The sequence below is a fragment of the Helianthus annuus genome, chromosome 15 (assembly GCF_002127325.2).
Source record: "Helianthus annuus cultivar XRQ/B chromosome 15, HanXRQr2.0-SUNRISE, whole genome shotgun sequence".
In the NCBI taxonomy this organism is placed as follows: Eukaryota; Viridiplantae; Streptophyta; class Magnoliopsida; order Asterales; family Asteraceae; genus Helianthus; species Helianthus annuus.
Genome location: NC_035447.2, coordinates 35,605,066 through 35,677,154, shown reverse-complemented (window position 1 = coordinate 35,677,154; position 72,089 = coordinate 35,605,066). Strand labels below are relative to the sequence as shown.

At 37.0% G+C, this 72,089-nt stretch overlaps 3 protein-coding genes and 1 long non-coding RNA gene across 5 annotated transcripts; 3 read left to right on the top strand and 1 right to left on the bottom strand.

Annotated features, from left to right (window-relative positions):
* Positions 1–13,996: 13,996 nt before the first annotated feature.
* On the bottom strand, positions 13,997–18,858 carry LOC110911686 (E3 ubiquitin-protein ligase At3g02290). 2 transcript variants are annotated; one of them, XM_022156315.2, is made up of 5 exons: positions 18,634–18,858; positions 17,512–17,689; positions 15,982–16,315; positions 14,967–15,076; positions 13,997–14,338 (listed from the first exon to the last, which is right to left on the bottom strand). In XM_022156315.2, the coding sequence occupies exons 2-5, from the start codon at positions 17,662–17,664 to the stop codon at positions 14,312–14,314; spliced, it is 624 nt and encodes a 207-aa protein (XP_022012007.1). In that variant the 5' UTR covers positions 17,665–17,689; positions 18,634–18,858; the 3' UTR covers positions 13,997–14,311. The 2 variants fall into 2 exon arrangements, with proteins under 2 accessions (XP_022012007.1, XP_022012008.1); XM_022156316.2 differs by lacking the exon at positions 18,634–18,858 and adding an exon at positions 18,120–18,322.
* Positions 18,859–23,586: 4,728 nt separating this feature from the next.
* LOC118487189 lies at positions 23,587–49,928 on the top strand. The gene is made up of 3 exons (XR_004880698.1): positions 23,587–24,210; positions 24,967–33,285; positions 49,874–49,928. It is a non-coding gene; the product is annotated as an uncharacterized LOC118487189 (long non-coding RNA).
* Positions 49,929–60,750: 10,822 nt separating this feature from the next.
* LOC110913739 lies at positions 60,751–61,326 on the top strand. The gene has a single exon (XM_022158562.1). The coding sequence runs from the start codon at positions 60,751–60,753 to the stop codon at positions 61,324–61,326; it is 576 nt and encodes a 191-aa protein (XP_022014254.1).
* A 483-nt stretch (positions 61,327–61,809) lies between these two features.
* LOC110913738 lies at positions 61,810–62,442 on the top strand. Its single transcript, XM_022158561.1, has one exon. The coding sequence runs from the start codon at positions 61,810–61,812 to the stop codon at positions 62,440–62,442; it is 633 nt and encodes a 210-aa protein (XP_022014253.1).
* Positions 62,443–72,089: the final 9,647 nt, after the last annotated feature.

Below are 72,089 nucleotides of genomic sequence, written 5' to 3'. Positions count from 1 at the left end.
ATAAAAAATCATTTTTGTAAAAAAAAAGCCTTTTTAACTGCTTTTTTTTATATTTTTAGTTTTTGGTTTTTTATTAAAAATGCTTCTACAAGTATTAATAAGGAAAATCACCGAAAAAAATTTTAAAAATTAATTTTTAACATGTTAAGATAAATCATTTCATTAGCTGAACGGTAAACACATATAATCTTTTCAAGCACAATATCATCATAAAAATAATATTTAGATTTGAAATATTCAGGGATTTCTGTAACATGAAAACAAGTTCCAATAATATTAAAAGAATTTACCTGCAGTTGCCCTTGTTTGAAATAAAAGAATTTACTACTTTTTTCTCCTCACTTGCTAACTTCCCTTTTGTATCTGTCATTCTTTTTTTGTAAGGAGATTTTAAAGCATAACTAATTTTGATGATTCTTTTCTCTTTATTGACAGGAATTTCAGATGTGGATTCCTGTATTAAAAGCACACAATAATATTAATTTAAATTAGACTAATACGCGAATTTAATAATAAAAGAAAAATAATTACCAGTTGAATGCTCTCTTTCTCAGTCAATTTTTCAACTTCTGTTTGTATTTCCTATTTTTTGGCATGAACATTGATATCAACTTCAGCTGCTACTGAATTGATCATATCATGAGAAACTAAACTTTGATCAACTTCTGGAATTTCATAGTTTGATTCTTGTATTAAAAGCAAACAGTAAAATAAAATTACTACCTTTAAATTGGACAAATAAGAAAATTTGAAAAAAAAAAATCAAAGTAAGAGTAAACTTCCGTTTTGCTCCCTGTGGTTTGGTCACTTTAATGATTTTGCCCCAAACCTTTAAAAATAGTCATTTTCCTCCAATAGTTTGCTATAGTTTTTACATTTTGCTCATTACGGGGAGCAAAATGGAAAAACAGACAATTTGGATGGAGTTAGAGGCAGGGAGCAAAATGGAAAAAGCATAGCAAACTATTGGAGGAAAATGACTATTTTTAAAGGTTTGGGTCAAAACCGTTAAAGTGACCAAACCATAGGTAGCAAAACGGAAGTTTACTCATAAAGTAATTATTACATGTTGAATTCACAATGTTCATTTTCTTCGGCATGCACGTTGATTTCATCTTCAACTGATATTGAATTTTTGACATCGGGACAAATTAAACTTTGAGCAACATCTTCAGAACACGAGTTAAGTATCACAGATGGCATTACAATCTTTAATGAATGTAACATTATGCTTTCTTCTTCATTTACCACAGGATCTTCAACACTCGTTTCTTGAGCATAATCTGTTTTAACTTTGGTTGTTGCATGGAGACTATCTTCTTTAACCTTTTTATCAACTTCATCTGTTATTAAAGTAACCATTGAACAAAGATTAGCTTTTAAAACTGATAACTCAGGAATTTTTCCATCAACTACCTCTTCAACAGATTGCAAATCGGTAAAAACGTTAGATTCTTCCAAACCAGTAATTTCTTGCTCTTTTACCACTTCAACTTTCTCACCAGAAACAATACAAACTTCACCCAAACCTTTAAGCTCTTCACAATCTTTATAATCTTTTCAAATTCTACATAAAAATTATAAACAAATATCTTATTTTAAAAATATAATTATAATATACAATAGTGTGGGGTTCATTGGGGAACACTAAAAAAGCAGGGAACCGGGGAACACTTTTAAATATCTAACTTAACATGTTAAACACGAATTTTTAGTGTTCCTTGGTTCCCCGCTTTTTTAGTGTTCCCCAATGAAACTTACACTATTGTATATTATAATTATATTTTTAAAATAAGATATTCGTTTATAATTTTTATGTAGAATTTGAAAAGATTAATAAAGATTGTGAAGAGCTCAAAGGTTTGGGTGAAGTTTGTATTGTTTCTGGTGAGAAAGTTGAAGTGGTAAAAGAGCAGAAATTACTGGTTTGGAAGAATCTAACGTTTTTACCGATTTGAAATCTGTTGAAGAGGTAGTTGATGGAAAAATTCCTGAGTTATCAGTTTTAAAAGCTAACCTTTGTTCAGTGGTTACTTTAATAACTGATGAAGTTGATAAAAAGGTTAAAGAAGATAGTCTCCATGCAACAACCGAAGTTAAAACAGATTATGCTCAAGAAACGAGTGTTGAAGATCCAGTGGTAAATGAAGAAGAAAGCAAAATGTTACATTCATTAAAGATTGTAATGCCATATGTGATACTTAACTCGGGTTCTGAAGATGTTGCTCAAAGTTTAATTTGTCCTGATGTCAAAAATTCAATAGCAGTTGAAGATGAAATCAACGTGCATGCCGAAGAAAATGAACATTTTGAAATTCAACATGTAGAAATTACTTTATTTTTTTGAAAAAAAAAATCTTATTTGTCCAATTTAAAGGTAGTAATTTGATTTTATTGTTTGCTTTTAATACAGGAATCAAACTATGAAATTCCAGAAGTTGATCAAAGTTTAGTTTCTCATGATATGATCAATTCAGTAGCAGCCGAAGTTGATATCAATATTCATGCCGAAAAACTTGAAATACAAACAGAAGTTAAAAAATTGACTAACAAAGAGAGCATTCAACTAGTAATGATTTTTCTTTTATTATTAAATTTGCGTATTAGTCTAATTTAAATTAATATTATTGTGTGCTTTTAATACAGGAATCCAAATCTGAAATTCCTGTCAATAAAGAGAAAAGAATCATCAAGATCAGTTATGCTTAAAATCTCCTTACAAAAAAAGAATGACAGATACAAAAGTGAGGTGAAAAAAGTAGTAAATTCTTTTATTTCAAACAACGGGCAACTGCAGGTAAATTCTTTTAATATTATTGGAACTTGTTTTCATGTTACAGAAATCCCTGAAATATTTCAAATCTAAATATTATTTTTATGATGATATTGTGCTTGAAAAGATTATATGTGTTTACCGTTCAGCTAATTGAATGATTTATCTTAACTTGTTAAAAATTAATTTTTTAAATTTTTTTCGGTGCTTTTCCTTATTAATACTTGTAGAAGCATTTTTAATAAAAAACCAAAAACTAAAAATATAAAAAAAAACAGTTAAAAAGGCTTTTTTTTTACAAAAATGATTTTTTTATTGGAATAGTTTCTACCCATTTTTATATGGAAATGCGCTAAAAGAAATTTGCAAAAAATATTTTTAACATGTTAAGTTAATTTTATAAGATATACTTTTAACAGTTTTTAAACATTTTTTTTATATTTTTTAGTTTTTGATATTTTTTATTAAAAATATTTCTATATGTATTTAAAAGAAAAAGCATCGAAAAAAATTTAGAAAAAATGATTTTTAACATGTTAAGTTGAATTTTTAAAAGTGTTCCCCGGTTCCCCACTTTTTTAGTGTTCCCGAATGAACCCTCCCCTTATTCTGAAATACTAAAAAAGTAGAGAGCATTTAACATGTTAACTAAATTTTCTTAAAAGTTCATATATCTTAAGATTTTTTTGATAATTAAAAGGAGTTAATTGCCTGGATAGTCCTTGGGGTTACATATTTTTTCACATTTAGTCGCAAACTTTTCAAAATAGGATGTATACTCCCTGTGGTTTAATCGTTTGTTAATCGGATTGTCCCTAGTGCAGATGGGGGTTAGTTTTTTCTCAGTTAAGTGGGTGTGAAATTACTTAATTACCCTTAATATAAAATATAATTATGGGACCCCCTTGTAATAAAACGAATAACAACCCAACCCCACCCCCCAACTTTCTATCATTCTCTCTTTTTTTTTTGTTTCTGCACCACCATAAACACACTCTATAAAAGATAAACCACCATCCGAACAACTTTGTACACCATCAACAACAAAGCATCACCGCATTAGTAATTTAAGGTGAATGCGACCGTAACACTGCTGGAAGTGGTAGCAGTGGTAGCTCCGGCAATTAACTATAATGAAAAACATTAAATTATTTTTTTAAAAAAAAAATCTTTTTTAAGTATGACAAGTTTAAATTTTAAATTCTTAAAAGTCCATATTACGCTATTCCTCGGTTTTAAACTTTTTTAGTGTTCACAAAACATCACACTAGGTAAATTACAATTCTAATATATTTTTTGTGTATATATTCCGAATATAACATCTTCTAATTTTTAGGGATTTGGTGTACCTGGATGGAAAAAATGATTTGTGGCGAATGTATGCTGTGACTTTGAAACCTCATTTATGGGTTTGTTCAAAAAGTTATTGATGTTTAGTCAAAGATATTAAACGAAGAAGAGGTTTTCAGATCAGGCACAAGTTATCGAAGATATTTCTTTGATACTCACTTTACAGTAAGTTTATAATTACTTTTTAATTTGGTAAAATAATTCATTTTAATATAATTAATATATTGACTTTTTTTACAGAACACCATTTTACAGAATTCTAAAGAAGACTTCAATGGAAAACTACGACTGTTAGCTAAACAAGTTAATGATTTGTTTAATGGTGATGATTCTTTAATGTCATTTGATTCAATTGATTTGGTAAGGAATAATATATATAATTTTTGTTGTGTAAAATAATAATATACTTATTTAAATAAAAATTGTTTTTTATTCTTATTTATGAAGTATCAGGTTTTTATTCCAGTTCACTCCTCTGGACATTTCTATGTAATTGTCATTAACCTCAAAGATCAGTTTTGTTGGATAATGAATAATTCAAAAAAAACGGAACCAAAGAGAAATACAAAGATTTGCCAGACTTAACTGTAAGTTATTTTTAATTTAGTACGTTTTTATCTTATTTTATATAATTTTGAATGATAAATAACTCTATGAAAAATATTTAACATGTTAAATAAATAACTACTTTTTTTATACAGGTCGATTTATTTCTTGAGCACATCAAAAGTTACAGGAGAAAAAGAAAGCTGCCGAAGAAAATTTTTTATCCAAAGCGTGCAGCATTTGAATGGAGAACCGAACAAAATATTGACGATTGTGGAGTTTTTGCTATGTGTCACATGGACACATACTTGGGAACAGATTTGAAGTCATATAACTACGGACTTGATAGAGAATCAAGTAATAAAAAAAAGCAAATCAAGTGGCTTCGAAAGAAGTACTTAACAAAGATTTTGCTTCATACTTCCAACAAGAACAGGAATGTAATCATTGAAGAGGCAATTCAGTTTGATAAGAAATCAGATGAAGATAAGAAAAAACTAAAAGATGCAGGTCTTGCTTTCTGGAATTGATGAGCTACTTTTGAATAGTTTTTGGTTATGAATCATTTGGGGATAAGAAGTGAATATAAACTATTTGGTGGTTGATTGTTGGGCATATTATATTTAAAATGTTTAAAACCTTTACATATTAGTATTTTAATGGTGTTTAACTAATTTCATTTGTAGCATTAGTCAATCTATAATGATTAGCTGGATGAGTTCCCAATGTCCGATCTATAATAATTTAACACTAAACATTTGTGTCTAAAGCAGATAAATATTTTAAGTTTTTATTAATCGCAAGGTACGTCTTGTGTCACCATGGTTTCTTAGATCCCGAGTGATCCGGGTGAGATCAGAGATACATCACCTCATATAAGGTTAGGAGCTCTCCCGACAATATACTATTCGAAACAATTTTAATTAATACGGAATATTTTCTTAACATGTTAAATAAATGTTTTTACTAACTGTATACATGTAATCTTATAATATAAATCACTTAAATTAAATGACAAAAAACTTATGCAATTTTTAATCTTTACATTTGATATCTTATATAAGCACAACAAGTTATATTAAAAAGCCGATAAATATTTTCTTAACATGTTAAATAAATGTTTTTACTAACTGCATACATCTAATCTTAGAATATAAATCACATAAATTAAATGACAAACAACCTATGCAAGTTTTAAAATTTACATTTGATATCTGATATGCACAACAAGTTATATTAAAAAGTTATATTCTTAAAATGCTAACTATAAGAAAAAGCAAATACATATTTTCTTAACATGTTAAATAAATGTTTTTATTAACTGCATACATGTAATCTTATAATATAAATCACATAATATAAATGACAAACAACATATGCAATTTTTAAACTTTACATTTGATATCTGATATAAGCACAACAAGTTATATTAAAAAGTTAGATTCTTAACATGTTAAATATATTTAAATGCAGATAAATATTTTCTTAACATGTTAAATAAATGTTTTTACTAACTCCATAGACGTAACCTTCTAATATAAATCAGTTAAATTAAATGACAAACAACCTATGAAAGTTTTAAACTTTACATTTAATATCTGATATAAGCACAACAAGTTATATTGATTAACTAATATTTTAGTTTTTATTAATCGCAAGGTACGTCTTGTGTCACTATGGTTTCCTAGATCACGAGTGATCCGGGTGAGATCAGAGATACATCACCTCATAGAAGGTTAGGAGGCTTCCCGACAATATACCATTGCAAACAATTTTAATTAATACGGAATATTTTCTTAACATGTTAAATAAATGCTTTTACTAACTGCATACATGTAATCTTATAATATAAATTACATAAAATAAATGACAAATAACATATGCAAATTTTAAACTTTACATTTGATATCTGATATAAGCACAACAAGTTATATTAAAAAGTTATATTCTTAACATGTTAAATATATTTAAATGCAGATAAATATTTTCTTAACATGTTAAATAAATGTTTTTACTAACTGCATACATGTAATCTTATAATATAAATCAGTAAAATTAAATGACAAAAAACCTATGAAAGTTTTAAACTTTAAATTTGATATCTGATATAAGCACAACAAGTTATATTGATTAACTAATATTTTTTGTTTTTATTAATCGCAAGGTACCTCTTGTGTCACCATGGTTTCCTAGATCACGAGTGATCCGGGTGAGATCAGAGATACATCACCTCGTAAAAGGTTAGGAGCTTTCCCAACAATATACCATTGCGAATAATTATAATTAATACAGAATATTTTGTTAACATGTTAAATAAATGTTTTTACTAACTGTATACATGTAACCTTATAAAATAAATCAGTTAAATTACATCACAAACAACCTATGCAAGTTTTAAACTTTACATTTGATATCTAATATAAGCACAACAAGTTATAACGATTAACTAATATTTTTAGTGTTTATTAATCGCAAGGTACGTCTTGTGTCACCATAGTTTCCTAGATCACGAGTGATCCGGGTGAGATCAGAGATACATCACCTCGTAGAAGGTTAGGAGCTTTCCCGACAATATACCATTGGAAACAATTTTAATTAATACGAAATATTTTCTTAACATGTTAAATAAATACTTTTACTAACTGCATACATGTAATCTTATAATATAAATCACTTAAATTAAATGACAAACAACTTATGCAATTTTTAATCTTTACATTTGATATCTTATATAATCACAACAAGGTATATTAAAAAGTTATATTCTTAACATGTTAACTATATTTAAAAGCAGATAAATATTTTCTTAACATGTTAAATAGATGTTTTTACTAACTGCAAACATGTAATCTTAGAATAGAAATCACTTAAATTAAATGACAAACAACCTATGCAAGTTTTAAAATTTGCATTTGATATCTGATATAAGCACAAGTTATATTAAAAAGTTATATTCTTAAAATGTTAACTATAAGAAAACACAGATAAATATTTTCTTAACATGTTAAATAAATGCTTTTACTAACAGCATACATGTAATCTTATAATATAAATCACATAAAATAAATGACAAACAACATATGCAATTTTTAAATTTTACATTTGATATCTGATATAAGCACAACAAGTTATATTCATAACATGTTTAATATATTTAAATGCAGATAAATATTTTCTTAGCATGTTAAATAAATTTGTTTACTAACTGCATACATGTACTCTTATAATATAAATCAGTTAAATTAAATGTCAAACAACCTATTAAAGTTTTAAACTTTACATTTGATATATCTGATATAAGCACAACAAGTTATATTGATTAACTAATATTTTAGTTTTTATTAATCGCAAGGTACGTCTTGTGTCACCATGGTTTCCTAGATCACGAGTGATCCGGGTGACATCAGAGATACATCACCTCGTAGAAGGTTCGGAGCTTTCCCGACAATATACCATTGCGAATAATTATAACTAATACCGAATATTTTGTTAACATGTTAAATAAATGTTTTTACTAACTGCATACATGTAACCTTATAAAATAAATCAGTTAAATTAAATCACAAACAACCTATGCAAGTTTTAAACTTTACATTTGATATTTGATATAAGCACAACAAGTTATATTGATTAACTAATATTTTTTGTTTTTATTAATCGCAATATACGTCTTGTGTCACCATGGTTTCCTTGATCACCAGTGATCCGGGTGAGATCAGAGATACATCACCTCGTAGAAGGTTAGGAGCTTTCCCGACAATATACCATTGCGAATAATTATAAATAATACATAATATTTTCTTAACATTTTAAATAAATGTTTCTACTAACTGCATACATGTAATCTTATAATATAAATCACTTGAATTAAATGACAAACAATCTATGCAAGTTTTAAACTTTACATTTGATATCTGATATAAGCACAACAAGTTATATTAATTAACTAATATTTTAAGATTTTATTAATCACAAGGTACGTTTTGTGTCACCATGGTTTCCTAGATCACCAGTGATCCGGGTGAGATCGGAGATACATCACCTCGTAGAAGGTTAGGAGCTTTCCTGATAATATACCATTGCGAATAATTATAATTAATACGGAATATTTTCTTAACATGTTAAATAAATGTTTTTACTAACTCCATACATGTAACCTTATAAAATAAAGCACTTAAATGAGATGACAAACAACCTATGCAAGTTTTAAACTTTACATTTGATATCTGATATAAGCATAATAAGTTATATTACAAAGTTATATTCTTAAAATGTTAACTATATGAAAAAGCAGATAAATATTTTCTTAACATGTTAAATAAATGTTTTTACTAACTGCATACATGTAATCTTATAATATAAATCACTTAAATTAAATGACATACAACCTATGCAAGTTTTAAACTTTACATTTGATATCTGATATAAGCACAATAAGTTATATTAAAAAGTTATATTCTTAAAATATTAACTATATTAAAAGGCAGATAAATATTTTCTTAACATGTTAAATAAATGTTTTTACTAACTGCATACATGTATCTTATAATATAAATCAATTAAATTAAATGACAAACAACCTATGCAATTTTTAAACTTTACATTTGATATCTTATATAAGCTGAACTAATTATATTGATTAACTAATATTTTACCACATGCCAAACAACCTATGCAACAAATATAGCATACAGACTCAATCAAACCACTAGTATAACTAACTCGGCAATAGAGTATACCTAGACACAACAATGCAATGTAATAAGAAAGTAAAATAAGAAAAGATCGAACTCACCCGGGGGTGCGTATAAATCCAAGTGGATCAGACTAGTACTCTTTAATTAGGGCTACAAGTTTCTGATCACAAAAATTAGCCACAAGATTTTGTTGTTTTGCCCTATGACCTTCTAAAGTTATAAAGAACATCAAGAATCAATTCAAACAGGTCTAAGAAAAATAAATAGTTAATTTAAACTAACAAATTTGGAAATTGTATTGGAGCAAAATTTAATTTAATTTACATACAGGCTATGCAGTTAATGTGGTAAAATATTGGATATCGGTTAAGGACTGATATTTGAAATATAGGTTATCTCGGTGAGATATCGGTGGGATTTCCGATTTCGGTATTTTTAATGTAATGCAGAATTTATATATATTGCAATTTAACACCAATAATTTAGTGATATATCAGTTATATCGGTCAAATATCGGTTATATCAGTCAAATATCAGTCAATATCGCCGATAATATCGGTACCGATATTTGACACCGATATTTTACTAAGGGACCAATATAACCGATATATCACCGATATTAACTGCATAGCATACAGGTATTAACGCGTGAACATATTTATCAAACAGTCATACTAGTCCAAAGTTAATAACCAAATGATAAATTATACCATTTAACGCCCTTGTTGTTGCGACAAATGTTAGCTTTTGATTTCTAGTCAAATGATAACTCAACTGAATGTATCAGGTCTAGGCTTCTAGCAGTCATGTGTATAGGTTGTCTTAGCAGCTTGGTTTTATTTGTCATGAAATATTATACATCATATTATATTTTAAACTTATAGGAAATCCAAGCAAAGTATTTAACTATGTAAAGTAAAGCTATAGAAAATGATGATGAAAAAAATACTCAAAAGAGCGAATCAGTTTTCAGAATGATAAGAAAATCTCAAGAGGAAGCAGCCCATAAATTAGATCTCAACAAGAGAGAGAAACTACATACACCAGTAACCATACCAGTACTAAAGGAAATTTTGGTTGAACCATTTCATCAAGCAGTTGGTATGCACATTCTAACTTATCAGTTTTGAACAACACAACATAATACACTACTCTATGTAGACTTTTTTTATATGATATTATAATATTAACCATACCAGTACTAAAGGAAATTTTGGTTGAAGCATTTCATCGAGCAGTTGGTGTGCACCATCTAACTTTTCAGTTTTGAGCAACATAACAGAATACACTCCTCTATGTGTTGTATCTAATATTAGCATTTGTAGATCAACAACAAATATGATAACATCTAACCTAGATAACATCTCTATATAAATGAAATTTAATTAAAAATTATTAACATGTTAAAACAATTGTTTTTTCTAAAAAAGCTAAAAAAACAGAAACATAAATATACATGTAATCATAATTTCCTAAAATCAGGTTAAATTAAATAAAACTTAATTGATAATCGCAAATAAATGATACCCTAACCTGAGATTTAAGATCTGAAACCCTAGAAACTGATACTGCATAGATCTCAGTCAAAATCGACAACATCTATAGTTTTGTAATAGTTTTCCTCAACCAGATCTGAAAAATATGTAGATTATTAGTGTAGATTCGAAAAATCTCAGCCGAAATCTGAAAAATTGAACAGATCTGAAAAATATGGTGCTAGACCTTCTATTAAATCGCAGTGGTTGTTGCTTGTGGTTTTTAATATTTGTGTTCGCGGATGCTGGTGGCGTATTGTAGTGGTGGTGGTGGTTTATGGTGGTGACGGTGGCGGCATATGATGGTGACTCAGAGAGAACCTAGGGTTTCAAAGTGAGTAAGGATTCTGTTTGAATGTGGTGGCATAGTAGATATTTTTTTTGGACAAAAAATGAGTTATTTGAGTGAGTGCATATTAGTTAGTTTTATTTGGAGTTACTATTATTTGACCTGACCTGAATCGAATAGCTGACCTAAACATACAACCCGAAATATCGCGATAGATTTTTTTTTTTTTTTTTTGTTCTTATCACTTTCCTCCCCGCAGAACTTTTGGTCAAGCTCCGTGACTAAGATAATAAAATTACGGTTCAAAACATAAGTTACGTTTGTTTTTACAAAACCTATTGTTACTCTCGGGAAAACCCGCAAAGTTACAGGCTTGTGAAACTTTGAACTGTAAATTTATGCTTTTGGACCGTAATTTACCGCTTTGCATTTAAGGTATGTTTTGTAAATTGGGATCTTTTTGACTTTTTGAATTTTGAGAGACTAAATCAAACATATAACATTAAAAATCACAATACTATCTAAAAATATAACATTATTACGTGCAAGTGATGATATAACATTATTAGTAACTAGAAAGTTTAAAAATCACAATACTATCTAAAAATATAACATTATTACGTGCAAGTGATCAACTAATATATATTTTTATTTATTTTCTTTCTATTAAATGATAGTTCAAAATTAAGTATATTTTATATCAATGAACATATACATGAAAACCATCTTTTATTAATATACATACCGATTATTATTTGGAAACTTTGTCGTTTTGGTTTGGCATTGATTTATATAAACGCACACGTCAGTTTCTTTGTCATGGCTATCATCATTTTGATGATAACATATATTGACAAAGAAACCGATCATGGATATGGTGAACCTTACTAAGTTAGGATGACAAAAGAACTTGAGCCCAACGGTAAAACCTCAAACCTAAAACGTTGAGACCGGTATCGTGTATCAAGTGAGTATTATAATTTTTTTGTGGATTTAGAATCACTTATGGTTGTAAACTGATTCGGTTTGGTCAACTTTAGTAATAACCAGTTTGGGTCTATACCAGTTATGGAGGAAAATATTCTAACCTTATACAAATTGACACAGATTCGTATACGAGTGGATGCTAGAAACCCTAGCGCGATAACCTACCGTCGGCCAACCGAACGACAAAGAACAAAATCAATGTTCGATAAGATTATTATTCTCAAAAACTTAACTATCCAACCTAAGATTACAATTGTTAAAATAGGAAAACTAAAAAGATAAACATGGAATGAAATCCCGACAACAGAGGAAAAGACAAATACTTCATTAAAGAGTTGGATGGGTGAAGATAAAACAAGCGGATCCTCCTAGCCACGGGTTGACGGGTCAGTTCCAAAACTAGTATTCCCGGGTGTTCTTCAAGCAGACCCGGATCCGTATCACAAATCGCTTTGGGTATGGTTGAAACTGGTTAAACTCGATTTTACAAATAGTTTCTTTTAATCGGTTCAGGTCCAAACCGGTTTTAGTAATGAACGTAAGAAACCAATATACAAATTGATGGTTTGGGTTAGGTTGGAGTCGGTTTGGGTCAAACCGGTTTCAAGTGTGGTATCTGGGTGGGTTATATTCAAACTGTTTATTTTTATGTATATTTCTAAATTCTAATGTTAGGTGATAGCATATCCGACCCATTGCATCCTAAAGGGAGCCTCTTGTCTTGTCTTTCAATTTTAACAAAGGAAAAATTATAAGTTTTGTCCTTTATCTTTATACAATTTTTCAGGCGGTGTCATTTTTAACGAATGTTGACAGGCGGTGTCCTTTACTAGGTATTTTGTTGTAAGTTTAGTCCTTTACACCCAACACAGTTAAAAAACCCTGTTAATTGTTGGGTGTAAAGGACTAAATTTGCAACAAAATACCTAGTAAAGGACATCGCTTGTCAACAATTAACAGGGTTTTTTAACTGGGTTGGGTGTAAAGGACTAAACTTGCAACAAAATACCTAGTAAAGGACACCACCTGTCAACATTCGTTAAAAAGGACACCGCCTAAAAAGTAGTATAAAGATAAAGAACAAATTACAAATTATTCTAAAAATTGGGCCTAATAACCCAGAAAGCACAGTTGGGCCAACAAATTACTTTGTGTGGTGTTGGTTTAGTATTTAGTAATGCTTTTTATTAATGCTATTGTGATTTTACCAATTAGGATTTTAACTTGAAAAGTTTTTGAGACCAACTAAGAACTTTAGATTAACATCTTCATCTATGCTTTAATTCATTTTTTAGGGTGTGACTAAAATAAAACAATATCTTGAAATAACCGGAGCATGACTGTCCAAATAGCTCGTAGCTTAAAGCTTGCTCGAAAGTGAAATGGTTTGTAAACGAGTCGTGCTTGGCCAAGGCTGCCTCGCTCATTGGCTCAATTGAAGTTGACCCAACTTTTAATATTTTTATAATTACATTCCATGTAAAGACTTTCAAATCTTTTCATCTTTTCAGCTCAATTATCCATTATCTAATCTACTTGAAAACCTTTTTTTTCTTTTAAATTCAAACAATGTAATCAAGCCAAACGGAACAATGACGAATACACCATTTTTTAACCAAGCTGAACTCGAGCTCAAATTTTCAGCTCGGTTTAAAATTTAGGCCAAGCTAGAGCTAGCCCGATTCATCTTGCCTTGTGAACAACCCGAGAGAGGGTCCAGTTCCTGGTTCAACCGGTCATTAAGTGTATCTTAATGGTGAACTTCACAAATTCTTTTCTAGATAAATATAAAGTAAGATAGCGGATTTTCACCAAACGGTAAAAAAAATAAGCGTTTTTAAGCAAATGACAAAAGCAGACATTTTATATACAACAAAAAAAAAAAAAAAAAAAAAACCATCCAAACATGCATTTATATACCAATCAGAAATTGACGAAAACAAAAACCATTTTTCACCATTTGAAGAAAACTGTTAAAAAGTATCAATCTTTTGGTCTTTTAACATTTTGCCCATGAGCTAGTTTATATGTGCAATGTATGTCTCCAAGATTACTTCTTTCCTTGATCATTGTTCAAGCCAATGGCTTTTTATATCTCAAACCATTTGTCGTGAACTCAAAAGGGGTATCGTGATCAATCCATCTCCTCGAAAACCATTAACTACCAAGGCAACATAAAAGTGATAAGAAAGTCAACAACTGTTATCTTTGACTTCTATGGTCAAACAAACAGACATTTAGAATAAGATTGTACGATATCAACTCGACAATAACAAGATTCTAAATTCTATAAGATTATAACAAAAAAAAAATATTTTCAAATTTGGACCTTAAACCTGACCATTTTAACTAAGAAAAATTACAAGTTTTGTCCTTTATCTTTATACCACTTTTCAGGCGGTGTCCTTTTTAATGAATGTTGACAGGCGGTGTCCTTTACTAGGTATTTTGTTGCAAGTTTAGTCCTTTACACCCAACCCAGTTAAAAAACCCTGTTAATTGTTGGGTGTAAAGGACTAAACTTGCAACAAAATACCTAGGTAAAAGACTAAACTTGCAACAAAATACCTAGTAAAGGACACCGCCTGTCAACAATTAACAGGGTTTTTTAACTGGGTTGGGTGTAAAGGACTAAACTTGCAACAAAATACCTAGTAAAGGACACCGCCTGTCAACATTCGTTAAAAAGGACACCGTCTGAAAAGTGGTATAAAGATAAAGGACAAAACTTGTAATTTTTCCTTTTAACTATTCAAAGTCTAAGGCAGGTAGAAGATGGAAAGTATTACCTTGGAACAAACTGGACAAGTTTCGCTTCTCTCGTTCCATTCATAAATACAACTTAGGTGATAATGATGCGAGCATTTGGTTATAATCCGGGGATTTTCAAAGGTGTATTCTGCAAAAAAAATAATAATAATAAATAAATAAAATTCAAACTAAAGGGTCAACTCATTAACTATTAATGAATCCATCTAATGGGTCAAACCAATAAATATAAGAGTAAATTGCCATTTTAGTCCCTGAGTTTTTGTCCAAATTGCCATTTTAGTCCAAATAGTTTTTTTTTCTCCTCTGGGTCCCTGACTTTTCCATTTTCTTGCCATTTTGATTACATTGCTTAACTTAGTCCAAAAACCAGGTTATAATCAGGGGTATTTTTGGCATTAAATTGTTATGAGGTTTATAAATTATGTTGTAAACTACCCCCGGTTATCACTACACAACAGTTATGCCAAAAATACCCCTGGTTATAACTAGATTTTTAGACTGAGTTAGGCAATGTGATCAAAATGGCAAGAAAATAGAAAAGTCAAGGACCCAAAGGAGAAAAAAAAAATTTGGACTAAAATGGCAATTTGGACCAAAACTCAGGTACTAAAATGGCAATTTACTCTAAATATAAAAGATTAGCTAAAAAGGAAACATGTCAAATGGGTCAAACTGACTGAAAACTCATACGGAGCGTACTTCTATTGCGTACGACTGTACGAGCTCCTAAATCATTTTATTCAAAATATATAGAATCACAAGTGTTTGAATTTAATTTTATGATTAACACACTTGGTATTTTAAGATGCAAGAAAATATGTAAAAAGTATTTCGGGTCAACCCAATTCAACATGTTTCAACCCGAATCAAAGAATACCCTTTTGACCTGCTACCTAACCCGCCCATTTTGCTGCATCTACTCACCGTGTATCGTTCAAACAAAAATACTGATGAAGATTTTTATATATTAACGACTATTTAATAAGTAATAGATTTGATCTCACGGTCAAAGTATGCGTATATGTTTGTTACCTTCAAGACATATTGGACAAACATCCTCATCATCAACCGAAAGAGTGTTGACATTACTTTTCACTTTGTCAAAGGCAACCATCGGAGGGATCTCAGAATGGAATTTCTTTGAGCCCTCTTCACTTGGTATCGACAGAAAATTGCTTTCGAAAACCGGTTCCGGTTCTACCCGAGAACGGTTTGACCCTTTATCATGCCTCAGCAACGATATACCACTACCGCTGCTACTAGATCCAGACGAACCAGTTTCCACTATATTAGGTTGTGAAGAGCTTTGACCTTGATAAAACCAAGATGACGTTTCTGTTCCTCTTCTTCCAAGGACCGCTTCACACTTTTGAAGAATACAATCAAGCGTTAGTTGTTAAAAGTTAAAACCACATGTTTCAAAGTGTTTCATACTTAAATATTTTACAGACTTCAAAACAAAATATATATTGTTCGATTAATATATATAAAAAAGCAAAAATAGGTATCAAAACAAAGTATATCTTTTATAGACCTATGAGAAAATATTAGATTAAATCTCAAATGTCTCGAATTGCAACCGTATAACATTATTAACAATTTCATGAAAGTACACATCTATATCTACACATATGCTGGGACACACAAAGCTAGAAAAAATACTTCAAAATGCTTACAGTAATTAAATTAACAAATTCTCATCAAAAGCACACACTCTAGTCAAAATGACGTTCCAAGTTCACGGAAGGAAACAGAGAAAATCCTCATGTTGAACAAGGCACACTCAAGGCGCAAAGGGTGAGCTTGTCGCCAAGGCGCAAGGCGTTTAAAAAGTGAGGGCCCATGATAAGCAAGGTATATACGTTTTCGACCCCCCGGTCGGAAATCTCAAGCTTCGCCACTGATCGGTGATATATTGGTTATCGGTCCCTATGTAAAATATTGGTGTCTAATATCGGTCAGAATACCTGTACCAATGTTATCGACGATATTGACCGATAAATCACCGATTTTCCGGATATCAGTACCATTCTTCTTAGTTCTACCATTCATCTTTCTTCTTATTGCTGCTATTAGTGTTTTAAGTCTTAATTGTTAGTGTTTTATGTCTTAATCAGTTCCTGCTTGTTACAATTGTTAGCGTTTTGCAAGTTGCAAACGGTTAATTTGTTAATGGTAGGAGAGTATACTAAATTGATAGTGTTAAATTGCTATATATATAAGTTTTGCATGATATTAAAATTACCGATATCCCACCGCGATAACCTATGTCTCAAATATCGGTCCTTGACCAATAACCGATTTTTTATCGCATTAACTGCATAGCTGGATAGCCACAAGGCGTTTTGGCTGCGCCTTTGACTACATAGCTAGAGCTATTAGAAAGAAAAGATTCTTAATCACTTATGACAATTAACTCAAGATTCTCCTCACAACGTTTTCGGACAAAACCGCGAGAACACCAAGAGTTATAAAAGGTAACATACAAAAACTAATAATTTCTTGTCAAATAACGTTAAAGAGTATATAACCTGCAAAAAAAAAAAAAAAAAAAAAACTAACCTTATTAGTCAAATTCTGTATGAACAAAGTGAAGTTATCCTGGGCATTCCTATTAACCACCGGACCCGAATCTTGAACTTGTTCATTATCATCCGAGTCCACACTTTCATCATCCGGCTCAGCCGAACGAAAACAAGAACACAAGGATCCCATTGCGCAATCTGATCAGCTTAGAGCTCTACAAAGAGTGATTCAAAATTTCAAATTCAACCAAAAACGTTAAAAACCATCACAAACTAACACTAAACACAGTAATTAACCAAGTAAACATAATAAACAAGCAATCATTAGTGTTTAACCACAATAACATCATCATGGTTTAGCAACGGACACCAACTTAATAATCAGACACAAATTAAAACAAGTGAACAATGTCTAATAATCATACAAAAAGTACACAAAAACAAGAACAATGTCTAATTCATGTGAACTGAAAGCTCAGGTAAAAAATTCACTAAACAACAACATAAATCCCCCCCCCCCCCCCCCCCCAAAAAAAAAAAAAAAAAAAAAAAACCTCAAATACAACAGTCAAGTAGTCAATGCCAATTCCCAGAACTGAGAACAAGATCCCACATAAAAATTCACAAAAAAACAACATTAACTACCGGATCCGAATCTTGAACTTGTTCATTATCAGTCTACAAAAACAAGAACACAAGGATCCCATAATGCAACTTGATCAGTTCACAGCTCACAACTCTACAAAGTGTGATCAAAATTGTACCCATCAGTCATAAAAAGTAAAAAAAAAATAATCACAAAACACCCCTAAACACAGTAATTAAGCAAGTAAGATAATAAACAAGCAATCATTAGTGCTCAATCACAATAACATCATTAGGGTTTAACAAAAAAAAAAAAAAAAAAAAAAAACCAAATTCAGCTGATCACACACAAATTAAACATGATCGATCACCCAAAAAGTTCACATAAACAAGGCCAATGGCCCCAATTCACGTGAACTCAAACCTCAAGTAAAAAACCCACAAAAAAACAACATAAATCATCAAATTCAACAGTCAACGTTAATACCCAGAAGCAAAAAACAAGATCCCAGATAAAAAGTTACAATCTTTAGCAGAAGTAATCTAACAAATTGCAGAATTAGTGAAGTTTTACCTAACGGAGTGATGGTAATTTAGTGATTTTGATTTGATGAACTAGAGAGAGAAAAGGGGGGCAGTGGTGTGAAGAAGAAAGTGATAAAAGTGGATTCTGGAATTGGCGTCAACGTTGGATTGAAAGCGACCTTGTTGGTGTTTTAAATTCTTCGATTGCTCCGATTGTGTCGTCGGACGTTAAGGATTGGGTTCATAAGTTAAAGATGATATGTTTTGGTTATTTTTGGATAATTATCATGTCACAATTGCTTGCTTATCAAGTTAATTGTTTAATATTTTGTTTTTGTCTTAACAAACCTTTTAATTTTTGTTTAGCTAATTAACCTCCTTTCTATAAAGAATTGTTTTGTAAACCGGATCGACATGAATTAAATCAGATGTCATGAGTGTCATCAGGTTGGCTACCGCTTAATGGGTCGAGAAAAAAAATATAAAAAATAACGAGTAGTTTCGAGCGTACTGATAGAACTACCGGAAACCACGAGTTGTTGACAGTCTTTTAGATCAAGTCGATTAGTTGAACCAAGGCCGGCCCGGAGGGGGTGTGGTGTGGGTAACGGCACAAGACCCAAACCTTTCGAGAGCCCAAATCTTTTTAATTTTGTATAGAATTTACGTTGTATAAGCTAAAATATATATGCACTAAATAGATAGATGACACAAACAAGCTCTTATTAGGGTGGTTACTGTCTTGCTTAAAAAACAAGATGTGGGTTCTAATCCCAGCGTCTCAACTTCTCTATTTTAGTCATTTTTGGTTTTTTTTTCGTTAGCTGCATATGACATTTAATGCCTAATTTTGTCAACTACATATTCCCCTTTAATTAATAACTTACTACCTAAACTTAGCTAAAAATAATTATTTAAATTACTTTTACATAAATTTTAGCGATTAAATAATTGATGAGTTTATAATATATGAAAATTTGCGAATAGGGTCTAAAAATTTTATATCACACATGACCAATTTTTTTTTATTTTTTTATTTTTAGAGACGGCCCTGAGTTGAACGATGAACAAATTAAGCTCCGGTTTCAAAGCATTGATACAAAAAACCTGACTAACTTGTTTAATTAAGCAATTGCTCACAATTGTTGGAAAATCTTAACGAATGTATAACCATAAACCGTTATTTGAGTTTCTATAAGGTGGTTTATACATTACTAAAAGGGGATCCAAGACGTTTATTATAGAACTTTGTCTGCTGTGCAGGTGACAGATTAGAAGAGACGATCCAACCATCAATCGAGGAAAGAAGGGATTAACCCTACATGACGAGACTCGACCAAGTATTAACCACTGTTTCTTCACCTGCAGATTTTGTTATATTGATGACTTTTTTTTACCTAATGATTTACTTTTTTATTTTATCATATTATATGGAGTGAGAATAAAAATCATAGAAAATCGATGACTTATGACTAATCAAACTATAGAGTTGCGCATAGTCTTTTTTGTAAAAATTAGAATATATTATAACTAGTTGGCAATTGTTATTATGGTACGTATTGTTTTTTAAGTCACTTAACAATAATTAATGTGCATCCCATTTAAAAAAAATGATGACATAGTTAAGATTCCAAAAAATAATAATAAACAATGGTATTAAAGCCGAAAGTTAAATACTTGTGACACAACCCCATGAACATGACAATATTACCATATTATCCTTCTTCCACTAACCCTCAACATGCCAAAACCTATTCTCACCCACTCCTTTCCCTTTCCCTTCCACTATCAATTTTGTTTTCGACTTTCACTTGCCATCAAATTTCTAATTTTTTGTTAGAGAAAAATGCCCGGATAGTCCCTGTGGTTTCGCATTTTTTCACCTATAGTCCCCAACTTTCTAAAATTACCTGAATAGTCCCTAACTTTTCATTTTTTGTTCCCGGATAGTCCCTGACGTGGATGGAGGTTAGTTTTTAATGTTAGATTGGTGTCAAATGACTAAAATATCCTTACTAATAAAAAATGGTATTAATTATATATATAATTAATTATATAATAATAAAAGAAATTGGGTCCCACCCCACCCCTCTCCCCCTTTTCTCTATCTCTCCTTTTTCTTTATCTCATCTTCTCTGTAACTCCCACCTCCACACCACCACCACCATCACCACCCTCACCCTCCATAGCTGCCACCACCTACGACTCTAAAACAACATAAAACATCTAAGTTTTTTTTTTCTTAGATTCGACAGTAGATGAACACCACTTCACGATTATACATAGGAAGCAAACCAAAAAAGTCAAACAACATCACCATGGCAGAAGTAAGAGAACACGTGACAAAATTCATGGCAACTAGATGGTTAAAAACTTTAAATCAAGCACAAAACATATGCAACAAACAAGAACAAACTTTAATCGATGGGTTTTATCTCCAAACCATCCAACACCGGGAGGGTGAGGCCATGGCCTCCGCCCTCTGGTAACGTTTACAGCTACGGTCGGATGTGACGCTTGATGGTGTGATAAGTCGGGTTCACAGAGACGGGGATGATTGATGGTTGTGAGGAGGCAGTTCCGGCGGTTTCAGAGGTGACGTTCCCATTTGAGACCAGAACAGAGGAGATTGTGTGTCAAGAATTGTACTTATCTGATTTTTTTTGGGGGTGTTAAGACTGTGGAGGTGAACATGCTGATGATGAGGGTGGGGATGGTGGTGGTGGTGGTGGCTTGGAGGTGGGAGTTTACAGAGAAGATGAGATAGAAAAGGGGAGATAGAGAAAAAGGGGAGAGGGGTGGGGTGGGGCCACTTTCTTTTATTATTATATAATTAATTAAATATGCAATTAATAACAATTTTTTTATTAGAAAGCGTATTTTAGTCATTTCCCACTTACTTAACAGAGAAAACAAACTGAAGTTAGACACAGGGACTATCCGGGAACAAAAAATGAAATGTTAGGGACTATTCAGGTAATTTTAGAAAGTTAGGGACTATAGGTGAAAAAATACGAAACCACAGGGACTATCCGGACATTTTTCTCTTTTTGTTATATATCATTTACGGGGTGTGAGTAAAAAAACATGAAATTGGGCTTTCATGTTAAAGCTCTTTATAACCAAAACATGAAATTGGGCTTTCATGAAATTGGGCGCCACCCAACCCAGCTGGCCACCTATAGCGCCCTACGGCGCCATCGTCCCACACCCCCGGCGCTATGCCGGGGCGCCATTGAATCATAGCCAGCATGGTAACGAGCTTCATTACGCTTGGACCGAGGAACATTAAAACTTTTGACCGTTGAAAACGGTCATATTTTAAAAAAAAATTACTTTTTATTTTATTTATAAATAAACACTATAAATACCCACTATTCTTTACCATTTTCACATCATTCCTCTCACTTTCTACCTCACTTTTTATACAAAGAGACATCGACTTTCTCGCAAGGGATGTGTCACATCTACTAGAGGAGGACTGAGTCATTTTGGAGGCTCGTAAGACATAAATTCGGGCCAAATATATGTAGTTTTTTTTAAGTATGTTGTCTTTTTTTTTTTCTAGTATGTTATGTTTTTTTTTATGACTTTGTAGTGTTTTTTTTAACGAAATTATGTTTTTATTTTTAATTTTGTAGTTATTAAAATTGCCATTTAATTTAAAAAAATAAATATTTAAATAAATAATTAGTTAATCATGACACGGGGCTCTATCCACACCCTCCAAATTAAAGGGGGGCATGATAAAGCCCCTATGCGGACATGGCGATGACGTGGATCCTAATTGGCATGATAAAGCCTAACGGGGCTCCATCCACACCTCATAACCTAACATATAGATGTGTTTGTTAGAAACTTGTGTACCGGAATGGATGCAAATACCCATTGGCCATAAAACTGAAACATACTAAAGGGTTTGTGGTGTAGCGGTATCAATAAATATAGCAAGAATGTTCTATATTCTAAGCGGTTGATTATTATATTAAGTTATACATGTCGGTTCAAACATGATGCATCCTTTATGTTACCAATCCGCAAATTTAATATAGTGAAAAATAGAGTAGATGAAATCTCAAAAGTTTTTAAATGATTCAACTTATGCAACAATAAATTACATTTTATCATTTAAATTAGAGCCACCAACAACCAAAAAAATAACTATTAAAAAAACAAAAAAATTAGAGCCACCAACAACCAACCAAAAGGGCTTTCAGCTTAATAGCCCTAAACTAAATCAAAATTAATGATTTTAAGAAACAAATTGAGTTTCTAAAAAAGCTATAAATTATTAAGACCACCTGTAGTGGTTGTAAATTTGGGCGTTTTTGGGGCTCAATCACACCCATATCGCCTTCATCCCCACTACGTATGGGCGTGTTTGGCAGATTTGTTGTTGATGCGTTTTTTAAATCACGCATAATGGGGGTTTTTGTTGTCCAATCACATTTCAGCTTCTATTATTTGGCCAATAAGATTTTTTGCATGTTTATATTTTATTTTTTTTTATTACAAACATAATGTCCCACAATCCTCACATCCACACTACACCCATTTTAGAAAACGTCCAATAATGTCCCATTGCTGACTGGACTAACACATGGCGCAAAACGCCTAAGGGTGAATATTGCCCACTACGCATGGTCTAAAAAAATTCGGGCCCCTGAAGAGAGTTGTTCTTGGGCGAACGCCTCTTTTTTCCCTCCCAATAGTTGATCACAATTTCATATTTATATTTGCTCAAATATGTAGCAAGCGTAATCCAAATTTAAGTTATTCATCTTTATTAATTTTTATTACGATCTTGCCTGATATTGTTTAATATCTGAAAAATTAAGAGTTTCTCCATCGTCGTGCTTATCCTGACAATTTCATGTTTATATATTTGCTCGACTATGTAACAAGTATAATCTAAACTTAATGTTATTCATCTTTATTAACTTTTATGATTGACGACGAGGATCCCCGCTTGGGCTCCTCGTCTGGGCTCATCACCCTAGATTGGTGGCTGGGCTCGAGCTCACTTGTGTCTTTCTCGGTATGTTTAGTTGGTTTGAGTGGGTCGTGTCCTGATAAGCCCACTCTTGGATCGGCCCATTAGGGCTATGGCCCAAATGTCTCACTATATGAAGAGGACTCCCTTCTCCAAGAAGAGGGAGAACATACTTCCCCACAAAAAGGTTACTCTTATCTCCTCTTCTCTCATATTACTCCTGCTCTCTCTCCCTAAACTACACCCTTACTTGCACTTATAACATCTTTATCACACAAGATACCGACTTGAGCATCGGAGTGCCCACGGGGTGAACCCCCTCGGGCCCTCTAACTAGATCTACCTGTGGCTGCAGTTCAAGACCCGACGTCCCGCAAGAGGAACCGTCACCATGACGACAAGATGACGAACCTGAACCGGAGCTCACCGAATCTAAGGTTAGTACCGCCAAGATCTCTGAACGACTTCAGGGATTTGGGGATTCGACATTGGCGCCATCCGTGGGACCAGGTGCAAGCATGCCTCGGTCCCTTCATACAAACGGCTGGATCTGCCCTCTTCGTGATGGTCAGATCTGCATCTCGACTCCGGTTACTAGGTTCTAATCCTCTTGCATACATACCTCATAATCCGGTAAAGTATATATATCGCTATATGTCTATACAGATCCTTTCATTTCTATATTTTTATGGATAAAGATTATGTATTTTCATGAGGAATGATCCTCTAGAAGTTTGTGCCAACCATGGCACATCTGTTTTCTCATAACAGAAAATCAACTAAAAGTAAGTAAAAGAAAAAAACCAAAAAGGTTGCTTAGATGGGACAAAGCTCTCGAAAACCATTTTTAACAAAAATGATGAATATGAAGCATTGCATGTTACTGTCACTTTTATGAACGAGGATGTAAACAAAAAACATATACATACTTTGTTGGTCACTCGAAACTGTAATATCCTCTTAGGGACAAAGTTACAACTGTTGGTACACATGATACAAATGTATGATGCACATCCCATCACACTGGGAACTAAAGAAAAATAATAATGGGGTACATGAACTAGTGCATAAGGTACAAACATGTGAGTACCCATAAAAAATAGTAGGTGTCTCGAAATAAGGTTAGAAATTTATTTGTGGAAGAAACTCCATGAATTTGCCTGCTAGAACCTTGCCTTTTTATGGATAAAAATTACGTACAAGTAAAAGTTTTGGTGATAAAAAATCAAAAATCATGTAGAAAATGAATTCTACCCGACTACCCTTGAGGTACTACCCCAAGGCTGGGGTATTTACTTTATCCTTTTACAATAATGTAGCTTAACTAATGTGTAATATTGTATTATACGGTGGCTATTTACTTACCAACTTAGTTAATTTCTTTGTCAGAAAGGAAGAAAAGAAAAACAATAAATAAATAAAATAAAGGTGTATCTTTTGGAAAAGAAGTCAACAAGCTTATCTAACAAGCTTTTCTGTCATAGAGCACGTGACTTTGTTGCCATGAGCTGTCAACAACACTTTTAATTTTTTTTATACAAATTAAAATATACACTTGATAAGAAAGGTATTAATTACCTTAGATTCATTTGACTTTTGCTATCCTAACAACTAAAAAATAGAAGGGTAAAGGAACAGGAATATGGTTCAAGTATAACTTTCTCAGTTAGGAATATGGTTGAGCACCTACATGTATCTCAAAAGTACAAGCACATGCTAACACTTCTAAACATTCAATATAATAAAATATACTGATATGTATATTTTGAGGAAAATGAAAATAGGAGCTTTTCATAACCTTCACTTGCAAGTAATACTTGAATTTTTATTTATAAAAAAAAAAGAGGGGAAAAGGTACAAGTCATATTGCACATGGCACAACCCTCTTTTTGTGGAAAAGACACTCTTTTGACAGGATGTGACCTTTTTTCTTGGAAACATGTGATGCCTCACTCTTACCAATGTGGTAAAGTTTCCCTATGAAAAGAAAGTTAGTTTGACTTTCTTATGGAAAAATAATAATATTTTACTAGTACAAGGTCCTTCCACATGGTCCTTCCCCGGGCCCTCCCTCAGGCCCTTTCACTTGGTCCTTCCTCAGGACCTTTCCCAGGCCCTTCCACCCGGTCCTTCCTCAGGACCTTTCCCAGGTCCTTTCTACACGGTCATTCTCCAGGTCTCTTCACAAGGTCTTGCCTCAAGCCCTTCCGCCAGGTCCTTTTCTAGACCTTAACACAAAACATTTACGCAAGGCCTTTCTCCGAAGTCTTGCATCGTACACCACTTCTAGACACAGATTTATTGTTCCCATTACAACGTTGTTAGGGTACGTAGGCTACCCCCTTAATGATATGATGGCATCACGTCTTCACAAAAAGGCACAAGCACAAGCACTTGTACACACAACACAACATGTTTAATACATAAGTAAACTGATCTTTGGTATGACTTACCTCTTTGAAAGTGTTTTCGTGGCAAGTATCGAAGCATGAACATGAGCAACACAAAAAGCTATTAGTCACGACCTACGGGATAGGTCGACAAAGGCTAATATTGGACTGGATGATATGTACCAGAGAAACAAGGCATGATCTTTGAAAAGACATTGAAAAATAGTGATCACCTTAAACATCCTTAAACATGGATATAGCTTCGGTTAGAAAGAAAGCAACACAACATTAGTGAAAGCAAGAAATACCTTTGTACAACATTGAACTGAGGGACTAGTATGTCTAGGGGGATATTGTGGGACAGAGTTTTTGCTAACCACGGGCTACTCTCATTCAACAAAGAATCATCTGCCGGATACATCTATTGGTCATATCCTTGTGTGCTATCGCGTCTCTGATAAAGACACCACTCATTAGAAGTGATTATGATTTAGAAGACTTCCGATACTCATCAAAAGTAACTATGTTCTTCATTCACAACCGAGGGTCTAGACAGACGGGCTCAAGGATAGCCTATTTCATAAGTTCAGTATTACCAACTACGCTTGACAACACTGAACTGGGGAGCTAGCATGGGATAACACCATTGGGTTCTACGTTGAAGACTTCTCGAAAGGATCTTTATTTTTGTATTACCTCATCCGAAAAGGATTAAGCACCTCCATAAGTTCTCATGTTCGAAGATCTAAACAACAAAAGAAAAAGAAAAAAAGGAGGGAAGGAGCATGGACTGCCTTACAAATTCCTCCACTTGAAGAAAGGAAAAGCCTGGGTGGTGTATTTGGCTCCTTCCCTGAAGAAAAAAGAATCAGAAGATCACGTTATCAATTCTTCACTTGAAGAAATGAGGAGTCTGGGCTACCTAGTTGGCTCCCCTCCTGAAGGCGAAAGAATCGTCTGACTACGTTACTAGTCCTTAAGGAAAATCCAGACGCTCTCCTTGAAGACGGAAGACTCCTTGGACTACGTTGTTGGTCCTCGAAGAAACCCTGGACGGTCCTTCCCTGAAAAAGGAAGAACCCTTGAGCTGTATTATTAGTTCATCTCTTGAAGAAGGAAAGAACCTGAGCAGGACAATACGAGAGGGGAAAAATGAAATCCTCCTACGATCCGTCATGCTCAAGAAACCCTCATCTGCTGGACCAACCCTACCTCCCACGGGATCTGGCTGAAGTCTCAAAGTTCACTCGGAGAATTGCAGAGGCACCTATGCCCCCTAAAACAAAACTACCTCCAAACTTCGACCGGTATGATGGGACGAGGAGCCCAGCGAGCGGATAGATCAATACATAGAAAGGTTTGTCAAGGAAAGCATGAACATCAAGGACGTCCCGCAGGTCGTGAAGGTCAGCAGTTTCATAAACAGATTAAAACACGCACAACTATGCAAGAAACTGGGGGAAGAGTTTCCTCGCTCGTTTGACAATCTCATGGACAGGGTCAGAGCCTTTTTCAGGGGCAAAGACACAGTTAGTAAAGCCAAGGAGACAGACGCCCCACCCCGAAGGGTCACCTCCGCTGCAAAACCTCTTGATAAAGGTACACCTTACTCCCGAAAGCCCGCTTTTGATATAATGTTGCATGATAGAACAAGACCCTCGTACTCCCCATACAAACCTCGGGGAAGAGGCCCATCCCCTTACTCTGACAACTTCACCCCTCTCACCAAGACACCAAGTGAAATATTGGCTACTGAGAGGGCGAAGGGCTCCTTTCTAAGGCCACCACCTATTAAACCTGGGCCAAAGGCACAACCAAATGAGTATTGTGACTTTCACAAAGGGTTTGGCCATAGAACTGATGATTGCATGTACCTAAAAAGAGAAATAGAAGCCGCGGTTAAAACAGGAAAACTGGCCCATTTGGTTAAGGAAATTAAGGAAGGAGGGGGGGGGGGATCGCAAAGGGAAAAATGCACGGGGGCCTGGGAGGGCAGATGTAGATATGATTAGAAGGAGGAATGAATTTGATACCACCAGGAGTGTAAAAGCCAGAATCCTGGGCTCCCCAGACTGCATGGAATCTCCCATCCTAATGCCGCACCTGGAAGAAAACGAAGTGCAACGGCTCCCACTCAACATCTCAGTCGTGATAGCTGGCCACAAAGTGGCCAGGATACACGTGGACGGAGGATCTGGGGTAGAAGTCACATACGAACATTGTTTCCTCAGATTTGACAGGGATGAAAGAGACCGACTTGAGGAGGATTCAATCCCTCTAGTAGGATTCAACAACAGTGTGTCACACCCCCTGGGGAAGATCAAGTTCCCATTCACAGTTGGGGTAGGGGATCGAGTTCGAACGATAAACTTAACTTTCACAGTGGTCCGAGCACCCTCAAAATACAACGTAATCCTGGGAAGACCCGGGATTGGAGATTTGCAAGCACAGGCATCCACCCCACACGGAGCCTTAGTATTTCAGACACCAAAGGGCTTGGCTTAAGTAAAATCTGCACACGAAGTGATTTCTTCCTTGTCTGAAGTGGAAGCATCCGAGAAGCCCCGAAAAGAAGGGGTCGAAGAGTGGGTCCTTTGTGACAGGTTCCCGAAGCAGACGGTCAAAGTGGGAAGTCACCTAAGTGACAAGTGCAAGAGTGCCCTCAAGGAACTGCTCCTCCTCAACATAGACGTATTTGCATTCCAACATGGGGATATGACAGAAATCCCGAGAAGCTTGACTGAGCACCGACTCAATACGTATACATGGGCAAAACCGGTGAAACAGAAAAAACGAAGCATGGGTCCCAACAAGAGGAGGGCCGCCTGTGAAGAAACCAGGAAACTGCTCAAAGCGGGAATAGTCAGGGAGGTGAAGTACCCATCCTGGGTTCTAAGGACTGTTATCATCTCCCAGAAATAGATGTCCAAGTGGACTCCTTATCCCAATACCCCCTGAAATGCTTTTTGGATGCCTACAAAAGATACCATCAAATACAGATGTCAATGGAAGATGAGGAAAAAACCGCCTTCATCACAGACGAGGGGACATTTTGTTATACCAAAACGCCATTCATTCTTAAAAATGCTGGGGCCACATATAAAAGATTTATGAACTCCCTCTTCAGGGAACAACGGGGAAGAAACTTGGAGGTATACGTCGATGACATCGTTATCAAAAGCCTAACCGAAATGGCCATGATAGACGATATAACCCAAACCCTCCACACCATGCAAGATGTGAATATGAAACTAAACCCCGGGAAGTGCTGTTTTGGGGTAAAACAAGGAAAACTCTTGGGGGTCGTAGTCACTAAGGGCGGAAACAAAGCTAACCCGGAGAAGACTCAAGCTGTGGCAGAAATGCGATCTCCCAGGTCTTTGAAAGACACCCAGCAGCTAAACGGGAGGCTAATCGCTTTAAACGGTTTTTTGTCAAAAGTAGCTGACAGAACCCTTCCCTTCATGAAGGTGCTGAAGGACTAACTTCAAACGGACAAGATTAATTGGACCTCTGAGGCGGAAGCCGCTTTCCAAGAAATGAAGGCCTATATTTGTAAACTCCCAACACTGGCCACCCCAGTACCCGGGGAACATCTGACCTTGTACCTGTCCGCCTAAAAAACAACCATAAATGCGGTCATGATGGTGGAACGGGAGGGAAAACAGATACCAATATATTTCATCAGCAGAACACCTAAAGGCCATGAAGAACGTTACATGCCCATGGAAAAGTTAGCGTTGGCCTTTGTTTTCGCATCCAGGAGACTCATGAGGTATTTCCAAGGGCACAAGGACACCCGGATGACAAATCAGCCCCTCCAAAAGGTGCTCAAGAGGCCGGAGCTGTCGGGATGATTGGCTAAATGGGACGTGGAACTGGGAAAACACTCCTTGGAGTTCAAACCCAGGATAACCATGAAAGGACAAACACAGGCAGATTTCCTGGCAGAAGTCCCTGAGGATGAAGAAAAAGAACTCCCAAAATGGGAATCCTTGAAAAGAAAAGAGAAAGAAAAGGAAGACAAGGCTGTGTGGAAACTCTTCACTGATGGAGCCTCCAGTGAAGAAGGGAGCGGAGCAGGCATTACTTTGATAAGCCCTGACGGAATCGAGCTAACCTATGCCATAAGACTGGACTTCGAAAACACCAACAACACTGCAGAATATGAAGCCCTCTTAGCAGGGATGAGGCTAGCAGAAAAGACGAAAGCAAAACATGTGGAAGCTAGCACTGATTCACAGTTGGTAGTCAAACAATACTAAGGAGAGTATGAGGCCAAAGACAACACCATGGCTCAGTACGTGGCAAAGGTAAAAGAGATGGCCAGGGTATTCAAAACTTTTAAGCTGGAATACATTCCCTTAGGGAGAAACAGAAAGTCTGATGCCCTCAGTAAGCTAGCCTCAGTAGCATTCGATCACTTAGCAAGAGAAGTCAAAGTGGAAGTCCTAACCCCTCCATCAGTACAGAGGAGGTAGCTGCAGTTGAAAACACACAAGAAACATGGATGACACCAATTGTAAAGTTCCTCAGGGACGGAACCATTATCTGCCGGAACAAAACGTTGTTCTCTCCTAAAGGCTAAAGCATTTTGGAAGTCCCTTCCATCAACAAGAAAATCCCTTCTCTTGTGAATAAGGTACCTCAGCAGTCGCTTACAAGAACAGGAACGTATACTTTCCATGGAATTAAGCCCAGGAAAAGTTCCTTCCGAGATTATGAAGAGTATCCCGTTCACTGGGATCAAGTGTTTTAGAAGTCCCTTCCATAAACAGGAACATATCCCTCACTTGGGATTCAGCCTCGAAGAAACTCCTTCCGAGAATATGAAATGATGAAGTACAAGGGCCGTTCGGTCATTAATCAAAAGATGAATTGAACGAAAATACAAGAGGAATGTGAAGTAAATTAGTTTGGGGACCAATGTGTCATTATTTGAAATTTAAATGTGGGAGGTAACTAAAGTGGGAGTTTCACGATGGAGATTAGTATCTCTGGGGATTAAGTCTTGGAGGAGCCGCCTCCGAAAAATGAAGATGTCCCACCCTATGTGATTAGGGGTCTCGTAAGTCTCTTCAACGAACAGGAACAGGTTTCTCCCAAGAAAAGGAGGGTATCCCCTCCCGTGGGATTAAGTATCGCAAAAGTCTATTCAACGAACAGAAGTGCACCCGACTACGAGATCAAGTATTGGTAAAGTTCCTTCTAAGGACGGGAAAGTACATCCCATGATATATGAGAAAAATCCTCCTTAAAATTTCGCACCTAAACAACTTATTCAAAAAAAAAGGAGGGGGGAGAGCCCCTTGACAAGGGACTTCGAATCTGAAGAATCCCTTCCTTGAAAAGAAAAGATCTCCGCCACAGGTCTGTGTTTTAGAAAGTATCTCTCCAAAGAAGAGGAGCCCCATCTCGGGGCCGCATACGTTTGAAGAAGTCTCTCCAAGAGGAGAGGGTTGCACATTCCATGGGCACCCATTTTTAGAGAATTACAACATCTCTCCAGGGTAGGAAAGAGCCCTTAACAAGGACTCACATAGGAAGGTTCCTTCTACATAACAGGTGTTTTTAAAGGGCTCATAAAACCTTTCCAAAATGAGAAGATGCCACCCCTTCTCGAAGAACAAAAACCTGAACGGTTCGAAGACCTTGCTAACGGGTCAAACAGGATCATCTAGACAGACGTGCCGAACGATCTTACAATAAAATAAACATGTACATAGGCATACAGACATGCCGCCTTAATCAAAACAAGGCAAAGCCAGGCCGTGGGGCTAGGACTAAGTCGACTACGTCCAAAAAAGCCGAAGCAGGCATATGAAAGTCCAAGTGGCCCAAACGCCATTGGACAACAGGCCCAACAGAAGCTTTAACAACTTAAAACAAGTTACAAAGCGGGCCTAGGCAAAGCCTTTACAACTTGAGCAAGTTACGAAGCAAACTTGTACAAAGCTTTAACAACCCAAGCAGGTTACGAAGCAAACTTGTACAAAGCTTTAACAACTCAAGCAAGTTACGAAGCAAACTTATATAAAGCGTTAACAACTTAAACGAGTGACAAAGCAAACTTATATAAAGCTCTAACAACTTAAACGAGTGACAAAGCAAACTATAGAAAGCTTTAACAACCCAAGCAGGTTACGAAACAAATTTGTACAAAGCTTTAACAACCCAAACACGTTACAAGGCAAACTCATAGGAAAGTTTTACCAACTCGAGCAAACTACGAAGCAAACTTATGCAAAGTTTCAAACGAGTCACAAAACGGGTCTATACAAGGCTTTACCAACTTAAAAAGTTACAAAGCGACCCATAGAAAGTCTTAACGACTTAAACAGGGTACAAAGAAAATTCATGAGAAAGTTTTAACAGTTCAAGCAATACAAAAACCCTCATTAGAGGAACACAATACAAAGAGTACAACACGGTAAATAAGGCATCACGGTCGATGCCCTTTGAGAAATTACTCTCGAACGAGTACTTTGATGGAAATGCATCTAAGAAGTATATGCGAAGATGGTCTAAATAGCATAAACGCTATAAGAAAGCACTATCGAACAAGTGCATTGGAAAAAATGCCTTCAAGGAGGCATAAATTGAAGTAAGGTATTGTGCTACCCTACTTAAGGGGTCACCTGACTATTTTAAGTACTAAATGCAAGGTCACCCCAAGGACAACAAAGTAGATTGGTTTGGCATGACGTGCCGTAGACTATGCTTACCCGACGGATAGGGGGAACGGTTGAAGGGCGGATAACGACCCGCCTAGATTGTCAGGGACTTGAACAAGTCCTGCGCCCATTCATGAGTGAATAGACTTGGACTAAGGATGACTTGACGACGAGGATCCCCGCTTGGGCTCCTCGTCTGGGCTCATCGCCCTAGATTGGTGGCTGGGCTCGAGCCCACTTGTGTCTTTCTCGGTATGTTTAGTTGGTTTGAGTGGGTCGTGTCCTGATAAGCCCACTCTTGGATCGGCCCATTAGGGCTATGGCCCAAATGTCTCACTATATGAAGAGGACTCCCTTCTCCAAGAAGAGGGAGAACATACTTCCCCACAAAAAGGTTACTCTTATCTCCTCTTCTCTCATATTACTCCTGCTCTCTCTCCCTAAACTACACCCTTACTTGCACTTATAACATCTTTATCACACAAGATACTGACTTGAGCGTCGGAGTGCCCACGGGGTGAACCCCCTCGGGCCCTCTAACTAGATCTACCTGTGGCTGCAGTTCAAGACCCGACGTCCCGCAAGAGGAACCGTCACCATGACGACAAGATGACGAACCTGAACCGGAGCTCACCGAATCTAAGGTTAGTACCGCCAAGATCTCTGAACAACTTCAGGGATTTGGGGATTCGACAATGATCTTGCCTAATATTGTTTAAATGTTTGTTTTTCTTTAATAAATTAAGAGTTCCAGATGAATTTAACGAATCAAATATATCTTCTGGATGATGTCGAAATATGAAAAGCTATTCCATTTTTTTTTCTTTTGTGATTTGATATCACAAACATTAAATTGTTATAATAATTAAATGATGCTTATAATAGTTTTGAAATAGTCTCATATTAAGACAAGTCCATTGTGGTGTAATGTTGTTTGTGTAAGCGAAATAGGATCAATCTGTGAGTTGGTTATGGTGATGTGATCTTTGATGGCAAAACATAATCAATCTGGTTTATAACTTTTGGGTTAGGATATAATAATAAAAAAAAAGAAAATTCTAAGAAGGCTAGGTTAATCAATTGATTTAATAAGTGCTAAGATTAAATGAGTGAAATTGAAGAGAAAAAAAGAGGCGTGTGGGTTTGTGTAAGGGCATTCTAGTCAATTCAGGACAATAGTTTCTCTCTCCTTCAATTCCCCCCTATTTTTTGAACGTTAATAACTTTTTTCATACTACATTAATGTTTTATAAAAATTGCACAAAAAACGAGCGTTTTTTTATCTTTAAAACGAGTAAACTATTGCTATATTTTCTTTTTTTTTTCGAAAACCCAGTTGCGTAAAACGCAATGGACAACAAACGTAAAAAAATGACTTTTTTTTCTAAAACGCAATGCACCAAAAACACAAAGAAATGTCTTATTTTTAAAATGCAATGGTCAGAAAACACAAATAATTGTCTTATTTCTAAAACGCAATGGCCTAAAAACATAAAAGAAAGTGTTCTTTCTAAAACACAATGGACAAAAAAAAAAAAACACTTAAAACGTGTTTTACCTAAAACGCAATGGACTAAAAACACTTTAAAATGTGTTTTTCTAAAACGCAATGGAACAAAAAACAGTTAAAAATGTCTTTTTTAAACGCAATGGCCTAAAAACACAAAAGAAAGTGTTCTTTCTAAAACGCAATAGACTGAAAACACTAAAAAATGTGTTTTACCTAAAATGCAATAGACTAAAAACACTTTAAAAATGTGTTTTTTTTAACGCAATGGCCAGAAAACACAAAGAAATGTCTTATTCTAAAACGCAATGGCCTAAAAACACAAAAGAAAGTTTTCTTTCTAAAACGCAATGGACAAAAAAACACTTAAAAATGTGTTTTACCTAAAACACAATGGACTAAAAACACTTCAAAAATGTGTTTTTCTAAAACGCAATGGAACAAAAAAACTTAAAAATGTATTTTTTTCTAAAACGCAGTGGATTAAAAACACAAAAGAAAGTGTTCTTTCTAAAACGCAATAGACTGAAAACACTTAAAAATGTGTTTTACCTAAAACGCAATGGATGAAAAACACTTCAAAAACGTGTTTTTCTAAAACGTAATGGACTAAAAACACAAAAGAAGATGTTCTTTCTAAAACGCAATGGACTGAAAACACATAAAATGTGTTTTACTTAAAACGCAATGGACTAAAAGCACTTCAAAATGTGTTTTTCTAAAACGCAATGGACCAAAAAACACATAAAAATGTCTTTCTTCTAAAACGCATGGCCTAAAAACACAAAATAAAGTGTTCTCTCTAAAACGCATTGAACCAGGTTATGTTTTGTCTGTGAATTGTCTGAACCAGGAAGCAGGAGATCAAAAATTGTCAATGAATTTTTGTTTACGAAATGAGGCAATTTCTAGAAAATTAAATTTTCTGATGCAGTTTTATTAAAACAATTTAATCAAAAAATTATTTTTTTCTGAACCAGAAAGCTCGACCCCAGCCAGATGCTCTGCCCCTTGGACCCCACCAGGGGCTGCCGCCCCTTGAACCCTGCTCCTAGGGGCGCTGCCCCCGGACCCCCGCCAAGATTACTTTGTAAAACGCAATGACTCAATTCAAAAACTCAGATCATAAAAATGCAATTTAAAATTTTCTTACATAGATCGAAGCTGATTTCTTCACCGATTGACGAAATTTGAATGTTAGAAACACTTATCAGCGATCAAATCGAACGAATCGAGTGATTCGCTTCAAAATCACAGGAAAAAATGAGATATTGTATGAAATTAAACTGGATTTCTTCAAAAAAGTTGAAGAACACGTTGATTGGGTGTTTGAATCATTGACTTGTGACGAAAATCGCACTACAATGTAGTGATTATTGAGATAGAAAGTGAAGAAAAAGTTGAAGATGGTGGGTTTTGAAGTTACAGAGAGAAGAAGGGAGAAGATTGGATAAAATTGACTAAAATACCCTTCCTCTTTATTTTAAATTTTGCCACATGTCATAATCTTATTGCTTCCTATCATTCCTAGCCAAAATAAACTTCTTATTTGATCCTCTCACTATAACTCTTACTGTTTTTAAACATGTGTAGTGGGGCTTGAAGATCAAGCCCCACCTTTTGGTGTTATTCGACATGTGGCATCCCAATCAGCAAAGGGCATTATGGAGTTTGAAGTTAAAAAATGATGTAATGTTATAATACTCTATAACCCCCGATTCAATCATTACTTAATTATTTATTTTAAATGTCATTTTTTGAAAATTAAAACAAATAATATTTTATTAAATAGAAAAAATTACATTAACATTAACTAAAATACTAAAAAATAAAGACAAAACATGCAAAGGTACTAAAAAAAACATATGACTGCTTAAAAAATAGAGCTCTAAAGTCTGGATTTATCATGGATTTGTTGTCTATGCATTTGTGCTAGGAGCAATGCGACTCCTTGGAGGTGCTCGATCGGTTTAGACAAATACTTGATTTCTCTCTCCATTTGCCCCGTTTTTTGGATCGCGGCGAATTTTTTATTTTCAACGTTTCTTTCTTGCGATGTTTCCAAACGCCTATGCCCAATGTCTCGTATATCTTTAAGTCGGCGGTTCATCTCCTCGAAATCTTCTTTCATTTCCGCACCGGGCGAAGACGACTCCCCCCTTCTCGCCTTTCCACCACTTCTTCTACCGAGCGGTCAGGGCAACTCCATTTCCTGCTCCTCGTCATCCACATTAGTAGGATTGTTAAAATTGACGATTCGAGTATCGGAAGTGGACGTTTCCGAATCAATCGAAGATGAGGTTTTGAACCGGTTTGACTTGCGCCTACTACGAGACGTCATGGTTGGTACGTTGGGCCACTTAGAACTTCCACTTAGAACCTCCCAACGCTTCATGTATGTGAATGTCCCTTGCGTTGAGTTGTACTCCTCTAACGCTTTTTTTTAATATATCTGCGTCTATTTGACCGCTATTCCAATTGTCCTTCATATGCTGGAAACCTCTTGAAACATGTGGCATTTGCCATTTATATCGGCCCACATGCTTGATACCGAATCCTTGTTCTGATATTCCCATCGAGAGCAAAAAAGTTTGCCTGGGTTTTTTTCCCCAAAAAATGAGTGATTTTTTTAGTTGGCTACAAAAATTAGAAAATATAATATTATACTTTATTTTTAGAAATAATTACAATTTAAAATAAAAAAAATAACACTTACCAACCTCGGGATCCTCTGAGATGTCGAGCCAAGCCCGTGCGAGCTTGTTCTCCTCGTCTTTTGTCCAAAGTTGGTAGGTCTTTTTCGTCCGAGGAGCGGCAACCTCTTTTTTTATATGATCATTTTCCATGTTAAGAGACCTCGGGTTCGCGCTCGGCTTGTATCTCTGGCACCGTCTCGATCTCGGGTGCGTCTTCGTCTTGGGAACCATACGCACCCCCCATGTTGATGTTCATATTTGATGCAAAACCGAGTGGCCCTTGAAAAAATTGTTGAGGCATGCTTAACAGTTGTGTGTACTCCATCGTATTTAGATCACAATCTCGGTAATTGAAGGTTGATAGTGGTTGAGTGGTGTTCAAACGATACAAATTTGGGTTGGTTGGCTGAGATGGAACACCAAAAGTGGGACAGAATGGATACATGGTATCTTTTTATAAAAAAAAATAAGACTATAAGAGTGAGAGGTTGTAGAAATATGTACAAAAGGGGTTGAATGGGCATTAAACAGGTGGTAAAAGTAAATAATAAAAATGAATAATATTTTTTTTATTACCGTTGGACAACGTTTATTTTTGAAAACCCATAACATCACCGGCATTTTCATAATCACGCCAACACCATTTTTTCGAAGATCATGCCTAAGGGGGTGGTGTGCACGCGTTATCCGACGTGAAGTGGTAAACTTCACGCCACTTCACTTTGCCACTACGGATGGTCTTAGTTGTTATTATATATAAAAAAGTTATTTTCACATTGTTATAAACATATATCTAAAAGTAATTTATATAAACCTTTACTATTTAAATACAAAATTTACTTAGGATGAGAATGGGATGTATGGCTGAAGGGTGTGGTATAAAGCCCCTAGGGGTTTTATCACGCCACGTCAATGCCACGTCACACAGAAGGCTTTAAAGCCTCTTTCTTTAACTTGTAGAGTGTGTTATAAACCCCCTATTAAACAAAATTTAAAAAAAAAATGATTTCAATAGTTGAAAAGAGGTGGGCCCCACCTGCACCCCCCTTTTCTTCCGTTAACATAATGGCGAGCTGAAGATGGCGCCCCCCTTTCATTGCCGCAGTATAGAGGTTGGCGCACCCAGGGCGCTATGGAAGATGATGTGGCCGGGTGGTGCCATGCCACACCCTTCGGCCTAAGGGTGGTGGGAACGCCCATAGGATCAACACCCTGGTTCACATGGGTAGCTAACGAACACCACCGCAACTACCAAGGGTTCACCATCTGGGTTCATGAACCTGAGCAAGATGTGTAGCGGGTTGAAATGGTAATAGGTTGGACGGTGAAGTAACACAATATTATTAAATGATGGGTTGAAACGGGTGATGCGTTTAACAAGATGGTACCCATCTCTTTAAAGCTGATTTGAGTTGAAGTGTGTTCATATAAGATAAGATCATTTTATTTTCCGCATGATTATTTCGTTATAAACTTCAATAGGTGATTCTCTATCACAACAAGCAGCATTTGAAAATTTGTAAACAAGTAATATGGTATTCAAAGTTTGTCATCATATATGATTTAAACCATTTATAAATGAAATCTAAAATCAATATATCATTATTATATTTTAATAAAAAAGGGTAGCTAACAAATTGTTTGATTATGACCGAACTAACCAAAATAAAAAAGCATTGGGATAACTATGAATATAAAACACTATAAAACACATAATGTTAATCATTAGATAATCAGAGTCTTATCATCCAAAACACAAAACAAAACTCACAGATATGATGTTTTAGTAATGTTTATTATATTATTTGTGGGTTTAAATGTGTTTTATGGTTGACATTATGATGTTTTGATGTTTTATGACTTTTACACTTTTTATGAATTTTAGTCTTTGTAATCAGCTCTTAGCCTATGAAATATGCCCTTTAAAAAACAATTACAAATCATGTCCATATTCCTGGTTTTTCTAACCTTAAAAAAGTTACATATAATTACGTCCATATTCTAGGTTTTTTTTTAACATTTTATGTCCTTTAATTTAAACCCAGTTAGTTTACTCGGTTATATTTAATCTGGCCAACGGCAAAATTGTTCATTCACACCTTTTAGGAGAAGATATTTAACGTTGACAGGTGATATTTTAAGGCTCCCTTGTTCCCACACCCACTATATCTTATTTTCACATCCCTAGTGTATACGGGCCATATACAAAATATACGGTCCGTCTAGAATGTTTTTGAATAGGAAAATGCGCAGAGAATGTTTTTTTGATTTTACTATATACGGCCCGTATATAGTTATACGAGCCGTATACATGTGTATACGATTTGCAAAAACTATACGGCTCAATGGATTTATTTTGGGAGTTTTTTGATGTCACCAAATGTATACGGGCCGTATATATGGATGTTTTTCAAGTATCACGTTTTTTCTCGTAAAAAAACATCATTCTAGGGTTTCTAAACTCTTCATTACCTTTAACAACGTTGATCGGAACATGCCGCTTAAATCGGAGCACAAGTAGAGTAACGTTACCGATCAGTCCTTTGATCGAGTAACTAGCAGAAGAACCCGACACAAACAAGTTCTCCACAGTTTGTTATTCAGATCTCTATTCGGTCATATTTCCAAACTACAATGCACGATAACTTTAAACTTTATAGTGTGAGATTTGACCAGGAAATGATTGGAGGTGATTGCTACTTTTAATAAGCTGTTATAGTTATCAAATTCGATTTCAACAAATCTTTTCCTTTTCCTTCAATTTCTAGAACATACTCCGTAACATGAAGACGTGTCGGGTTCTTCTACTAGTGGTATTTTAATGAAGTATTGAAGATTGAATGTGCAAACCCAACCGTTTTTTACTACGAAAACGGTGGCTATGCGAAATACAAACCGCAACCATTTTTTACTACGGAAACGGTGGCTATGCGAAATAGAAACCGCAATCTTTTGTGACTATGGGAAACATAAGTTTTCTTTTTGAGCTTGATGGATGTCCGTTATCTCAGTTTAGGCGGGCATTGTTTAAATCTGAATATAACTAGATGTTACGTGTAACTTCATTAAACCAAGAACAAAGCCTACTTCGAAACACATGTGTTTGTATCAGCGTTGTTTATCACCCTGTGTGAGCATTGGAAACCCGACAAACAGTCTTGCCAACTGTGACAGCTTATCTATCTATGTGTGTCACATCCATCCTGTTATATTAATCGATATGATTAATTTTACAGATGTTTTTCTAATTAGCGTTGTTAACTACCAAAAGAATGCATACACAAATAGTTCTAGTGGACGAAGCAAAGAGACCGTTGTGTATCTGAATCAGGTTCTCAAACAAACACTACTAAAGTTGAGTTGGTGATAAATACCGGAGCTGTTATCTCGGTTGTTCAGTACTTTCGTGATAATAAAACAAGCAGGTATTGATTTTTCCAAGATTGAAGGAAATAATCTGGCCATAAGCGTTGTGGATTCCCAGCGTTATTCGAATGTAAGTGGATCGAGTGATACGCTTATCTATTCTAGTCAAGGTGGGCATGGTTTGTTCAGGAGTAAATCACCACCCAAAGATCAACAACTTGTGAGTGGGAATATGGCTATGAAGACGTGTCGGGTTCTGCTAGTTATTCGGAATGTTTCGAATCATCACAGAAGACGTGTCAGGTTCTGCTAGTTATTCGGAATGTTTCGAATCATAACAGAAGACGGATGCGGTTTGCATATTTAATCTTCATTGCTTTATTAAAATTACAACACACGATAAAATGCTTGGAAAATTGCATCAACTCTCCTATATCAACATACTCTTCTCCAGACGCTTAGTTGTTATAAATGACAACTTGAGGGGTCTAGTTAACTTTCAGATTCAGATTCAGGAAACAGATGATTTGTCAAAAAAAGGGCTGATGAAACCGAAGTTGTTATTTTTGTTGTTCAGTACTTCCGAGATCTGAACCAACCGAAATCCACAAATTCCAACAAATTGCATCAGGAAGCTCAACTTGAACGGACGATATGTATCTTCTATCATGCGACGGACCCAATTATTGCAAGTTAAATCCACAATCAACGTATACAGGTGCAAGAGAATGGCGAGTTATTTCAGTTATTTCTGTTTATCCACAAATTCCATTGTTTAAATCAGAATCAGGATCGTTCTAATAGATTAAAGAGAATAAACCCTCGTTTCTTCATCTTCATCTTCATATTCAAATGAAAGTAGCCAAAGGTATGTACTAAAAACTATTCACCCGAAATCCACAAATTCCAACAGTTTCTTCGTAGATTCCGTCCGGTTTGAAAGCCGGTTAAGGATTACGAGTGTTCTACAGTCGTTCAAAGCCGGGTTGATGATTACAAGGATCGTTCTAATAGATTAAAGATAATAAACCAATTTTTACCATTTTTTACCCATAGTATACGGGTCGTACAAAAATATACGGCCTGTATACAATCATCGTATACATAGTATACGATCGGTAAAAATTTTTTCACATTCTGTATACGGCCGTATAATAGTATACAACCCGTATTTAAAGGGTAAAAAATGACCCAGTAAATTTTTTTCACATGGTGTATATGGGTCGTATAATAGTATACGGCCCGTATTCTCAGGGTAAAAAATGGTTTACTCTCTTTAATCTATTACAACGATCCAAAAAACGAAGAACAAAGTCAAATGTGATCAAACTTGGACATTAGACGTAAATCTTGATTCAGATCTCTATTCGGTCATCTATCCAAACTACAACACACGATAAGTTTACACTTTATATAGTGTGTGATTTGACCGGTTGTATTCAGTTATTTCTGTTGATCCACAAATTCCAACAAATATTTCACTCCACTAGTTGAAACTTGAGCGCAGGAATCAATTCAAAACCCTCACCCTCAAAATCAACCAGAAACCAAAGGAAAAAGGGCTGATAATGGCTGATGGTTCTTCTTGAGGAAACCAAACGTAGACGGAGATGATAGGCCTGGTAACCAGAAGAGAAAAAACCGCAGTGACGTCGTCGACGATTATGAATGGATTATTGGCCATTATAAATTCATGTTGTTTAACTTCAAGAAATCAGATTAAATATAAAAGTGCCGAGAAAGAACTATAAGCAGAAACTCACCTGATAACAAATAATCAGTTCAAACTTTCAACAATCGACATCTGTCAAAAAAAAAAAAAAAAACAAACGGCAGTCAATAATGGCTGATGGTTCTTCGTTGAGGAAACCAAACGTAGACGGAGATGATAGGCCTGGTAACCGGAAGAGAAATCAATTGTATTTTTTTAGTTGCTTCTCTTGTTAAGTTTCTGAACCAACCGAACTCTTTCACTCAAAGTTAATATTCACTGTGGTGGATGCAAGCATAAAGTTAGAAAAATACTCAAGAAGATTGAAGGGTACACAACTGAAGGTTCAGTGCACGAAAAGTTTCTTGCGAACAATATATATCAGGAAGCTCAACTTGAACAGACGATATGTATCAACAACTTGTGAGTGGGAATATGGCTATGAATAATAGTATGGATAAACAATCACCGGTACGGGTTTTGGTAGGTTGAAAGAGGTGAATGGTCCTTGTTTTTCCATGTATGTGACAAAACAAGGATCGTTCTAATCATCACAGAAGACGTGTCGGGTTCTTCTGCTAGTTATTCGGAATGTTTCGAATCATCACAGAAGACGTGTCGGGTTCTTCTGCTAGTAGTATGAGTCTGAGTCCATTGTGGTTCGTGAATGTTTCGAATCATCATAGAAGACGTGTCGGGTTCTTCTGCTAGTAGTATGAGTCTGAGTCCATTGTGGTTCGTGAATGTTTCGAATCATCACAGAAGACGTGTTGGGTTCTTCTGCTAGTAGTATGAGTCTGAGTCCATTGTGGTTCGTGAATGTTTCGAATCATCATAGAAGACGTGTCGGGTTCTTCTATCATGCGACGGACACAATTCTTGCAAGTTAAATCCACAATCAATGTATACAGGTGCAAGAGAATGGCGAGTTATTTTCAGTTATTTCTGTTGATCCACAAATTCCATTGTTTAAATCAGAATCAGGTTCTCAAGACAAGGATCATTCTAATAGATTAAAGAGAATAAACCCCTTTTTACCATTTTTTACCCATTGTATACGAGCCGTATAACAATATACGGCCCGTATACAAACATCATATACACTGTATACGATCGGTAAAAATATTTTTTTACCAAGAGTATACAGCCGTATAAACCGTATACGACCCGTATACATATGGTAAAAAATGGTAAAAACCTCTGTAATCTATTAGAACGATCCAATAAACGAAGAACAAAGCCTATTTTCAAAACACAGGTTCATACAGTGCTGTAATAGGTTGTGGTTCAGCCAAAATGACATCTAGCATTACTAACGGTTCAAGTAAGTGTCTAAAATTTTGAAAATTCAGGTTTACCTTGTTAGTTTCTCAAACACTACTAATCATCTGCTTCCTGAATCTAAATCAGAATGTTAACTTTGAGTCATAAACCGTTAATCCCAACGCTTCTCTAAAAAAATTTCTTTCTTTCCTTTTCATGAGGTAAAACCGGTACAAACATCGAGGGTTGTATCGGAATCAGGCGTTGGAAGGATTGTAGTAGTAGGACATTGGTACCACTGTGAAAATTGTTAAGTTTCTGACCCAACCGAAATCCACAAATTCAAGTCAAGGATCGTTCTAATAGATTAAAGAGAATAAACCATCGTTTCTTCATCTTTAAGAACAATGATGAACAGATGATGTTTTTTTTTCGCAGAACGTGGTGGATTGCGGTGGTTTGGGTCTAGGGTTATCAGAGAGAGAAAAGGAGGGGAGAGAGTCTGATACAATAAGGATGTTGGGAATTAAACGCATGTACGTGACAAAACAAGGATCGTTCTAATAGATTAAAGAGAATAAAGCAAGGATGTTGGGAATTCGCATAAACATATTTTCGTTTCATAACCTCCTCCTATAAATCAACCACAACTGACAAAGAGCCTGTATTAGAAACCATCCTATGTCTTTTACCAACCGAAGAGGCAGCAAGGACATATAATACTTTATTTGTCGAGAAACCATACTGTCAAGAAGCTAACATCTTTTACTCATAAACCCTTGAATCCCAACGCTTCTCTAAAAGAGCCTGTATTAGAAACCATCCTATGTCTTTTACCAACCGAAGAGGCAGCAAGGACAGATAATACTTCATTTGTCGAGAAACCATATTGTCAAGAAACTAACATCTTTTAATACTTCATTTGTAACCGTAAGGATGATGCAAATTTGTACGTAAAGATCTCTACACAAACTCTTCTACATATTTTAACCAATTGTCCATCACTTAAGACCTTGAAAGATTTGTTGAAATCGAAGAAAAGAGTAACTAGCAGAAGACATGTCGGGTTCTTCCAACAAATTGTGTATGTGCTTGTGCTGTAGAAACCGGTGATGAATTTGTGTATCTAAATCAGGTTCTCTGCCTTAGATCTGTCATTCCTTGTGATACATGAACGTTGTATTCTTGTCTTTCAGAAGAGTTCGTATTGAACCAAGAATACTTCAAACATTCTAAACCCTACCTGGAAACAAACCAACAAAATCCTGATACTCTTCTAGCAGAACCCGACACGTCTTCTATGATGATTCGAAACATTCACGAACCACAATGGACTCAGACTCATACTACTCACCCTCCCCTAAGGAAAAAGTTTTCCCGACGACTCAAGACAAAGCAGTTGGTTTGTGTTCATATCAGCGTTGTTTATCACCCTGTGTAAGCATTAGAAGCCCGACCACTAGCAGAATCATTGCATTACATCCCCGTTGAAAACAAGTGATTAAAACGTTTCTCCTTACAACTCTCATCAAATGCCTCACCCTTCCTTTTTATTATAGTCATACGACACGTTTTTTTGTTCTTCAATCTTTGTTACTTGTTAATGTTTTATTTTTTTCTACTTTTAGAAAGATTTGACCACCTAACGACTGTAAAATGTCTCGTGTGATTGACACCTTAAATCCCTTAAATAATTTGGGTAAAATCTAATTTTCGTTTCATACGGGCCGTATACGGTTATACGGCCCGTATACACCATGTGTAAATAAGTTTTTCCCATGTATTAATATTAGGACCCTATTTTAAAATCGTTTATTATAATAGGCATTATCTGTAACATGAACAGAAGTATATGTTAAATCTAACACAACAATCCAAATAACTTTTAAAAAGTCCAGTGTATTAAAATATATAAGTTTCCAGCAATTAGTGATATACCTAAAGATCTTCTGTTTACAGATTCTTTGATCCTATAGTTTGTTTAATGGGTTTTCTCTATCATTCTACTATGAAATTTTCACAAACTGGTTTTAAAGATTCAAAAATTAGTTTTAAAAAATGAGCAATATTTCCACCGAAAAATGAAGTCATTCACGAAATAAATGATTCCCGGAGATAAAAATAAATGCCTAAGTTCATATAGCGTCTGTTAGTCAAAGTACGTTCATAAGGGGTTATTTGTTCATATAGCGTAAGTTTACTTATTTAGTGGGAGATAAAATGAGTAGAATCGATCGTATTTTTGTGGATTGGGCGTTTATTAACGAGTGGCCAAATGCGAAGTATCGGGTTTTAAACCGGGAGGGATCCGATCATTTCCCGCTCTTGTTAAAAGTTGTGTCCAGGAACTTTGGAGCTAAGCCATTCAAGTTCTTCAATTCTTGGCTCCAGAGGGAAGGGTTTGATGAAGTTGTCAAAGAATCCTTGGCTAGTGTGGAAGTTGAAGAAGATCCCGACGTGAAGTTAATGAAAAAGTTCAAGTTTCTTCGATCTAAAATCAGGGAGTGGAAAGAGGCTTCTGTGCGTAGCGAGTTAGAGGAAAGGGACTCGTTGCGTGCTGAAATTAATGACTTGGAACGGGTTTTGGAGGAGAGAGATCTTACTGAAGAAGAAAGTTGGGTTCTCCAGGAAGCGACTTCATCGTTAAAGCACTTGGATTTTTTGAAGTTAAAAGATGTGAAACAGAAATCGAGAGTTTTATGGGCGAAAGATGGCGACGAGAACTCCAAGTTTTTTCATGGTTCGATTAATGCTAGAAGAGTCTCTAATAATATCATGGGTTTATCGGTTAATGGCGAATGGGTGACAAATCCTAAGGAGATTAAAAAAGAAGTTTTACGTTTTTTTAGTCAGAAATTTGTTGAAGATATGAAGGTTAGGCCGAGGCTTAATTGCTATGGGTTGAAGAAATTAAGTGTGGCAGAGGCGGATTTAATTACTAGTCCGTTTGTGGAGTAGGAGATCAAAGAGGCGGTATTTAGCTGTGGTAGTGATAAAGCCCCGGGCCTGGACGGGTTCAATTTCAGATTCATTAAGAGGTATTGGGAATTTTTCTAAGCTGACTTTGTTGGTATTTTGCGTCAGTTTGAAGCCACTGGTAAGATAAATCGTGGGGTTGCATCTTCTTTTATTACCTTGGTTCCAAAAGTTAAGGATCCGGTAAACTTTGGAGAGTATCGGCCTATAAATTTGATAGGGGTGGTTAGTAAAGTTATCTCTAAAGTGTTGGCCAATAGATTGAAGGTGGTCATGGATAGTATTATTAACGAGACCCAGTCAGCTTTTGTGGCGGGAAGGTATATTCTGGATAGTCCGTTGGTGATTAGTGAGGTTTTGTCTTGGTAAAAAAGGAGCGGGAAGAAGATTTTTATGTTTAAAATTGATTTCGAAAAGGCATATGATAATGTCAACTGGGTCTTTTTTATATCAGTTATGAGGCAAATGAATTTCCCGGAGGTGTGGTGCATGTGGATAGAAGGGGTTCTAAAATCGGCTCGGTCCTCAGTTCTGGTTAACGGGTCGCCGACTTTTGAATTTAATTGCGAGAAGGGTATCCGTCAAGGAGACCCGATTTCGCCTTTCTTGTTTATCATGTGTAACACCTCGAATTTTTGTGTCCAATGATGTGTTAACACGTGTCATTTGTTTACACGTGGCATCTATAATAAATAAAGGACTAATTTTGACAAACCTTGAAAGTATATAAATTCGAGGGTTATAAATGTCAACAAGGGTAAATATACTGTATAGTATCCCTAAATAATGCTTAAACCTTCGAACGAATAGATTATAGATCGTACAAAAACAAAACGCGGATGAAAGTGAGAGATTACAAACTACAGGGGTTAACTGTGTCAACATGTTTAATAATACCTCTGAGTGACCCTTTAACGTTCCCAAGACTTTGTAACAGTATTATACACTCACTAAAATAATATATATAAATTCCGCGAAGTTTCGATATGAAACGAGAAAGTTACGATCGAATTCGTAGAAGAAGGGTTAAAAGCGTCAACAGTGAAAGTTAAGGCTTTCCAATATAATTAATAAATAAACCGGGGACTTAATAATGCGGGTGATTAACACGAGGCCCCTATCGGTAAATAACCGAGGGCCAAACTGCAAAGTTACCCCTTCAAATCCGAAAGGTCAGGCAAATCATTACGAAAGATTTCGTTATTAATGGCCCGATTCTGTAATCATTATAAAAGATTTGAAAAATCCAGAAAATATAACCTCACGCGACCCGCGTAAGGTTTCAACATAAGTTGAGGCGGGCCGCGAGCCTCCTCAATAACGCGTCTGAACTTCTAATCCCAAGCGACCCGCGTAAAAGTGCATGGGAACTCCCATGCGGGTCGCGTAAAGTGCCCAGATGCAGAAAGTTGATGTTTTCTTGACTTTTGAGCTCTTGAACGATCATTTGATCAATTATGGCAGCATGGGTACCCCCTACACGACCCATACCCCTTAGGGACACCTGCCCATGATCCATGATCAGTTATAGCATGTTGTGTAATGATCTTGAGGGTCTTGTGTGACTATAAATAGGCCTCTTTGGCTCATAACATTCACACACTCAAAAACACTTCTACTAATCATCCCTCAAGCTCTCAAGACTTCTCTGAAGCTCCATAAGCAAGAACACAACCTCTGTAAGTGATCTAACCCTTTGTGGTGTCACATTTCCTTAGTTATGACCCATAAACGCAACCGTCGTAACAAACGATTGTCATTGCAATATCTTGCAAATGGTTCAGTCTTATGACGAATCAAAAATGGTTATGAGTTGGTATTTATGTGGGTATTAAACCTCTAAAATGGTTCCCCCTGATCACCACTCTAACTATGTCAATTATCGAGTCAAACGTGCGGTTAAAAAGTCAACAGAAAGCTATTTTAGCGATTCAAGCATAATCTGTAATGTATACGTTATGGAACCTGTTTTGACAATCATAAAATATGATAATAAGCATATAAACTTGTTTGCGCTCGTTTGAATCGATCATTTACTATATAGAACCGGTTCGGAGCCGAAAGTCGCAAAAGTTTGACTTTTGCTTTGACTTCAGTTCTGACCCGTTTTAGTGAGGTATAAATATACCTTAGGACTCTCTTAGGACCAGGTCACATGTTGGTATAAGCCTCTGTGGTCGGTTCATGAGTTACCCGAGTCTTTTACGTATTTCCGTCATTCGCCTAAAAGTTGACCGTAACGGCCTTTTAAAATAAAAACGAGTATTTCGGACACGTGAATGGACCAAAACCTTGCTTGGTAAATTATAAGCATGTCCCTAAAGTTTCACATCAATCCGAGGCTTAGAATGAGAGTTATGCTAAAAGGCGCACTTTTAAGAAAGTTTTGTAATTAACGGCGCAATTAGCATAACGCCCATCTAACCCAAGTTTTCGTCACCAAAACCTTTACCCACTGTGGTAAAATAAAATTTTGGGAATTTTAAAGATTTTTAATAATTTTTACCTTGCTCATAACCTGCGGTTATGGCTACGGTTCGGTAAATACCGAATATGCCCTTTTTGGCCAAAACGGGAGTTCTACAAGGTCTTTTGACCCGATTCCAATTGCCACTGGTTTTAAATAATAAATAAAGTATTTTAAGCTTTATAAGCTGTTCGGGAAACTCAGATTTCCTGTAGAACTCGAAAAGCCCTTTTTAAAGTCTTAAAATGACCGAAAAGCCCCTTCGGGGCATAATATAAACTTGAACTCGTTACGGGCATTACGGAAGGTATCCTACTGATACCAAAATACTTTTAAGGCATATTGACTTAGGAAATAAGCGTACGGCTTTTATGGTTAACCGTTTCGCCTATTTGCGCACACGGTACGGCTCATGGAACTAGTTTTCGTGCAATAGCCGATACGGGTCAAATTATACTATTTGAACCCCAAAATCCAGAGTATGAACCATTGACCCATATAAAAACAAGTCTCTGAACTTGTTGGGTCCAAATCATACTCCATTCTCGGTTTTCGCCTTTTCGTGCGAATTAACCATATCTATATATCGGAACCAACCGGTCTAGGCTACGGCCATTATAACGACCCGTTAGGATTCTAAGAGGTTAATTAAAACATTCGTTCCAGATTAGGAGCCCCAGTAAAAGCTATCGGTGACTTGATCTAAATTAAGGATTAATACTTGCAAAGGTAAATACTTTTGACTTATTTCCCCTATATGGGCTTGGGTTACGGTATATTAATACCGCTTGATTGAGCATTATATAATTCCATCGCTTAGGTGGTTAATTGATTAAATATGATCGGCTCATTTAAACAGTTTTGTTGCTTATAAGCCTTTGGGGGGTTTATTGACCGTTGTCCCGGATATCCTCGGCATCATTTTACGAAATGGCCACGACCATCGACATCCCGGTGTAGGCGTACACCCGGTATAAAGTGTCGACATTAAAACTAAAAGACGTAGCCGTTGGTTTTCATACTACGGTTTTACGCAAACGTGGTGTGTCTATAAATCTTTAACCCGGCACGACCCGGGCTACTGAACGCATAAAAGAACATGTAAACCGTTCACAAGATCATTATGAATTTTCCCAAGTTAAAAAGAGTTTGTGCCTTGTGCATTCAAATCAATTTTAATAAACATTTTCAAATGTGTCAGTTGAATGTATTTACCAGTGTAAACTGACGTATTTTCCCCAAAAAGATTAAGTGCAGGTACCTAAACGTAATTGGCTGGTATTAGCTCCCTAGCGTCGGGATAAGCCTCGCAAGCTTGATTGCAGTATCTGATGGAACAATACTTTATCTGTATTTACGATCCACTGTGGATATTCAACTTCTGTAATACATTTTGATATTACAATCAGAGGTTGAAATTTATATATTTATCTTATGCTTCCGCTGTGCATTATATAATTGTGTGGTTTGACTATATTGTTGCCAACATCGTCACGGTAATCCCCCACCGGGCCCACCGGCGAGACACGTGGAAATCGGGGTGTGACAGGTTGGTATCAGAGCCAACATTGAGTGAATTAAACACTATCCTATTGTGTTTAATCTCAATGACACAATTGCACATACTTGAGTCTAGACAAGAACTTAGGACAAATTCGGATTGATACTCCTTTTTGTCTTTAATTTTTCGATTTGATTTTTAATAAGTTTTGGAGCAGGAAAATGCCACCTGTTATATTCCGAGGAAGAGGAAGGGGACGTAGAGGCCGAGGAGAAATCGTGACACATCACGATCAAGAAGCTGGGCCATCTGGTACAAGACATCCTTCGATGACAAGGAGCGAAGAGCCGCAACGACGAAGAGATCTTTACGAACCAGCGAGGCATTCCACTTCGCACAGCTCAACGCCATCCTACCGGCACTCCTTTGGGCCAGATTCAGAAAATAATCCCAACAACCCACAACCTTCCTTCATACCTCTACAACGTTCGGTTTCGCACCGAAATTACGACGACCCTACTCCCTACTACGTAGCTCAGTTTAATCCGGCTGACTACATACAGGAACCTTCAGGATTTGTTCCGCTTGGTCCTCAAGACCATTTTTCTGAAGATCCCATGGAGGAAGATGAGGATCCAACTGAACCAGCTCGTGGTACGCCCACGCATCCGATAGAAGTATCTGATGGATCTTCATATCATGGACCGCAGTATCAAGGCCCAGATAGCTTTATGGCCTTGTTTGACCGACATGAGTGGTACAACACACCATCTCATCAGACACAACAACCGAGACATCCACAGGATCCCTCTGAGGATTCACGCATTGAGGCAGTTACGCCACCACCTCCGCCACCGGCACAACCAGTTATACCTGATCCGCCGAGGCGTAGGAGGACCAATGCTCGTATGTCTACACGAGGAGGAGGGGGTAACCACTTCAGCACTCCTCGACATTCTAGTAGTAGCCACTATCCGCCACTACATGAAGAAGGACCTTCAAGTCCTATACAGGAGGCGAACTCCGCACCTACTGCACGAAATTCGCCACCATTTGGGTATGACCAACCCATACCTGCTTATACGGGTCCGACGGCTTACAACCCGTTCGAGCCATCACAAGCACAATACAACTACGGCTATGAGCGCGACCCATATGTGGTGTCGGCAAGATACAATGCGCGCTACCCTGACGGAGCACATGGAAACATGGGACCACCGGATTACTCAGCTCATGGGTATCCAATACCTCCCAGACCTCCCGTTCCGCATCAAGCGCCACAACCACGATTTTCTCCTCCTGAACAGGAAGAAATACTCCATCGACTAGATCGTGTGGAGAGAGAGTTCGAGGAAGAGAAGAAAAGCCACCGAGGATTTCTCAAGGGCTTGGCGAACCTACTAAAGGGCAAAAAGAAGAAACGTGACCATTAGCCCTTAATAGTTGTACTAAAGTAATTTCTATTTTGAAATAAGTCCCTATGTGGACAACTTATCATATTTCAGTCCCTATGTGGACTTATCTTTCGTCCTTGCACGGACACCTATCCTGTATTAGTCCCTGCGTGGACTTGTCACTTATTTTAAAAACCTCTCTGGAGGTGTGTACTATTTAAAAGACCCGTTTAGGGCAATATGTAATTGTATTTGAGATTTTGGAATGTGTGTTATGAGTTTTGTTAATATATATAAAAATAAATCAAAACCATTCCTTTTACATTGATCTGCCTAAATAAAGAATCTTAAGGGGGTGAAACCTAGCTTGGGGTCTTTTAAGATCAGTCAAGATGGTACGACCTAGCTGAAAAGATTCTGATTCCCTGTTAACCTCTGTACGCATGTTAACATTCATGGCAGATGTGATTCGTTATAATCACGCACGTCATTCCTATACAATAATCCTTTAAGGATTTCAAAACCCAACTAAATGATTTATAAATCGCGGGTTAAATCACCAATGAAGGTGATCAATATTATTAAAACATCCATTAGTGATGCAGTGCCTACGGGCCAGAACTATGAAGACATCCATTAGTGATGCAATGCCTACGGGCCAGTATTATAAAAACATCCATTAGTGATGCAGTGCCTACGGGCCAGAACTATTAAGACATCCATTAGTGATGCAATGCCTACGGGCCAGTATTATAAAAACATCCATTAGTGATGCAGTGCCTACGGGCCAGAACTATTAAAACATCCATTAGTGATGTAGTGCCTACGGGCCAATATTATTAAAACATCCATTAGTGATGTAGTGCCTACGGGCCAACCATATTAAGACATCCATTAGAGGTGTAGTGCCTATGGGCCATAATAATTGTCTTATAAGACAAAAGGCAGGGGTAGTCTATGACTCTCTGTCAGAAAGAGATAAAAGAACTACGGTTCAACTCTCTATGCCTTTGATTCTCTGAAATCTCGGCTAACATTATAAAACATCATCATGATTAGGCTTTATGCCGCCAATACTATTTATATAGTTGAAATAGGAGATATTCAAATCCTAATATGTAATGAAATAATAAATTAACCGAATATGGTCTCTGTACCATGGTTGACAAATTGTCATAAAAGACAATCACATAATAATCTCCTAAATTAAAATTTTGTTATCTTCTGTAACAGATTCAAGTTACAATGGCGGATCCCAATGGAGAGAACAGCCACACGAATGAAGATGACTATGACAATGCGTCAGTACATTTGACAGACGCACAGCTAAAGGCTCTGATCAACAATGCTGTCCAGGCAGCTATTGATCGTCAACATACTGAGTCTCAAGGCAGATCTGTGTCAAAACCACCCTCTAAACCAAAGACACACTCCAAACCACCCTCTGAACCCAAGAAAGATGACGACAAGCATTCGTCTACTGAGCACAGCGTTCATCGCGAGAGAGAATATACTGATGCGTCCAGTGCTAAGGGTTGCACCTACAAATACTTTGTATCATGTAAGCCCCGTGAATTTACAGGGGAGAAAGGTGCGGTTGACTGTATCACCTGGCTGGACGAGATGGACACGATTGTGGACATCAGCGGGTGCGCTGAGAGGGACGTGGTTAAGTTTGTGTCCCAGTCATTCAAGGGCGAGGCCCTGGCATGGTGGAGAGCTCTGGTGCAGGCTTCAGGTAAGTCTGCCTTGTACAAAATGTCATGGGGGGAGTTTATTACCCTCATAAAAGAAAACTACTGCCCTCAGCACGAGGTTGAGAAGATTGAGGCTGATTTTGTCTCACTAGTGATGACAAACCTGGATTGTCAAGCTTATCTGACAAGCTTTAACACTATGTCACGCCTGGTGCCATATCTTGTGACACCAGAACCACGAAGGATTGCCCGATTCATTGGGGGCTTAGAGCCGGCGATCAAGGCCAGCGTAAAAGCCTCTAGGCCAACGACCTTCAGGTCAGTTACTGACCTCTCCTTGTCTCTTACACTTGATGCTGTCCGTCTGAGGGCACAAAGGAGCAAGGAGGCTGAGAAGCGAAAGCGTGAGGATGATACCTCACGAAAGTCCGGTAAAAAGCACCGTGGAAACGGTGAGGGCAAGAAAGGGTCGGAGGCAAGGAAGGAGGGGCAAGCTGATGGAAGACCTTACTGCAAGGTCTACAAGAAACCTCACTCCGGAAAGTGTAGGTTTGCGTCTGGTTCGCAGTCGCAACAAAGGACTCCACCATGTGGGCTATGCAAGTCCAAGGAGCATAAGACAGTGGAGTGCAAAAAGATAAAGGACGCAACCTGCTTTAATTGCAATGAAAAGGGGCACATAAAGAGTAATTGCCCGAAATATGCCAAGAAGGCGGAAGAGACTAAGAAGACAAATGCGAGAGTTTTTCGCTTGGATGCAAAGGAAGCGGTCAAGGACGACAATGTGCTTACAGGTACCTTTCTCGTAAATAATATATTTGCAAGAGTACTGTTCGATTCTGGCGCTGACAAGTCCTTTGTAGACCAGAAATTTTGCCAACTACTAAATATGCCAATCAAAACCCTAGACATGAAGTACGAAGTAGAGTTAGCAGACGGAACGATAGAAACCGTCTCTACCGTTCTAGAAGGATGTGAAATATCCATTAGGAACCATTCTTTTCCTTTATCTCTACTTCCTTTCAAACTTGCGGGTTTTGACATTGTGCTAGGCATGGACTGGTTATCTCGTAATCAGGCCCAAATCATTTGCGGCAAAAGGCAAATAGTTTTAAAGACTCCGAGTGGTGAATCTCTTACCATTCGAGGGGATACGCATTACGGATTGCCCGAAGACGTATCTATGCTGAAAGCTTCAAGGTGTTTGAACAGAGGCTGTGTAATTTACATGGCTCAGGTGATAATTGAAGAACCAAAGCCGAAGATCGAGGATCTTCCTGTCATTTCTGAATACCCCGAGGTTTTTCCTGAAGAACTACCTGGTTTGCCACCAGATAGACAAGTGGAGTTCAGAATTGACATCATTCCTGGAGCAGCTCCGATAGCAAGAGCACCTTACAGACTAGCGCCAACAGAAATGGAAGAACTGAGGACCCAGTTGGATGAACTACTGGCGAAAGGTTTTATCAGACCTAGTTCATCTCCCTGGGGAGCTCCTGTCCTATTTGTAAAGAAGAAGGACGGATCGATGCGGTTGTGCATCGACTATAGAGAGCTGAATAAAGTTACCATAAAGAACAGATATCCTTTGCCAAGGATCGATGATCTGTTCGATCAGCTGCAAGGAGCGAGCTACTTCGCAAAGATCGACTTAAGGTCGGGTTATCATCAACTAAGGGTCAGAGATGAAGATGTATACAAGACTGCATTCAGGACTCGCTATGGTCATTACGAGTTCCTAGTGATGCCTTTTGGGCTCACAAATGCACCGGCTGCGTTCATGGATCTCATGAATCGCGTTTGCAAGCCGTACTTGGACAAATTCGTCATAGTCTTCATCGACGATATCCTTATCTATTCCAAGAATCAAGATGACCACGAGAAGCATCTCCGTTGCATTCTCGAATTACTACAGCGTGAGAAACTCTACGCCAAATTCTCGAAGTGTGAATTCTGGCTAAGAGAGGTTCAATTTTTAGGACACGTTGTGAGCGAGCGTGGTATCCAAGTGGATCCCGCTAAGGTAGAGGCAGTCATGAACTGGCAAGAGCCAAAGACGCCTACCGAAATTCGTAGTTTCCTGGGATTAGCAGGATATTACCGGAGATTTATTGAGAATTTTTCAAGGATTGCTGCGCCCTTGACTTCTTTGACCAAGAAGAAAGAAAAGTACATTTGGGGCCCGAAGCAGCAAGAGTCCTTTGAAATACTGAAGCAGAAGCTAAGTAACGCACCTGTGTTGACCTTACCTGAGGGTACAGATGAATTCGTAGTTTACTGCGATGCATCACACACAGGCATGGGGTGTGTTCTTATGCAGAAGGGCAAGGTGATTGCCTATGCTTCAAGGCAATTAAAGGTGCATGAAAAGAATTACACCACCCATGATTTGGAGTTGGGTGCCGTTGTATTTGCACTGAAGTTGTGGAGGCACTACCTTTATGGTATTAAATTTGTGATTTATTCAGATCACAAAAGCCTTCAGCACCTGTTCAACCAGAAGGAGTTGAACATGAGACAGCGCCGTTGGATGGAAACCCTGAATGATTATGACTGTGAAATCAGGTACCATCCCGGTAAGGCGAATGTAGTCGCCGATGCATTGAGCAGGAAAGAAAGGGTAAAACCCATTCGAATCAATGCCAAGAGCATTGAAGTTAAAAATAATTTAATAGAAAGGATTTTGGCTGCACAGCGAGAGGCTGTGTTGGAAGCTAATTATCCTAATGAAAAGCTGGGAGTAACTGCGGAGCAGTTGACTCTTAGCAAGGATGGAATTCTTAGGCTGAATGGACGTATATGGGTTCCGATTTATGGGGGACTACGAGATGTTGTTCTCCAGGAAGCCCATAGTTCCAAATACTCAGTCCATCCTGGTGCTGATAAAATGTACCAAGACTTAAAGGCAAATTATTGGTGGATAGGCTTGAAAAAGTCTGTAGCCGCCCATGTAGCAAAGTGCTTGACTTGTGCTCAAGTCAAAGCCGAGCACCAAAAGCCGTCTGGCTTGCTACAACAGCCTGAACTTCCCGAGTGGAAGTGGGAATGTGTAACTATGGACTTCATAACCAAGTTACCCAAGACCAGGAAAGGAAACGATACAATATGGGTCATAGTCGATAGGCTGACTAAATCAGCTCATTTTCTACCCATCAAGGAGACGTATAGCTCCGATATGTTAGCCCAACTATATGTTGATAAGATTGTAGCCTTACACGGCATACCTGTGTCTATTATCTCCGACAGGGATACTAGATACACATCTCACTTCTGGAAGAGTTTCCAGCAATCTTTGGGCACGCGTTTAAATTTTAGTACGGCTTACCATCCACAGACGGACGGTCAAAGTGAGCGTACTATCCAAACGCTAGAAGACATGCTTCGTGCATGTGCGATCGATCTAGGTGGTAACTGGGATAAGAACCTACCCCTGATCGAATTCTCCTACAATAATAGCTACCACACCAGCATAAAGGCTGCGCCTTTTGAGGCATTATATGGTAGGAAATGCAGATCGCCTGTTTGTTGGGCGGAAGTAGGAGAGGTCCAATTATCGGGACCAGAGATTGTTTTCCAGACAACGGACAAGATTGTCCAGATCCGGGAACGTCTCAAGGCTGCCCGCGATAGGCAGAAAAGCTACGCTGATCCAAAGCGTAAGGATTTTCACTTCGAAGTAGGTGAAAAGGTATTACTTAAGGTGTCACCCTGGAAGGGGGTGATGCGCTTCGGCAAGAAGGGCAAACTGAGTCCGAGATACATAGGACCTTTTGAGGTCATCGAACGAGTCGGATCGGTTGCCTATAAACTAAACTTGCCTGAAGAGCTCAATGGAATTCACAATGTGTTCCACATCTGCAATCTCAAGAAGTGCTTCGCCGACGAATCGTTGGTGATCCCACACACAGATGTGCTTATAGATGAGAGCTTAAAATTCATAGAAAAACCTTTGTCGATTGAAGATCGACAGGTGAAGAAGCTTCGCAGAAAGCACGTACCGATTGTCAAAGTCAAATGGGATGCTCGTAGAGGTCCTGAATATACGTGGGAAGTCGAAGCTACAATGAAAGAAAAAATATCCCTATTTATTTGAGTAAATCTCGGGTCGAGATTTATTTTAAGGGGGTAAGGATGTAACACCTCGAATTTTTGTGTCCAATGATGTGTTAACACGTGTCATTTGTTTACACGTGGCATCTATAATAAATAAAGGACTAATTTTGACAAACCTTGAAAGTATATAAATTCGAGGGTTATAAATGTCAACAAGGGTAAATATACTGTATAGTATCCCTAAATAATGCTTAAACCTTCGAACGAATAGATTATAGATCGTACAAAAACAAAACGCGGATGAAAGTGAGAGATTACAAACTACAGGGGTTAACTGTGTCAACATGTTTAATAATACCTCTGAGTGACCCTTTAACGTTCCCAAGACTTTGTAACAGTATTATACACTCACTAAAATAATATATATAAATTCCGCGAAGTTTCGATATGAAACGAGAAAGTTACGATCGAATTCGTAGAAGAAGGGTTAAAAGCGTCAACAGTGAAAGTTAAGGCTTTCCAATATAATTAATAAATAAACCGGGGACTTAATAATGCGGGTGATTAACACGAGGCCCCTATCGGTAAATAACCGAGGGCCAAACCGCAAAGTTACCCCTTCAAATCCGAAAGGTCAGGCAAATCATTACGAAAGATTTCGTTATTAATGGCCCGATTCTGTAATCATTATAAAAGATTTGAAAAATCCAGAAAATATAACCTCACGCGACCCGCGTAAGGTTTCAACATAAGTTGAGGCGGGCCGCGAGCCTCCTCAATAACGCGTCTGAACTTCTAATCCCAAGCGACCCGCGTAAAAGTGCATGGGAACTCCCATGCGGGTCGCGTAAAGTGCCCAGATGCAGAAAGTTGATGTTTTCTTGACTTTTGAGCTCTTGAACGATCATTTGATCAATTATGGCAGCATGGGTACCCCCTACACGACCCATACCCCTTAGGGACACCTGCCCATGATCCATGATCAGTTATAGCATGTTGTGTAATGATCTTGAGGGTCTTGTGTGACTATAAATAGGCCTCTTTGGCTCATAACATTCACACACTCAAAAACACTTCTACTAATCATCCCTCAAGCTCTCAAGACTTCTCTGAAGCTCCATAAGCAAGAACACAACCTCTGTAAGTGATCTAACCCTTTGTGGTGTCACATTTCCTTAGTTATGACCCATAAACGCAACCGTCGTAACAAACGATTGTCATTGCAATATCTTGCAAATGGTTCAGTCTTATGACGAATCAAAAATGGTTATGAGTTGGTATTTATGTGGGTATTAAACCTCTAAAATGGTTCCCCCTGATCACCACTCTAACTATGTCAATTATCGAGTCAAACGTGCGGTTAAAAAGTCAACAGAAAGCTATTTTAGCGATTCAAGCATAATCTGTAATGTATACGTTATGGAACCTGTTTTGACAATCATAAAATATGATAATAAGCATATAAACTTGTTTGCGCTCGTTTGAATCGATCATTTACTATATAGAACCGGTTCGGAGCCGAAAGTCGCAAAAGTTTGACTTTTGCTTTGACTTCAGTTCTGACCCGTTTTAGTGAGGTATAAATATACCTTAGGACTCTCTTAGGACCAGGTCACATGTTGGTATAAGCCTCTGTGGTCGGTTCATGAGTTACCCGAGTCTTTTACGTATTTCCGTCATTCGCCTAAAAGTTGACCGTAACGGCCTTTTAAAATAAAAACGAGTATTTCGGACACGTGAACGGACCAAAACCTTGCTTGGTAAATTATAAGCATGTCCCTAAAGTTTCACATCAATCCGAGGCTTAGAATGAGAGTTATGCTAAAAGGCGCACTTTTAAGAAAGTTTTGTAATTAACGGCGCAATTAGCATAACGCCCATCTAACCCAAGTTTTCGTCACCAAAACCTTTACCCACTGTGGTAAAATAAAATTTTGGGAATTTTAAAGATTTTTAATAATTTTTACCTTGCTCATAACCTGCGGTTATGGCTACGGTTCGGTAAATACCGAATATGCCCTTTTTGGCCAAAACGGGAGTTCTACAAGGTCTTTTGACCCGATTCCAATTGCCACTGGTTTTAAATAATAAATAAAGTATTTTAAGCTTTATAAGCTGTTCGGGAAACTCAGATTTCCTGTAGAACTCGAAAAGCCCTTTTTAAAGTCTTAAAATGACCGAAAAGCCCCTTCGGGGCATAATATAAACTTGAACTCGTTACGGGCATTACGGAAGGTATCCTACTGATACCAAAATACTTTTAAGGCATATTGACTTAGGAAATAAGCGTACGACTTTTATGGTTAACCGTTTCGCCTATTTGCGCACACGGTACGGCTCATGGAACTAGTTTTCGTGCAATAGCCGATACGGGTCAAATTATACTATTTGAACCCCAAAATCCAGAGTATGAACCATTGACCCATATAAAAACAAGTCTCTGAACTTGTTGGGTCCAAATCATACTCCATTCTCGGTTTTCGCCTTTTCGTGCGAATTAACCATATCTATATATCGGAACCAACCGGTCTAGGCTACGGCCATTATAACGACCCGTTAGGATTCTAAGAGGTTAATTAAAACCTTCGTTCCAGATTAGGAGCCCCAGTAAAAGCTATCGGTGACTTGATCTAAATTAAGGATTAATACTTGCAAAGGTAAATACTTTTGACTTATTTCCCCTATATGGGCTTGGGTTACGGTATATTAATACCGCTTGATTGAGCATTATATAATTCCATCGCTTAGGTGGTTAATTGATTAAATATGATCGGCTCATTTAAACAGTTTTGTTGCTTATAAGCCTTTGGGGGGTTTAATGACCGTTGTCCCGGATATCCTCGGCATCATTTTACGAAATGGCCACGACCATCGACATCCCAGTGTAGGCGTACACCCGGTATAAAGTGTCGACATTAAAACTAAAAGACGTAGCCGTTGGTTTTCATACTACGGTTTTACGCAAACGTGGTGTGTCTATAAATCTTTAACCCGGCACGACCCGAGCTACTGAACGCATAAAAGAACATGTAAACCGTTCACAAGATCATTATGAATTTTCCCAAGTTAAAAAGAGTTTGTGCCTTGTGCATTCAAATCAATTTTAATAAACATTTTCAAATGTGTCAGTTGAATGTATTTACCAGTGTAAACTGACGTATTTTCCCCAAAAAGATTAAGTGCAGGTACCTAAACGTAATTGGCTGGTATTAGCTCCCTAGCGTCGGGATAAGCCTCGCAAGCTTGATTGCAGTATCTGATGGAACAATACTTTATCTGTATTTACGATCCACTGTGGATATTCAACTTCTGTAATACATTTTGATATTACAATCAGAGGTTGAAATTTATATATTTATCTTATGCTTCCGCTGTGCATTATATAATTGTGTGGTTTGACTATATTGTTGCCAACATCGTCACGGTAATCCCCCACCGGGCCCACCGGTGAGACACGTGGAAATCGGGGTGTGACATCATGGTCATGGAAGCTCTCTCAGGTATTATCAAGAAAGCGTGTTCTATTGGTACGTTTCTGGGGGTTGGGCTCCCAAAGGAGGGTCCGGTTCTTTCTCATTTATTATATGCAGATGACGCTATGGTGATGGGGGAGTGGTCGGAAAGCAATTTTACGTGTCTGAGACGGATGCTTCGTATTTTTCATATGTGCTCAAGTCTCAGAATTAATATCCATAAATCAACGTTATATGGTGTGGGTGTTGACAGGGAGGCGGTGGATGGTATGGCTAGCGGGTTGGGTTGTCGTTCGGGTGATACCCCATTTAATTATTTGGGGATTCAGGTAGGCGCTAACATGACGAGGATTAATAACTGGGACCCGGTGGTTAAGGTATTCAAAACTAGGCTTTCAAGATGGAAATCCAAAACTCTTTCGATTGGAGGTAGGTTGACCCTCATTAAATCCGTCTTACAAAGCCTTCCATCGTATTATTTTTCTCTTTTTAAGGCTCTGGTGGGAGTTGTGAATGTTTTGGAAGGATTGATTAGAAGGTTTTTGTGGGGAGGTAGTGAGGATGTGAAAAAAGTGCATTGAGTGGGTTGGGATAAAGTCACTAATCCTATGAACCAAGGCGGTTTGGGTATTAGAAAACTTGAAGATTGCAATAATGCGTTTTTGGTCAAGTGGTTATGGCGGTATCGCCAAGAAGGAGAGGCGCTTTGGAGGAGGGTAGTTGATTCTATCCACGGGTCTAATAGGAAATGGGAAGTTTATCCAAAGAGTTCAACCTTTACGGGTAAGTGGACGAAGGTGGTTAATAGTGGGATTCGGTTAAAAGTGGATGATGTGAACTCCATTAGCATGATTCGGGGCCGCCTTGGAAATGGTAGGGACATACGTTTTTGGATTGACCCTTGGGTGTCTCGTAGCCCCCTTAAAAATCTTTTCCCGGAGTTGTTTTCTCTAGAAAGTAATAAGGGGTGTAAGGTGGGGGATCAGATCAATGGTGATCAATGGAACTGGATAAGACCATTGTCTGCAGATTCGGAATTAGATCAGTTGCAGGCGTGTATGTAGATGATTGAGGGGCAGGTCTTGGTGGCGTCGAATGATCAGTGGTATTGGGACAGAGGTGTAGTCGAACATTTCTCAGTTTTAGGAGTTAAGAAATGGATTGATAGTGGTTACCCTAGTGATAATAATGCGGTGTTTTCTTGGAGTAAATGGGTGCCAATTAAATGCAATATATTTATGTGGAGAATGTTGATGGATCGGATCCCGACGAAGCAAGCGTTAGCTAGGTGGAATATAAACGTGGGGGATGGGTTGTGTTCGTTTTGTGAAGATCAAGAGGAGAGTGTTGATCATTTGTTTTCTGCTTGCATCATTGCTAATGGGGTGTGGAGTGGGATTGCAAGGTGGTTGAAACATCAACCGTTCTTTTTCTTCTCTGTAGCCGACATTATTCATGAGTTCACGTCCTCCTCTTGGCCCCCGAGTAAGAGGTTTATTATAAAGGGCATTATGATCATTGCTTGTTGGCGTATATGGAAAGCTCGGAACGAGAAGATTTTCAAGAATGAAAGGCGAAACGTGGCTGAGATTATTGTAGATATTAAAGTTTTAAGTTTTCTTTGGTTTTCTAATCGTTGTAAACAGGGTTCCGTGGGTTGGAGGGATTGGCAGTCTTTTAGTTTTGATGTGATGTAATTTGGTTTGGGAGTCTCCGCCTTGGAGATTCCCGTCGTTTTGTTGTGTGTTAATAAAGTTCGCCTTTCAAAAAAAAAATTTGTTCATGGATTTCAAAGGAATTGGAATTGTAATTGGAAAACATTCTATCGAGAATCATGTTTGGTTAGTTTTTAATAAAAATGGAATTGAAAACATTCCACCAAATTCCATCAATCAAAGTAATTTAATAGTCCTCCAATTTGAGAAAGAATTCTAAACTTTCCATAGGAGTGTTTTTCGATTACCAAAATACCCTCATACAACTCGAGCTACTTGAGACCGGCTTGAAAACATCTTGAAACGAGTCGAGCTTAAATGAGCTTGAGCGTGAACCCGAGCATAAAAATAAGCTTGTTTAGTAAATGAGTCTGAGTCTGAGTTTTACTTATCGAGCTCAAGCCGACCCGCGAGCTAAGCAAGCCTATTATTTATATAATATTTATTTAATATATATTTATATAATAATTTTTGTTATTTAGAAAATTATGATAAATTATATATATATATATATATATATATACACATTACTTTATATATAAATTTATAAAAAATAAAAATTATAATTAATATGTAATAAATGAGCCAAGCCCGAGAAATTATCCACGAGCCGAGCTTAAGCTTTAAAAACAAATCTCAAACCGAACCGAGCTTGAGCTCGAGCTCTCATAAATTAAAAGGGATCAAGCTCGATCCCGAATCAGCTCTTACTTGGGGTAGGTCCATAAATGATCTTGAACACAATGAGTTTCTTATTGGAAATGTATTAACAAGTGCGGAATCCAAGTTAATACGCCAAACGGAGCATAAACACATTCAACACACAAAGATATACTCAAAGATTCATGTTGTATTAATTTTAATAGAGTTTCAGACACAAGGTTTACAAGAAATGCTCTCCCACTATGTTATGTGTTTACTACATTATTTCAAATGAAACTGCATGTATTTATACAATATACCTGCAGGTCTCAAACGACAGTCAAGGAACCAAACGATTGTTGACTGTCGTTTGGATACACATTAAACGATAGTCCTTAGATAATTGACAGTCAGTTATCAAACGACAGTCACTGTCGTCTGAATATAACCAATGGCGTTTGTTCATTATATATTAAATTATTAATCATTGTCGTTTGTTCATTCTACATTAAGATTGTTGACAAGTCAATGATAGGAAGATATCACTGACTTGGTCAACTTACATCAAAACACATAACTACAATTGTCAAACCCGTTAACTAAGACCGAAACAAATACAAGTTGTAGACAAAAGTGTATCAACAGTTGGCTTGGCTAATTTACACGCCTAATCATTGGGTAATCGTTATATAAAAGCGGAGATCATATCTTGAAGTAATATTGGAAATCACACTTTTTATTCCAAAAATGTGATTGATGCTTTTAGACAGTAAAATAGTTCCTTACAAATTTCAAAAAGAAAATTTATATTTTTTTTTGAAAAGTAACTGTCATAAAAAACACAGCAACCCTAGCCCAAAAAAAGGCTAAGGCACCACTTAAAGGCGCACCAATCGGCCCACGAGATCCCCTTACAATTCGATCTATGTTTAAACCATAAGAAACTAAAAGATCTAATATTAACAATGATTTCTTCGGTTTTAACCTCCTTTTGTCTGAATTTCAATTCGTTCCTAGCTTTCCATATACTCCAACTTGCCACAATAATAATACCTTGAAGAGCCGATTTTTTGATAGCACTAAGATTAACGTGATTATGCAATTCCATAAGGTCTCGAACAGAGAAACCAAAAATGGGAGGAACTTTGCACCAGGAAGATACAAAAGACCAGACCACATTTGCCACCCCGCACCCGATCAAAATATGCTCCACCGTTTCCTCATTCATCCCGCAAAGAATACATGTAGAAGAGTCAACTTGGATGTTTCTTCTTTTAAGAAAATTTATACTTGTTCTATGTTTTGCAATGACATTAAAATATAAATCAATGACAAGCACTATCCAATGTTGGTTTGTTTTTGAGACAATCAGTTTTCTCACATGGCAGTTGTATGTTGCCTTATCGATAGTCAAAAGCAGAGAGTGTCTGGAACTATTAATTTTAGATAAAGATTATAAACTTACCAATTAAACATTGTATTCAAAGAAGTCTTTGGAAATTTATGAATTAACTATCTCTTTTCATTTCCAATAATATTCTCCCTTAAATACTTATACATAATTTCAATCATATTTTATCTCAAAATATCGCTTTATAATTCATAAATCTTAATTACTAACTATTTAATATTTCTTTTACTTAACCCCTATAATGTATGAGTTTATAACCTGGTATATAGTATTGTTGGAAAGCTTATTGAAAATTTGAGTTTTAATTATTTTAGACACAAGTGTGTATATATGTTACTTTATGGATATGCGTCATATTCGATGATAGTTTCATATCAAATTAAAAAGTGTCCAAAATGGAGATATGTGAATAAGATATTGCTACTTAGTTACTTTAGTGTTATTTGAAATGAAAGTGTTATAAAAAGTTGGATGACAAGCCTTCTCATGTAAGTCATAGGTACATGAAGAAACTATGGAGATGTTTATAAAGGGGGACTGGGCATTCAAAGCTCATCACTCGTGAACCCTCATCATTAATTAATCCTATTGTGACACCTCATCTACATTATTTGAATCCTCACGAGATCAAATTAGTTGCGACAGTGTTCTTATGAACCGCACGCTTCTAATGCATATCCACTTTGTCTTTCCCCTCCAACCCTCGCATTCACTTCATCTAGGGACAAGTTCGTGAACCTGTAAAACCACTCTTCTAGCTAGATCAAAGTAGTTGCGGCGATGTTCTAGTTGAACCCTTTGCTCCATCTCATGAGTGCTCCGATATGTTTGATAAGCTACGTGCATGTCTTTTACTCCAATAGGTGCGAGACCCTTTAGCTTGAAAATATGAACTATGAGTGCTAGACTCTTGGGCTTGTGCAACTAGGTTTTGATTTCGTAATTTTTTAATTAGTCTGTAACAATCCCTGAATTTATCTTTATAATTCTATTAACTTGAATGACAAAAATACACTCGTCGTACTTTACGCCTTTATTATTGCTATTGATATCTATCATATTCATATCATCATCATCATCATCATCATCATAATTTTACTAAATTAATTTATGACATTACTAAAATAATAGGTCTTAGCCGAGATCAAAACGATTATCCAAACTAACTTGGTTTCAACTAAATTCTTAAATGGCGTTTGTTTTTCTAAAAAAAGATATGCGCAGACTCTTCTGTCTACGCCGCGCAGACATTGCCATCTACAGACTGTTTATTTTTCCGAAGTTTTTTTATTAAAAAAACGTCTACGCGGGCTCTTCTTGGTGCAGACTTAGACCAACCACTTTTAACATCTTCTAAGGTTTACAGAGGGTTAAACACCACCGTCCACCACCACCACCACCACCACCGTCCACCGCCCACCACCCACCACCACTATCAGTACACCACCATCGGTTTATTTTTCTACATATGTTATAAAAACAGCATTCCTCTTGCAGACTGCAGAGGTTTGGTCCACCTCTTCTTCTACAAATGTCTACATATGTGGTATGCAGATTACAGACATTATACCTCTTAAAAAATAAACCGCACCTTAATATCTTGTAAGATTAAATATATTACGTATTGATATTTAATCTATAGCCATCATAATCATTTACATTATAGAGATCAAAATATATTATAACCTATTAAATAATTAGTTGGTAATTGTTGATGGACCATATTACCCTTATTAACTAATTAGGTTTCCTCCTGGGTGCTTATATAAGGAGAATTATGTGGAGGTTAAAGGGTTGCTCAGTTGCACAATTACACACACCCCATTAGCCATAACATCATAATTTCGACCTCCTCTCCTAGCCGATATCCCTTTTCGGTTTTCTAAGTCCCCATCATTAGTCAGCACCCTAAGGAGGAACCAGATCACGATGACAAGCATGTCGAACTCCATTACTGGATTCTCCAACGCACTATCTGCTATAACAGGTATGTTTTAATGTTTTCCTTCATGTATAAACAGAACTGAACCAACATGTGGTATTAGAGCATATGTTGATTAGTCAGTTCTGTTTTCGTATCCATAATTCTGGGATTGAAACTTGGAAAGCGGATTTTTTGTAACTTTAAAACTGTAACAGCCGGTTTCGAGTCATGAAGATCGACTCGAGATCTCTGTTTTCGGGAAAAAGGTTAATTATATGTTCACTCAAATTCAACTGGGTTATGTTTTAGCCGAAATCTGTTTAGAAAAACTATTAATATTCAGGTTTCGTGTTCCAGAATTTATGTTTTATGTTTTTAGGGTTCATCATGTTCTTAGGAAAATTCGAAAATTCTATTATGTTTTGGAATGTTTTAGGATTAATGAGTGTTTTTCCATGTTTGATCCAATTTTATCTTTTAACTTTATTCGAAAACTGTTATTAGATAAACAGTTACTATTTTTTGAAATATGTTGATAAAATTAGATCATCTTAAAACAGGAAATAATATCTCATAATCCCTTAGATTTCGAATTTTCAGTTATGTTATCACAATAAACAGCTGTTAACAGGAAGCTTCGAGATCATCAGATTACGACTCGAGACCATCAGTCTCGACTCGAGACCATAAGGTCTCGACTCGAAATCATCAGGTCTTTAAACCTTCACAACTCGAGACCAACAGATCTCGACTCGAGACCATAAGGTCTCGACTCGAAATCATAAGGGCTCAAAAGTCTACAACTCGAGACATAGGGTCTCGACTCGAGACCATAACGTCATAACTCGAGACCATAAGGTTGCGACTCGAGACCGTGGTTGCGACTCGAGACCTCATCATGACTCGAGATCTCATAAGATATAGCAGTCGAGACCATGGTTCCGACTCGTGACAACAAGATTGCGACTCGAGACCTCATAACTGACTCGAGATCTCATAACTCAGTCGAGACCTGACTCGAAACCTCATTAGTTCGATCCGCGCTAACGGGTAGTTTGCTATTAAATAATTGGTTTTGTAGTTATTTAGTTAACTAATCAGAATCAGATAATGTTTTGCAAAACCAAAATAGCTTAAGTTGAATGAGCTTCTGATGTATCATTTCTGGCCAAAGCTGACTTGATACATCTACTTATCATTCAAGTATTACGAAAGCTATGTTAAGTGTGCAGCATAAGAATGAATGTTTTAATATCTGGCCAAAGCTGATTTAATTCTTTCATAGATGGCACACTTAACAAGTGCATAACTAAAGTGATTGTCTCAATTTCTGGCCAAAGCTGATTTGTTACAACCACTTTGCACATATGCTTAAATGATTACACTTCTGGCCAAAGCTATTTTGTCTTCGTTTAACTAGAACTTTTAACTAAGTCTATTATTTTGATGTTAGTAATAGACAATATCACAGCTTCATAATGTAAAATGGTCATTATTTATGCCTGCCTTAGTTTAACGTGCCCTTAGATCACATTAGGACTTCTTCCTTAGTATCATAACTTGCTCATCTTATTTCCACTATCAGCACCAAATCAGGGGATTCCATCTTTGACTGGTGATAACTTTGCTGCATGGAAGGATGCTCTCATGCTTACGCTTGGGCTGCTGGATTTTGATTATGCTCTAAGGGAGAATAAGCCAGCGGAGGTGTAACCGCATGTGTCTCATGTTTATGAAGCAGTCCATAAGCAATGCTATCAGTGGAGCTATTCCTGATTCTGAAGATGCTAAAACCCACTTGGCTTCTGTGGAGGCGCAGTTCAAGGGGACGTCTAAAGCACACGCCAGTACCCTTATTCTTAAGCTGGTGACAACTAAGTATGATGGGAGGAGCGGCATTCGCGAGCACATCATGATGATGAATGACATGGCCAATAAGCTGAAGGGGCTGGAAATGGAAATCAGTGATGGTTTCCTCGTTCACTTTATCATCACTTCGCTTCCTTCGTCCTTTGAAGCATTCAAGATCAATTACAAAACTCAGAAGGACAAATGGACAATGAGTGAACTGGTCGCTATGTGCGTACAGGAGGAAGAGCGTATGAGGATGGATCGCCATACTGATGTTGCAAACTTCACTACCTCCAATTCTAAGAAAAGGAAGAACAATTATCAGAGGAAGGATGCTTCAAAAGTCCAAAGGCCTAATCCTAATACAAGTGCACCTTCCAGCTCTAAGAACTCCTTAGGCAGTATCCGCTGCAAGTTCTGTAAAAAGACAGGACACATGCAGAAGGAATGCCCTGACTTTAAGGAGTGGCTGGCTAAGAAAGGTAACGATTATTTTATGATACTTGAGTCCTATAATTTAAGTGTTCCTGCTAATTCTTGGTGGTTTGATTCTGGTTCTATGGTTCATGTTACCAATTCTACTCAGGGATTCCTTTCAATCCGGAAGCTGGAAAGAAACCAAATAACGCTTAACGTTGGGGATGATCGAGAATTAGAAGTGAAGGCCATTGGAACATTACAATTAGTTATGAAAACTGGTTTATGTATTAAACTATATGATACCTTATATGTTCCTGAGGTAACTCAGAACCTTGTATCAGGACCAAAGTTAGACATGGACGGTTTTATTGTTTCCCATGGTCATCGCAAACTCTCTATCCTCTATGATTCTGTTCTTTATGGTACTGGTATTCTGGATGGTGGTCTCTATAGATTAGAACTAGAAGATAACTTTTCCAAATCTTTGTTGTCATATAACATTAATGAATCACTCACAAAGATGGAAGAGAAACGAGACTTAGAGACTTCATCCATGTTGTGGCATCAGCGTTTAGGCCACATTTCAAGAGAACGATTAAATCGTCTCGTAAAGGATGAAGTCTTACCTCCTCTCGATTTCTCTGATTTTGGAACATGTGTCAAATGTCTTAAAGGTAAAATGACATAAGCGAATAAGAAAGGTGCCACTAGGAGTTCTAATTTATTAGAACTCATTCACACTGACATTAGTGGTCCCTACCAAATCGCTGGCATAACAGGACATACTTCATTTATCACTTTTATTGATGATTATTCTCGTTACATGTACTTGTATCTTATTAAAGAGAAATCTGAATCTCTTACAACTTTTAAAGATTATAAGGCTGAAGTTGAAAAGCAATTAGATCGTCAGATTAAAGTTGTGAGATCCGATAGAGGCGGTGAGTATTATGGAAGACATACTGATGTGGGTCAAGCTCCTGGTCCATTTTATGAGTTTTGTAAGGGCCAGGGGATTGTGAACCAATACACCATGCCTGGTACACCTCAGCAGAACGGTGTAGCTGAAAGAAGAAGCCGTACCCTTATGAACATGATGCGCAGTATGTTAGCCAACACTAATTTACCATTATTCCTCTGGACTGAAGCGTTAAAAGCAGTTGTTCATATACTCAATAGAGTTCCTTCTAAGTCTGTCCCTAAAACTCCTTATGAACTTTGGACAGGAAGGAAACCGAGTCTTAAATATATGAAAGTATGGGGCTGCATTGCTGAAGCAAAACTTTACAATCCTTTCCTAAGGAAACTTGACCCTAAAACAGTTACCTGTTTCTTTATCGGGTATCCTGAGAACTCAAAGGGTTATCGTTTCTATTGTCCTTCCCATGTCACTCGTATTGTTGAAACCAAGCGTGCCACGTTCCTGGAGGATTTCAAGGTCAGTGGGAGCAGTACCAACCCTTACGAAGAATTGCAAGAAGTACAAGACGCGGGGGGGAGAGACTCGTCGCTTACCATTACTCCGATTACTCCTCTTGTACCCAATGCAACTACTGCACCTGAAGCTACTGCACCAACTCCAAATTCACCTCCACAATCAGAACCCATTATACCTCATGACGAAGGCACATCAAACACTCATAACCACGACAACGCTGAACCTGATAATCCACTCAGGAGGTCATCTAGGCAAAGAAGGCCTACTAATTGGGATGATTATGTTACCTACCTGACTGAAATGGATCCCGGAAAGCTCAATGATCCTATCTCTTACAATGAAGCCATTAGCAGTGATTAGTCTTCTAAATGGAATAAAGCAATGATTGATGAGCTTGAATCCATGAAGAAAAATGACGTTTGGGATTTGGTAGAATTACCCAACGGAGTCAAACCCGTAGGATGCAAATGGGTGTTCAAAACAAAACTGGATCCGAATGGGAACGTTGAACGCTACAAAGCGAGATTGGTTGCAAAGGGCTACACTCAGAAAGAGGGAATTGATTATCAAGAGACGTTTTCACCTGTCTCTCGTAAAGATTCATTAAGGATCGTCATGGCCCTAGTAGCTCATTTTGATTTGGAGTTACATCAGATGGACATTAAAACCGCTTTCCTTAACGGAGATTTGGACGAAGATGTTTACATGAAACAACCTGAAGGCTTTAAACCTGAGGGTCAGGAGCATCTAGTCTGTAAGTTGAAGAAATCCATTTACGGGTTAAAACAAGCATCACGTTAGTGGTACCTCAAGTTTGATGAAGTCATGAAGAGGCAAGGTTTTATGAAGAATCAAGTGGATCAATGCACCTACCTCAAGATGAGTGGGAGTAACTTTACTATACTTGTCCTTTCTGTAGATGATATTCTATTGGCAAGTAATAGTTTAGACACGTTGCATGAGTCGAAGCGGTTACTCTCGCATAACTTCGACATGAAGGATCTCGGAGATGCTTCTTACGTCATTGGCATCGAAATTCACCGAGATAGAAACAAAGGGATCTTAGGATTGTCCCAAAAGGCTTACATAGATCGTGTCCTTACACGAAATAACATGCAACAGTGCAAACCCTCCGTCGCTCCAGTAGTTAAAGGAGATGTTTTCGGTTCATTCCAGTGTCCGACAACAGAGGTTGAGAAGGAGCAAATGAGCCAGATACCTTACACGTCAGTAGTCGGGAGCTTGATGTATGCTCAAGTCTGTACTCGCCCAGATATCGCTTATATTGCTGGAATGCTAGGCCGTTATCAGACTAATCCTGGCCTAGACCACTGGAAAGCAGCTAAGAAGGTACTTCGATATCTGCAAGGGACGAAAGACTATAAACTGACTTATAGAAGAAGTGATCATTTAGAAGTGGTGGGCTATTCTGATTCTGACTTTGCCAAATGCAAAGATGACAAGAAATCCACTTCGGGCTATATCTTTATGTTAGCAGGCGGCCCTATCTCATGGAAGAGTCATAAACAACAGTTGACCAAAAACTTCCACAATGATGGCAGAGTACATTGCTGTTTATAACGCAACCTGTCATGGAATGTTGCTTAGAAATCTGATCACTGGACTCAAAATTGTTAATTCCATTTCTAGACCATTGAAGCTTTACTGTGATAATTCAGCTGTCGTTAGTTTCTCGAACAGTAACAGTTCGACTGGAGCTGGTTTATATCTCGATACAAAATATCTATTTGTACGTGAACGAGTTGAGGAAAATAATCTTTGTATCGGGTATATTAGTACTAAGGATATGCTTGCGGATCCGATGACTAAAGGTCTCCCTCCTAAGGTTTACGAAGAACATGTTCGAAATATGGGATTTAGTAAAGACCTTATTTAAGCATATTGTACTAGCTTATGTTTTATGATTAATGAAATTTCCTCAG

Coding starts and splice junctions, on each gene's coding strand:
- LOC110911686 (XM_022156315.2), bottom strand. CDS start 17,664: ATGGGATCCTTGTGTTCTTGTTTTCGTTCGGCTGAGCCGGATGATGAA. Junction 16,316..17,511: donor TACAGAATTTGACTAATAAG/GTTAGTTTTTTT, acceptor ATTCTTCAAAAG/TGTGAAGCGGTCCTTGGAAG. Junction 15,077..15,981: donor TTGTCCAATATGTCTTGAAG/GTAACAAACATA, acceptor TTTTTTTTGCAG/AATACACCTTTGAAAATCCC.
- LOC110913739 (XM_022158562.1), top strand. CDS start 60,751: ATGGTCATGGAAGCTCTCTCAGGTATTATCAAGAAAGCGTGTTCTATT.
- LOC110913738 (XM_022158561.1), top strand. CDS start 61,810: ATGATTGAGGGGCAGGTCTTGGTGGCGTCGAATGATCAGTGGTATTGG.